This window comes from Chiloscyllium plagiosum, unplaced genomic scaffold (genome assembly GCF_037043375.1).
Source record: "Chiloscyllium plagiosum isolate Xiang-an unplaced genomic scaffold, Cpla_swu_hap1 HiC_scaffold_24, whole genome shotgun sequence".
Taxonomy (NCBI): domain Eukaryota; kingdom Metazoa; phylum Chordata; class Chondrichthyes; order Orectolobiformes; family Hemiscylliidae; genus Chiloscyllium; species Chiloscyllium plagiosum.
The window spans coordinates 26,386,895-26,458,983 of record NW_028270162.1 but is presented as its reverse complement, the minus strand read 5'-3'; the positions used below and the strand labels follow the sequence as shown (position 1 = coordinate 26,458,983).

Genomic DNA, 72,089 nt, shown 5'->3' with positions numbered 1-72,089 from the left:
TGACCTAGGATGAATATGTTGTCCCAGTCAAAGTGGTGTCCTTCCTCATCCGTATGTAAGCAAACGAGTGATAGTGGGTCATGTCGTTTTGTGGCTAGTTGATGTTCGTGTACCCTGGTGGCTAGTTTTCTGCCTGTTTGTCCAATATAGTGTTTCTTACAGTTCTTGCAAGGTATTTTATAAATAACGTTCGTTTTGCTTTTTGGCTTTGTAGATTCTTTTAAGATCATTAGCTGCTGTTTTTGTGTAGGTGGGTTTGTGGGCTACCATGACACTAAGAGGTCTGAATAGTCTGGCAGTCACTTCCAGGATTTCTTTGATGTAGGGGAAAGTGGCTAGGGTTTCTGGGCATGTTTTGCCTGCTTGTTTGTGTTTGTTGCTGAGAAATCGGCGAACTGTGTTCATTGGGTATTAGTTCTTTTTGAATACACTGTATAGGTGATTTTCCTCTGCTCTGCGTAGTTCCTGTGTGCTGCAGTGTGTGGTGGCTTGTTGAAATAACGTTCTAATGCAGTCTCGTTTGGTGGTGGGATGATTTCTAATGTAGTTCAGTATTTGGTCCATTTGTGTTGTTTTCCTATAGATGCTGGTTTGAAGTTCATCATTGACTATTCGCTCTACTGCGACATCTAGGAATAGCAGTTTGTTGAGATTTTCCTCCTCCTTTTGTGAATTTTATGCCTGTAAGGATGTTATTGATGGCCTTGAAGGTTTCCTCTAATTTGTTTCGTTTAGTGATGACAAAGGTGTCATCCACATAGCGGACCCAAAGTTTGGGTTGGATGGTTGGCAGAGGTATTTGTTCATGTCTTTGCATTACTGCCTCTGCCAAGAGCCCTGATATCAGAGATCCCATGGGTGTTCCGTTGGTTTGTTTGTAGGTTGTGTTATTGAAAGTGAAGTGGGTCGTATGGCATAGTTCCACTAGTTTGATGTTGCTGTCTTTGCTGATGAAGTTGGGTGTCTGGTGTATGTGTCTCTGGTTCTTCTAATAGTGTAGCAAGTGTTTCTTTGGCCAGGTTGAGGTTGATGGATGTGAACAGGGCTGATATGTCAAAGGAGACCATTATTTCATCGTCTTGTTTTGGTGTCGTTGATGGTATTCGGGAATGCCTGGGTTGAATTCAACAAACATATCGATTTGGATATCATCTATCCTCTGAGAAAAAGAACTGGAAATGACATCAACAACACAGGAAATGACATCACCACAGGAAATGACATCACCAGCCAAGGAAACCTGAACACATAAATAGAAAGCGGGCCTTAACACCAGTGCTTCACCAGAGGCTCACTGATGCTGTTACCTAGTATGGTGATGAAATGTCTGGAAACGAAACTTCCAGCTCAGTGAGCAAACTTATATCTGCTCCTATATTTTATGAACTTATAATCAAATTGGCAAGGGTAACTTCAAGGGAGAGTTCATTAAATGTATTAGAGATTATTTTTTGGAGCAATATGTTGCAGAACCAACCAGGGAGAAGGCTGTTCTGGATTTAGTATTGTGTAATGAGGTGCCATTAATTAAATTCATAGAAAAGGACCCTCAAGGGAAGACTAATCGTAGAAGGAGAGATTTCCACATTTATTTGAAGCTCCATAAACTAGAGTTCCACACTAATGTTCTGGAATTAAACCTTGCATGAGGACAGGTTTGGCCCTAATGGGGTATTTTTTATTCACTTTTGACACATGAGTATCAGTGGCTGGCCAACAGTTATTGCCCATCCCTAGTTGTCCTTGAGAGGGTTGTGGGGGTGGATAAAGAGTAGAGCTGGAAAAAGCACCTTTGGTTCTAACCGGAAACGTCGACTCCCCTTCTCCTCTGCTGCTGCTTGGATTGCTATGCTTTTTCCAGCTCAACTCTTTATCCACTCTGATTCTCCAACATCTGCATTCCTCTCTATCTCCAAATTGAGAGAGTGGTGTTGAGCTGTCTTCTTGAACTGCTGCAGTCCATGTGTTATAGGCAGTATGACAATGCCATTGGGGAGGAAATTCAAGATTTTGATCCAGCCACAGAGAAGGAATGGCAATATATTTCCAAGTCAAGATGGTGAATGGCTTAGAGAGGAACGTTGTTGGTGATGCTGTTCCCATGTATCTGCTGCTCTTATCCTTTTAAATAAAAGTGGTTTGGAAGGTGCTGCCTAAGGACCTTTGGTGGTTTGGAAGGTGCTGCCTAAGGACCTTTGGTGAATTTCTGCTGTGCATCTTGTCGACAGTGAATGTTGGTGCTGAGGGGAGTGGACAGGTGAGCAAGATTAAAATGTAGGACAGTTGATGCGTAGTGGCAGATATTTAAACAGATACTCAATTGGCCCCAACTAGAATATATTCTAGAAAGGAAGAAAGATTATAAGAAGAGGTAAAATTATCCATTGCCTACAGTGAAGTTAAAGATAATAGAAATACATAAAACAAAGGCATAAAAATTAAGGCATACCATATTGCAAAGGTGAGTGCAAGTCTGGAAGATTGGGAGACTTTTGAAGACCAACAAAGGGTTATTCAAAAAGTCATAAAAAGAGCAAAGATAAATTATGAAAGAAAACTAATGCAAAATACAAAGAAGGGATAGCAGAAGCTTTTGTAAATATATAAAGGGAAGAGAGTAGCTGAAATAAATTTTGGTTCTAGGAAGATAAGACTGAGTTAATTGTGGGGGACACAGAAATAGTGCAGTTACTAAATCAATGTTTTGCTTTAGTTTTCATGATGGGGGACCCTAGTACCATCCCTCGTAACAGGAGATATAGAGGTTATAGAAAGGGAGGAACTCAGAACTATTATCAGTAGGGAAAGTGTACTAACCAAACTACTGAAGGACAGAGCAGTCCCCTGGTCCTGATGGCCTATATCCTAAGGCCTCAAAGGAAGGGTCAATAGAGATATTGGATCCATTGGTTATAATGTTCGAAAATTCCTTGGATGTGGGAAAGGTTCCAGTGGATTAGAAAAATCCTAAAATAACACTATTATTCAAAAAGTGAGGGAGGCAGAAAGTAGGAAACACAGACCAGTTGGATTAACATGTGTTGTCAAGAGGTTGTTAGAGGAAGCAATAACAGGACATTTGGAAAGTCAAAATACAATCCATCAGAGTCAGCATGGTTTTATGAACTGTAATTCATGTTTGACTATGTGTTAGAGTTCTTTGAAGATGTGACAAGCAATGTGGATGCAGAAGCACATGATAAGGTGCCTCACAAAAGGTTAATACACAAGGTTAGATCACATGAGCTTGGAGGTAATTTATTAGTTTGAATAGAGGATTAGCTACCTTTAGAAAACGGAGAATCGGGATAAATGGGTCTTTTTCTGGTTGGCAAGAAATCACTAATGGAGTGTCACAGTGTTTGGTCTTCAGGTCCCAACTATTTACAATTTGTAGTATTGACTTGCACGTGGAGATGGAAAGTACCATAGCCAAATATGCAGATGACACTAAAATAAGTGGGAAAGTAAGTTGCAATGAAGAAATAAGCAATTAAAAATATATATAGATAGGTTAACTGAATGGTCTAAAATTTGGCAGATGACGTTTAATGAGTGTGAGTTTATCCATTATGGTCTGAGAAATAGAAAGGCCACTTCTTATCTAAATAGAGAAACCTCAGTGCTGAAGGATCTGGGTGTCCATGAATTGTAGAAATTAATTCACAGGTACAGAAGGTAATAGTAAGGCAAATGGAACATTGACATGTATTGCTAAACAAATAAAGTATAGAAGTAGGGAAATGTCCCTGCAATTGTGTAAGGCATTACTGAGACTGCACCTGGAGTATTTAGTACAATCTATGGCACCTTGCTTGGGAAAGGATGTAGCTGTATTGGAGACAGGTCAGAGAAGGTCCATTAGATTGATTCCAGAGATGAAAGGCTTGGCTTATGAAGAGAGATTGGGCAGTGTTGGCCTATATCCTCTGGAGTTTAGAATAATGAGAGGAGATCTAATTGAGGTATATAAGATGCTAAAAGGGATTGACATAGTAAATGTAGAAAAGATGCTTCCTCATGTTGGGGAATCCAGAATGAGAGGTCATAGTCTTAGGATAAGGGGTAGCAGATTTAAAACAGAGATGAGGAGAAATTACTTCTCTCAAAGGATCTGTGGAATTCACTACCATGGAGTATAATGAATACTGGAGCATTGAGCAAATTTTAGGAGAAGATAGACAGATTTTTAATTAGTGATAGGTTTAAGGGTTATGGAGAGGGGACAGGAAGGTAGAGTTGAGGCTGAGATGAGACCAGCCAAGATCATTTCCAATGATGGAGCAAGCTTGAAGGGCTGAATTGCTTATTCATGCTCCTAATTCTTAACAAAATTTTATTCACCAGCTGGGTGAATCCTTTGAATAAGTAATCTCATCAGCAGTGTACAACTCAAGGTTTGAGTCAAATGGCCTAAATATCAATAGTCGAGAGTATGATGCTGGAAAGGCAGTCAGGCAGCATCTGAAGAGCAGGAGTATTGACGTTTCAGGCATAAGCCCTTCATCAGGAATGATCCTGCTACTTGGATGCTGCCTGAGCGGCTGTGCTTTTCCAGCACCACACTCTCGTCTCTGATCTCCAGCATCTGCAGTCCTCACTTTTTCCTAGTTAAATATCAATAGCAAGGTTGGTATATTGATTAATAATTACAAAAGAAATTGTTGACAACAAAGTAGTTTACCAGCTTTTATTAAAATTTCAGTTTTTCAGATCAGGTTTTTTTCTTAGGATATGAGTAGAAACATAAAACAAAGTCGTAGAAATGTATCGGTAATTCTTTTGCCAGCAATCCAAACTCAATTACGATCAGAATGCAATATTTTGCAGTCTTAAACTATTTTTAAGAAAAAGGTTTTCAGCTGTTAATGGAAACGCTGACCATATGGAAGTGTTCAGAAAATAACAGATAAAATTCTTTTTTCCTCAAATCTCGCTTTCCTAAAGTCTCAGTCTAAGAAAATGCACTCAAAGTAAATAGCAAACCTAATTTTTGTTCATAACTCTGTATAAGTGTAAAAGATGAAATTCCATCTCATAATGCAAAGAAATATTTAAGAAGTATAAGAACAATGTCAGAAGTCATTGCTGTTTCCTATCCATTGGATGGCAATCCACACTTCCTCGTATTTATTCACAGGATGAGGGTGTCACTGGTGGGCCAGCATTTATTGCCGAGAAAGCAGTTAAGGGTCAATCACACTGCTGTGGGTCTGGAGTGACATGTAGGCCAGACCAGGTGAGGGTGGCAGTTTCTTTCCATAAAGGACAATTCATGTTCATCATAATTCCAGATTTTTTCTCCTTTCATTCAATTCAAATTCCATCTATCTGCCATGGCAGGATTTGAACCATGGTCCCCAGAACATGACCTGGGCCTGCGGATTAACAATCGAACAACAATACCGCTAGGCCATCGCCTCCACTTCAAACTTCTGAAAGAATGGTATGTAAAAGGAAAGGACACAAACACAATAATTAAAAATTACATTGAACTTAGAAAATAATACATTTAGAAACCATTTATGAATAATTATAGGATGATGAATGATCCATTGCTATAGTCATAGAGGTCTACAGTATGAAAACAGGCCTTTTGGCCCAACTCGCCAATGTTGTCCAGTTTTGACATTTTTAACTAGTCCTATATGCCTCTGTTGTATCAGTCAAAAGTTCAGGACTGTGTCTTTGTATGTCTGTGTTGAGGAGACAGTTTAGACAGACTTTAATTCTTCATCTCTGCTTGGATTATGCCTATCCTTCAAATATTTGACTGCAACATCATCGAGAGAAGTCCCCGTGCTGTCCTTGAAGTGTTTGATGTGGACACTGTACCTCGAGGGAGCTTCATTCTGTATCTAACTCCATTCTCAATCTGCTCTGGGTGTTTTAGATAAGGACACTTTTGGGAAGCTTGACTTTGATCTTGTATGTCCCCTGGTGTTTTTAACTGGGAACATAGATGATCAAATTGCATCATTTTGATATCAAGAATTTAGAACACATTCTTGTGCAGGTCTATTTAAGAGCTATTCCAGACATATGTTATCAGTCATAAAGTCATGGAGATGTACAGCACGGAAACAGGCCCCCTGGTCCAACTTGTCCATGCCAACTAGATATCCCAACCCAATCTAGACCCTCCTGCCAGCACTTGGCCCATATCTCTCTTAACCCTTCCTATTCATATACCCATGCAGATGCTTTTTAAATAATGAAATTGTACCAGCCTCCACCACTTCCTCTGGCAGCTCATTCCATAAACGCACTATCCTCTGCATGAAAACGTTGCCCCTTAGGTCCCTTTTATATTTTTCCCATCTCACCCTAAACCTATGCCCTCTAGTTCTGGACTCACCCAGCCCAGAGAAAAGATTTTGTTTATTTATCCTATCCATGCCCCCTCAGGATTTTATAAGGTCACCCCTCAGCCTTCGATGCTCTAGGGAAAACAGCCCTAACCTGTTCAGCCTCTCCCTATAGTTCAAATCCTCCAACCCTCACAACATCCTTGTAAATCTTTTCTGAACCCTTTCAAGTTTCACAACATCCTTCTGATAGGAAGGAGACCAGAATTGCATGCAATATTCCAAAAGTGGCCTAACAACATCCTGTACAGTTGCAACATGACCTTACAACTCCTGTACTCAGTGCTCTGACCAATAAAGGAGTGTACCAAATGCCTTCTTCACTATCCTATCTACCTGTGATTCTACTTTCAAGGAGCTATGATCCTGCACTCCAGTCTCTTTGTTTAGCAACACTCCCTAGGGCCTTACCATTAAGTGTATCAGTTCTGCTAAGATTTGCTTTCACAAAATGCAGCACCCCACATTTATTTAAACTCCATTTGCCACTCCTCAGCCCATTGTCCCATCTGATCAAGATCCCGTTGTAATCTGAGGTAACTTTTGTTGTTTTCTATACTTTCATAAAAGTAAAACTAAAATGAATTACTTTCAGAAACTACTTAGATGCAATGATCCTGTTATATCAGACGTTTATATATCAGGCACAATATAAGACATGATAGTGATGAGAAGATTGATTTAATCCAACTCCAAAATAGCAATCTGAACATCAGCTCCTCTACAGATACTGGGATATATTTCTTAGTTTGAGTGCAACAAATCTATTTGACTTTGCTTTTAAATTTAGTGCATCAATTTTATCAATCAAACTACTCCTTTAAGATTAAACATTCAACACACTTTTCAAGGTTAATCAATTCCCTCCTCTGTCAGGCTGATGTGATTTTGAGCAAAATTTGCAAATTATGTGTTCCTTTTGCATTGTTGCCCTTGTCCTTCTTGGTTTTCGATATAATAGGCCAGGAAATGCTGTCAAAACAAGCTTGGTGAGTTGCTGCAGTTCATCCAGTGCCCTGTACAAACTGTAACCACAATGTGCTAGTGACGAAGGAGGTATATAGTGAGCTCATTGGCAGGAACACCAACCATGTAGAGTGCTTTGTCCTGGATGGTGCTGAAAGACTAAGTGGACAATGTTAAATAACAAGAGTCAACACTTAGCAGTCAGAAGATATAAGTGGATTATTCACATGCATGTCGCGAGCAGTTCAAAGAATCTTTATCAAGTTAGAAATAGTTTTGATGTTTATTCATAAAATACAGTTATATGATGCCATACTTGAGTGTTGTTCCATAGTACAAATACACTATCTAGATGTATTGTCTGTATATCATCGTACAACTGACGTGAACCTTGCACATAGTGGAGGCGAGTCAGTGGAACAAGAGTTGAATCACTTGTCAAAGAATATTTAGCTGTTGTTCTTGAAATCACATTATTGGTACATCACATCAGCTAGGTTTATGGCAAATGTTAATATTCAGGCTGTCAATGATTGGGGTCTCACTGATGATGTCACTGTAGATCAGTTGGTGATGAATGGATTCTTTCTTGTTGGAGTCATATACTTTGTATGTACTATACATCAAAAATCATAATTGTAAGTATATGTGGAGCCAGAATGTTTCTTCTCAGTTACATCGTTTGTCACAAAGCTTTAAAAAGGCTGCCAGACAAATATACATTAATACATGATAGACAAATATTCGTATATCTATTATATTTCAGAGATCAAAAGCCAGATTCAAAAGTTTGAAATTTGTCCCCTGTTCTTGACAACTTGCCCTTTCCAAGTCAAAGGCAGAATTTGCAAACAATGCACACTTATATAACATACTGGTTTGCTTTTCTGTACAAAAGAACTCTCCAAAAATAAGAATTTCCTGAGGGTGAGTCCATCCTACACAAATTCGTTTTTAAAGGCAACACCAGGATTGTGATCTATAGTCTGAATAGCAGTTGAGTACATCTAAATGAATATATTTGAATGAATATATTCACTGTTTTCTAAACAGTGATTAAAACAGAACATATTTTTCATTAAACAGCGTTAAACATTTGTGTATCCAAAGCAATGCATTATGTGATTTGTTGGAGCCTTAGTGCAATAAGGGTTTTTGTAAAAGCCAGAACTGCAAGGTAGAGCATGAAGTCTTTTCCTGTGTGACTGACAAATCAGAAATTATGAATGTCACAGAATATTTTCTTGTATACAAAAACCTTGGAGACATCCATTGTGCTGAGGTTTCTTTGTTACTGCAAATGGAATGTGTATTTACCACTGGCCATAATGTAGTTGTATTAGCCATTTGAGAGGACAAGATGGATTAATATGTTAATATCTTGGAATTCCAAGGATTTTAATCAAACGTTTTCATGAAATTAATTTACTTTGTCCTGAAAATAATCAACTTAATGTGTCTGAAAATGCAAATGAATGGAACTGCAGCTAGCATTAATAACAGATAACTTTTATTTGATAATTTTGTTAACTTGCATATGATATCTATCAATTATTCCTTAGGCTTCTGTGATCATAAAGAACAAATACTCACAAAAATATTTTTAACTTGTTGTAATTTTCTGTTGCATGATAACCCATGTGGTAAGGATATAGGGTGACTCCATATATTTTACATGGATGGACATTGATGCAGGTTCAGTGTTAGACCCACCAAAAACACTCCCATTGGAGATCTGTATCCTACATATAAGTCATCATCCTTTAGCGTCTAGTCTTGGTGCAAAACAATGTTAAAATCTAAGAGAAGGCAAGGTAGCATTTCAATGTACAAACAAAGATCCCTAGTAACAGAAAATGCTTAATTAACTTTAGGAGACACATTAGAGTTATAAATGAAAATGAAAAATCAATTTCCATTCAATGTACAAGCATGCCAGATAAATATTCAGAATTCAGTGAGTCCACACAACAGTTGATTTCAAATATAGTAACTAACATTTTGTCATAAGACATAGATCATGAAGTAGAACAATATTGTGTGAACTGCATGTAAAATAATACTTTTCTTATACAAAAACATTCATTTAATTTAGCAATGAAAAGTATGTACTTGAACACCATTGAATTGTCACTATTGCATAAACTTAACCAATCAACTTTCATACTTTTGTATATGGTTTCATTGTCAGAAGATATCTTTTAAACAGACAGTATGCAAACTGAAACGACAACTTGTGCACAGTTTTTTCAAAAATTCATTCTTGAGCTGTGGCATACTGATATCAGCACTTATTGTTTCTTCTTAATTGCACTTGAGACAATGGTTCCAAACTGCCTTCTTGAATTGTTGCAGTCTGTGTGAGGTTCTCCCATGGTGCACTTAAAAAGAAAATTTTGATTCATTGACAATGAAGTAGAGTCAATTCTGCCAAAACACGTTTCTTCAAAGTGAATTGGCTTTAACGTAATTGAAGAATTTAGAATGCTATTTTTAGAATGTAACCTTTCCTTACCCATATTGACTATAACAAGGTTTCGACCCCATTAGTTAAAATGGCATGGCTATTGTGTGACTTTCTTATAATGCAAGATTGCATGAGAACGGGGCTATCGATTTATATCAGAACTGACTGTAATGGCAATATATTTGTGCAAGGACGTTGTGCAATTTGGATAGAGAATCAGTAGTGCTCCTAATTGTCTGCTACCCTTGTCCTGCTGGATGTTAATGATCACAGATTTGAGAGTTGTCATTGAGGTCTTAGGGAGTTGTTACCGTGTGTCTTGTACATGGTACACCCTACAGCCATATTGTACTGGGTTCAGGGCGTAAGATTAAAAGTGGTAGATGGGGCGTCAATCAAAGACACTGCTTTATTCTGGATGGTGTTGAACTTGAGTGTAGTTGGAACTACACTCATCAGGCGAATGAAGACTATTCCATCATATTCCAAATTTGGGCTTTTCCAATGGCGGGAAGGCTTTGGGAATTTGGGATGTCAATCACTTGCCACGTACAAAGCAGCATCTGGCGTAGTTTTGCAATCATAATGTTTGTGCGGATGATCCAAGTTTCAGATCACAATATTGACAGTGTGGAATTTACTGACAGTAATGTCATGAAATATAATGAGGAGTTGGTTAGAATCTCTCTTTGGATATGGTCATTACCTGACCTGTATGGCAACAATATCACTTGACATGTTTCAACCCAAAATGAATGTTGTCCATTTTTTTTTAATGGGGCTTCTGGGCTAGAAAGCCTTACTCGTTTTATTAAAACTGGGACAAAGTCACAGAGTACCAAGGTGGGCTTTTTAAACAGCCTACTTCATCATTAAGCAACCCCCATGTGGCTGTCACTTCACTGTTTCCAGGGGTAGTTAGCACATCCCCCTCTTCCTAGAATTAAGATATGACCCTTCAGTTTCTTTTAGTCAGTGGAAAGTTTGAGAAATCCCAAAATGAAAGCTTTCTATTTAGAACCATGCTGAGTAATAACGACCTTTATATCTTTTACAACCTACACGATGTTGCTGACTGTACCATACGCTGAGAAATAATCAGCATCAGGACTTGGATTTTAATATTCATTTGTAATACAGTCAGTTTCTGCTTTGTCAGTTGGCATAGTGCCAAAGTATGGAAATGAGGTTTTTTTGCTGCAGTGCAGGTATCACTGATGGTTATTTTTGCTCAAGGATTAGGTCCCTGTAGAAAAGAAATAAAGAGAGTGCAGCAAAATACAACAATGATAAATGAATTGGAAGGCACTCAGAACTAAATAAACTTGTCCTCTTTGTATCTGTGACGTATCCTGGGTCAGACAAATAATTTTTAACCCACTGTTTCTCATCACCAGCACACATTCCAACAAATTGTACAATATTCAAAAATAAATTTTGCAATTGAGCAATTCCAGCACAACTGAACCTACCCTCAACGACCTTAAAAAATTATTCCAATTGCAATACATTGAGGCTTGAATTACTCATGCAAATGTGCCACTAAACATGTCTCAGCACTTTTTTAAGATCATCACAAGGATTTCTGTAGACGTTTTGGTAGCTAATTTTGTCCTGTCTTGAATCATAGCTACCTTTCTAAGAATGGATGGGTATGTTTGAATATTGCAGTGAGTAGAAACAGAATTAACACTGAGTGTGAATATGAGTCTGTGAAGAGTTGTAATAGATTTGACACATTAAATCTATTTTTCTCTCCATAGTTGCTGCCCGACCTCCAGCATTTTCTGATTTTATTATACATTTTCAGGGTGATGATCTTGCATGGGAACTCAAGTTTTCCAACACTTTCTACATTTATTTCAAATTTCCAGCATCTGCAGTATTTTGCTAAGACTTCTCAGAACTGCCTAGCTCTGAGATATTTTATAATCCACTTGTTCGGAGATGTAAGTACACATCTATGAAGCAGGTGGGACTCGAACCCAAAACCTCTGGTCTAGAGGTTGGAATACTACCACCACACCACAAGTTGGTAAGGTATGAAGTGTATTTAGGTGTTGGAGATTCACTGAGGATCAATTGTACTCTATCTTCTGAAAGGAAGATCCTTGTTGCAGCCACGTAGACAGGGGTTGTGCATTAGGACCATGTAGAATTTCAGGAATTGAAATTTCTAAGGGGCAAATATTCAGTGTTTGGAGACCTTCAAAGAGGTCCACAAGTCTGAATTAGATTCATAGCTTTTGGAGGGCTCCAATGACTTGACAATAATTAACAGGAAGTATTATAACAATGAAAGACCCCTGAATAACAAATAAACTGAACACATGGCTCACCACTTATGTTTCCATGGACATTTGACATCCTCCAACAGGACTAGCAGCAGACCTGACCACTGCTTGAACCTGACAACACCTTCCCCACCTTGCACCCAAATAAACAACCCAATTCTTCCCTAGATCTGACCCTCTCATGACCAAGCCTCCTTAACTCCCCTCAGACTTGACATCCTCACTCAATCACTGGAATCAAACTGACCCTTGATACCCTAATTCTTGCCTGGACCTAATAGCTACCCCACCTTTAACAGACCAGAACCACTCAATGACTTTAGGGCATCAGAGAGAATAGTGAACAGAAAATTAAGGAAGATACATAGAGAGAGGCTCTGAGACTCTGTACTTTCATAAAAGTCACAGCTCATTGTTTCTTCACATAAGTTTATATCATTATATGGTTCCAATACCTCTCGAGTTAATAATCAATTCCAGAAGTGGAGAGTACTGTTAAGCATTATGTACAATGCAAAAGACAACTGTGACAATTATTATGTATTTGATGGATTGTCTTAACCAATTTCAGATCTAGGCTACAAATAGAAGCAGACTTACATTAATACTGCTGAATGTAATAGTGATAGAATCTGAAACGACCCAGAAAATCAATGAGAATCCACTAAATCAGACTGCACTCAGGGGCTTTACTGACCTAGTTACCACATTTTATTAGTTATTTACGAGCTGTGAGCATTTTTGGTAAAGCCAACAATTATTGCCATAATTAATTGCTTTTGAGAAGACAGGCATGAACAAATGGACAACATGCCATCACTCTTCTATTTATATCTTTTAAATAATCGATAAGCTTTGGGTGTAAACTGAATTGCCTATAGTTGCAGTATTTAAATAGTTGGTTCAATAAAGTTCCAGTTTAATGGTAAATCCCCATGATGTTGATGGGGGAGTTTCAGTGATTGTAATATCCCAGTGGTTATACAATCATTGCTAATATTTTTCTGATCTCAGCTGATGTTAACACTAGACAAGTCAGCTCTCAATGAAAACCTGGCTTGGTAGGTCTTACGTTTTATTTTCACTATTTGCTTAACAAAAGAAAATAAGATTATCACATAGAAGAAAACAAAACTTCAAAAAGTTTAACAAAGAGTAGAAAGAAACAAAAACCTCTTTTCCCAGCAATATCCTACACAGACTCTAAAACCCATTAAAGAATAAGTCCCAACTCTTTGATTTTTTACTTACTCACAAGGTTACAATCATTTTCTTCTGATGACTTCCTATACATAAAATGTATTCTCTCTTCCTGTTTCCAAGGTACAGAGATTTTGATCACTCCCTTGATTTTTCCTAACTGAACTTTAACAAAAACCAGATCAGTTTGAAGACTTCTTTCCAGCTCTGAAAGTTTGGACTGTCAAAAATTAAACAGAACGTTCTGCCAGGATGAAATTGTTCTTCACAACTGAAGCCTGATGGTGACTCCTGGTCTGTACTTCTGTGGGTCATAAATGTTTGTGAACATTTAATCAATTAACAATCCAGGTAATTTACCTAGTCATTTAGGTTAAGTCACATGCTTTCTTTGAAATGATGTTTGAAATCACTGTTCAAAAATGACCTTCTGGCCTCTTTTTTAAAAAAAAGTCATCTTTACAGAATAGAAACCAAAATAAATTACCTTAATTTAAAATCCAAATTCACATATTATAATAATATTGTAAGCTTCTGTGACAATTTTTAAAATTCCAGATTTAAAATAAAACTGAATTCTTTCACTATCTTAGGAGGCTATTTTGTGCTCCTTTGTTTGGGAGTGTACATATTCTATATATTTGAACGTGCAGGCATCACAGGAATGTGAGAGGCGAGGAAGGATGAGTAAACTATTCTTATACCCAAAATTATTGGATGTTAGGACATTTCATTACTTTACTGGCACAAAAAAATACATACTTGCTGTCTCTGTGTGAAAGGCACCTACAGTCTTGACCCTTGCCCCTTCCTTGCATCTTCCATTTATTACATTCCTATAAAGTGATTGCCTGTTTTGGCTCCATGCCCAAATCTAGAGACGTCAGAACATAACCTAAGCTGACAGTGCAGTAGAATACTTTACTGTCCAGAAATCTGATGGCCACAAATACAATATTTCCTGCTTTCATTTCAGCAGCATTTCCAATTTCTTTCTCATTTGTATTTTAATTTCTTTGTTCAGACCTATATTGATGTGAAAGCTCTAAAGTTGACCCGAGAACGTTGTGAAAAGGTTTGAAATATTTGATGTCTCCATCTAAAATTAGGCTTCATGAGATTTGACCTATAAAATGCCAAATAGGATGGAAAATCAATGTGAATAAATCAATCAGATGTGAAACTAATTTTAATGACCCCTAAAGACATGCCTTTGCTTAACTAATGAGGTTTTAAGACTTGAAATCCAGATTTCAAATCCATGTAATGTGTGATTTTAGTCCATAAAATTGTAGTTGTACAATTACACAGCATGAATGTTAATTCTGTCAGATATTTAACTGTTTCGTTTTGAAACAGATGAAAATTTTTAAAGTCAAGGTACGCAGTTGAATTTTTTTTCACAGGATTTAATAGTTGTGGGGAGTATCATCATTTTACTAAAACTCATCAGCTATAAGTTCCAAGATTAAACAAAAACAAATTTCTCTGCTAGTCATATGACAATGTGAAAATCAATGCTGTACTGTACAGATTTTTACTCTCTAATGATAAAAGTCCATATTAAAAATACCAAGTGAAAACTGTCACTTTTAATTTAGACTGTAACATGTAGACATAAGTTCATGTAGAATTCAGTTTCAACAACAAATGAAAAAAGATTTGTACAACAAAATGCCAAATATCCTCAAAAATAGTTCATTCTAAAATTAAGTTGCAAATATATTCAATCTTGGGAGACAAAAGATAGCTTCTGCAACAAAATAAGTTTATTCACCCAATTTACAAACTCCAGAGCTGTAATACTGATGCTCGTAGTTTTCCTCATCCACATTTAAATTCAAATTGCTGTGGAGGATCCATCAGATAGTAAACAGCACAGCTGCATGGAGAAACTCCATCCAATTACTGCTGCTTCACCGGTGTGTGAAGAATCCCTGTGGATGATTGTATTTGAAAGGCTTGATTCGATTAGGACCTCTAAAGGGGAAATAAGAAGTCAAAAGATGAAGATTTGAGAATACATGGAGTTCTGGAACTGACAAACTAGACTCAGTTTGTAGTAAAATGGATAAATTACATTTAATTGAACACTTTCACATTATACAATTTCCCTCTAAAAGCTTTGCTTTCACTCCACCACTTAGCCATCTCTACAGTCTTCACCTTTTCTGAAGGTCAACATCATACAGTCATCTGCTACTCATCCAGTGGCCACATTTACTCTCATGTGGTCTCAGACCATGTGTTAGCAGTCAGAGAACCCCACAGCAAACAAAGTCTGTTTCATGTACTTTGCAACACAGGTTAATGATTAATGATGAGAAATGGAATGCTATGTTTCCCTTCTGATGTCAGCAGACTGAGGTCTAAATGCTTCACCAGCTGAGATTAATGGAACTTGATTGAAAATCAAATTTAGTTCTTTTCACACGGTAAGATAATACAGTGATTACATTCCCAAATTAATGATCCAATGACATGAGTGCAAATTTCAATGTACCATATGAAGATTTTAAATTCTATTTAATTAGAAATAAATCTAGAATGTGAAAGTTAACACCTGTAATGGTGACCACAGTCAGAAACGAGAAGTGCCCTCAGCATCTCTGCGTTAAGGAGACAAGATGTGGAGGTGCTGGTGTTGGATTGGGTTAGACAAGGTCAAAAATAACATGACACCAGGTTATAGTCCAATGGGTTTATTTGAAGTCACTAGCCTTTGGTGCGCTGATCCTTCATCAGGTGTTAGTGAGAGAGGAAGACCTTAGACATGGAATTTAAAAGATCACGGGGTCATAGAACTCATGTGAACGAATTGAACACCTGTAAGATGGCTCTTAAATCTTTAATCAGTTAGAATGGAGGTGCACGCTTCGATTGATTAATGTGCAAATTCCAGAATACTTTCAAGTCAAAGCTAGTGTTTTCAAATAAACCTGTTTGACTATAGCTTGGTGTTGTGTGATTTTTGACCTTAAGGAGACAAGAATCAGTTACGTTTCCTGCTCCTGACAGTTATCCAGTGACATGTTTGGCATATGGATGTATGGATGCAGGCTAGAACACAAACTCTGCTCCATGAACCCAGGGGTCCAACAGACTATCAACAGTCATGATTTGGTTTCATACACTTGGGTGCAGTAACAGAGTGACTGGCACTTGATTCTACGCTATATAGTGGGAGTCGATGCCTTTACAACTGGAAGGACAAGTTGAGAGTACACTTATCTTTAAACAATGTTCACAACTGATGTGCTAGTTGGGTATCTAGCAAAGAATATTCTTTCATGTAGGATATTTAAAAACAAATACCGGACAAGGCGCAGACACATCTTCTCTCGTGGGAATTCTTTTGGCCCTTCCACACTGTTATCATGAGTCTCCGTTTCCAAATAAACATCCAGACACATACATAAACGCTGGATTTGATTTGTCAGAAGTTGATGTCCTGGTTTGGGACCCAGCAATTCCTTGAAGCATACATTAACCTCGCCCTCTATCGCCTGAAACAAACAATCCACATGGAAACTGTAAGTATATACATCAGTCAGCCTTCACAGCTTTTAGCTAGCAACCACAAATTCAAAAGAAAATCCAGACTACACAATCCACACTGCTTTATTACATTCAATAAATCTTCTCAAATATGGTTATTCTACAAGGGTCTGTAGCGAAATGTGATGAAAATCTAAAATCAGAATTTTTTTTTCTCTTGGATGCCGACAGAAATTCCACGGATTTGCATTACTTGCTATTTGTAGCAACTGAGGCTGGCCAGGTATGTACTGCCAACAGTGCTCCTTATATCGTATTAATACAAAAATACAATAAAAAAAATAGGCAGTCCTTCTCTCTCCCTCATTTCTACAGAATACAGTGACAACCAAAAATTACGTAAGTTTTTGTTATCATTATTCTTCAACAGCAGAGCACAGTTTTAGCAAAGTGCAGCTGTCACATATTTTAGCGATAATGCTGATGCTTAGTTTCAGGAAACTGTCCTATCTGCAGAATCCAAACAAAGCTGCAGTTACCTTTCTGTATCAAAATTTAACTACACAGTTTGCAGTTACTTACTTCATTACATCTGCCAATATTTATTGATGTTTCAAAAATGTGCATTTTTGGACAGGAAGAACTATGGAAACTGGCCATTAGGCCCAACAAGTCCACACCGACCCTCCAAAGAGTATTCGACCCGGAACCATTCCGCTACCCTAATACTCTACATTTTCCCTAACGAATGCAGCTAACCTACACATCCCTGAATGCTATGGTCAATTTACTATAACCAATTCACCTAACCTGCACATCTTGGACTATGGGAGGAAAGTGGAGCACCCGGAGCAAACCCATGCAGACACGGGGAGAATGTGCAAACTCCACACAGACAGTCGCCAGAGGCTGGAATCGAACCCAGGTCCCTAGCACTGTGAGGCAGCAGTGCTAACCACTAAATCACCATGCTGCCCCATGGTGTTGCCACAGTGATGCCTAGTTTTCTGTTTCAGACATGCAGCTATTTTTAAAAAAAGTTAGACAAAAGGAGCATGAGTGGGTGGGGCCGGGGCTCACAGAGACCCAGGAAGGTTTTTAGTTTTGCTTTCAGTTAGTGAGAAGGTTTCTGCTGTTGCTGAGTTAACAGCTTGAATTCTCTGCTGATAGAGTCTTCCTAAGACTTCCTCTTAGAAATAAAAAGAGGCAGACCTTTTTTTCAGTATTTGATTCTGAACAGAAAGAGGCAGCACATGAGAACCTTAACTGTTTTGCTAAATTGTCATGCCAAGTGTGTATTTATGGGATGCTACCTAAAATGGAACAATTGATGATTAAATAATATATTATCTTGTTAAGTATTCAATAGAGTTAGATTTATGCCTTTTTTTGTATTTTAACTGAAAGAATAAAGCCTGTTTTGATTAAAGTTCAGCTAACACCATGGCTGCTGGGAACTCTAGATGCAGAGAGAAACAGCTATTTGTGAGATAAATGTTATATAATTCAGTGGTTTGAGAAACCACATGGTTTTCAATAGAAGTTAGAACAAAATATTTTCAGATGTCTGATTGCCAGTTTTGTAGAACTCTTTGTTTAAAACCAGTAAGTTAAAGAATTAAGAAATGTGATTCCTCAGTTTTAAGGTCTTGGTGACGGACATTTTGGTTTCCTGCCTGCTAAACTAATATGGTTTTTTAAAAAAAACAACCCGTTCAGTGATGTTATGACATAACTCCGATGTAGGCAGGACATGACCAATTATCCAATCAACTAAACTTCAGCTACTCAGCAAGGTAACACCGTGGCTATCAGTTTTTGCTCAGAGACAAGTCACAATCAAGGCAATGTTGATACATGATTCCAAGTATAGCTTTTACTCTGAACATGATTTACTACATATACATGTTCATAATATTTTCCAGCTTTAAGTATTACCTGTTCATATTTTCAAAGTTTAGGGATAACGCACAAAAGACTAAAGAATTGTACCAACATGGACCATATAAATTGACATAAACATAAACCACCTAATCACAAATAAAAGCTTTAAGATTTCAATTAGCTCCCATCCAATTCTATGAATGCTGGGCGGGGCAAAAATGAGCAAAGTAAAGAAAATGTACATTCATATTTATGGAGAAAGTGAGGACTGCAGATGCTGGAGATCAGAGTCAAGAGTGTGGTGCTGGAAAAGCACAGCAGCATCCGAAAAGCAAGAGAATTGATGTTTTAGGCATAAGCCCTTCATCAGGAATGATTTTTATCATATTTTTGTATAGTACAATATTCAGGTGTCAATAGGAACGCCATATAATGCTATTAAGATTAACGACAGTCTGCTATATTGCAAAGTAAGAGTAATTTAAAACTTCACCTTTAGATTATCATCATTACGACTTGATTTCTCTCCCTTCCAATTTAAACAGAGACTGAAGATAGGGGGGATGGTAGAATAACCAGGATTCAACACTATTGCTGCATGGAGCTTAGCTAAGTGAAAAGAATCAACACTTAATTAAGTAAACATAGAATTTTAAAAATAAAATCAAAAGCAAGCTCATTTTCCACTGTTAATTACAATCTGTTACTCTTACACTTTTGTTAGTGTTACAATTTGTGGTTCTTAATAGTTCAATTTTCACATGTTCAGTATTTTAGCATTGGTTCCTATATTGGCTCGTGCCACTTATGACCAGAAGCTGATTGTATAAGACCATAAAATCAGAAACAGGTGGTCTTAATAAAGATGAACAAAGCATTAAGATGTTCTCGGTCTGCATCAATTTCAATTACCAGTATTGTTGTGAACGCTACCAAATATTTTAAGTGCTCTTAGATATTTAATGCAAGTTGTAATTTACCTAGGCTGAAGTAGGACATATATTTACAATTAAATAATGATAGAATGTAGAAACATTTTACAATGCTACAAAATAATTCAACATACACAATACTGTATCAATTACTTTACAATTTCTAAAGAAATAAGTTTGATGGTTCACTCAAAGTCCTGCTTTCAAAGCAAAAGTGAAACAGGTTAAATTATAATTCATTAAGATACAAATAATTTTGGGGTAAGGAATCATCACTGAGGATGCATGTCAGTTCCTGTTAGGATCACACTTTGTAAAGGTAACAGAATTTATGGGTAAACATTTCATTCACTTGATTAAATCTAAACCTCTGATTAATTTCTGACTGAAATAAAAAGGATAATTTTGTTGAATTAAAAGGTGTAGTGATGTAGTTCAATGTAGGGCTCAAATTCCCCTTATAGCGATGAAACAATTGGGTGATTGCAAAGTGATATGATCACTAGGATGTGCCCTGTAAACAGATTATTTTAGAGAAAATTGCAAGACTATACCAAATTATTCAAATTGTAATGTCTTCATTTTGTGATGGAATCTGTAGTTTCAAAGTTTGTACATTTTGGGTCAGATCTTAACTGAAAAAAATACTGAACCTTCAGGTTTACAGGAAAATGGAAATTTGAGGTTTCTGGCGAAACTCAGGTGGGTTTAAACCAAGTTCACGACATGGTGTCAGTCGAGTGTAGATCACCCATTTCTACAGGGTGGACAGATCCTGAAAATGACAGCTGGATCCAGGAGCAACTGGTGGACAAATACAACATTTTTGCATTGATTTTGGACACTAAAGTTTTGACTGTGCCATATCATCAAGTACCATGTGCAGAGTGAAAACTGTGTTTTGGAACTCTATACTTTTGGGAACTGCTCTTGGATGAGAATTGGTGGCTAAAACTTTGTACAAAAGGTACTGGAATTCTAGCTCAGAAAGTTCATAGTTCTGTACTTGAAGTTGGTGTCATACGTGCTAAATTTGCATATGCTTAGTAAATACATGGCATGCATCTTTGTTTGATCTGACATTTAATGGATAATTTACAACTTATACTGGCTGTAATTTGTCTATCAATTCATGATTAATTCTGTTAATTTTGACTATTAAAGTACAGTGAAAGTTTGTCCACTGGTTTTCTAGTTGTCCGTAAGCTTTGCCCCTTCGGTTTGTTGATCTCTATGGCGACCATAAGAAAATATCGAAACAATACCGCAAAAATATTCACGAAGTAATTGATCAAAAATTTTGAAGGCTGTCATAATTGCAACTGCAAAACAATTTTAAAGAGACCTTTCACCTACCCGTCCCTCGTTCTATCAAAGCTGAAAAGAATAGGTCAGTCTCTTGGGCCATGCCTGCTTCAACGACATGCTTGGTAAAAGGCAGAGCCTAAGGAGGAAATAAACAGCTTAACTCTTCAGATTCTAATCTTAAAAGTACATATTAAATATACCTTAGTTTACATAATATGAATTCTTACAATGAACAGTAACACTAATAGGAAATTACAGTACAAACATCAACCATTCAGTACAGCTTGTTTGGACCAATGCTAATGAGTCACCTCCCATCTACAATATTCAGTCAAATGGATTCTCCTCATTTAAGCTGATGACACAGATGTCCATTGCCCTGATCAAGTGTATCCCGGACAAAGATCTTCTTTTCATGTACAGTGCAAATCTGATCAGGAGGAACCACAAACTCTAGCTGATCCACAGTCCTACAACAGAATTTGGTAGTCCACATTCAGCCCCTTGATCAGTTGCTAATTTTTAATTTCCTTTTTCTCCTCCTTCCACTTGTAAATGTGAACGATGATGACAGCCTCTTTCTCATAGTTTCAGATATGCAGCAGCTCAGAAGCACACTCTTGTACACCTCCAGAGGATTGACAGATCAAGTCACACAGCCAAATATAACTTGCTGGTAAAGCATTGCTTCTGGGAGCTTTACTCTTCTCAAAGGACTCCGGGGCCTTAGACAGCTTATCCACAGTTAGTCCCTTCTGTGTACTGTCTTTTAAAAACTACATGATAGAGGACAGGACTAACTGGGAAGCAGAACTATCTCTGGAGTTCACATCATACAAACCAGTGGAAGTGGAATTGCTGATCATCAAAATATCAGACTGGGATGGTTGACAGGAAATATAAATGTAAAGTTAACTTATAACCTGAAATTGCAACTGTGAGGCAATTTAGAGTCATACCATACTGAGACATGTTAAACTGTTCTGTACTTTATATAATGTCAAATTATGAAATGCAGTTCTAGAATTTTTGAATAAGCACTGCAGCTGTTGAATTATTAAGCAAAATAGGAACTAGAGAGAAAGAAGGATGTGCCCAATTAAAACAGAGATGAGGAGGAATTTCTTCTCTCAGTGGGTAGTGAATCTGTGGAACTCTTTACTACAGAGAGATGGCCATGGGTCATTCAGAATAATCTTGGCTGAGAAACAGATTTTTAATCAGCAAGGGAATCAAAGATTAAAGGGAAACACATAAAAATAGAGTTGAGGGTAACCAGAGAAGACACAACCTATGCTTTTACAATTGGTGAAGATTGGACTGTATTCAAAAATCTTCAGATAATGAAGCAGTTCATGCCCACGTGCAGCAAATTCTGGACCATGTCCAAACTTATGCTGATAAATGGCTAGTAAAATCCATGACATACAAATGCAAAGCAATGACCAATTCCAAAAATAGTGTAACCACCTCCCCATGACATTCAATGACATTATCATTGCTAAATACCAAATTTTCAAAATTCAGGGAATCAACATGAACCAGAAACATAAATGAAAGAGCTAGCAAATACTATAGATAAAAGATTAGGTCATATGTTTGCTATTCTGCACTGAGTGACACACCTCCTGACTTAACTACCATTTGCAAAACACAAGTCAGGAATATGATGGAATGCTCTATATTTACCTGGACGAATGCAGTTCAATTAATAGTCAAGATGTGTGACATCATGTTGGTTAAGCTGCTACACTGGCATGATCAATGACTCCCATTACTCACTCTTTCTAGTACTAATGAATCTTGGTTGCAATGTTTACCATCTACAAACTATATTCACATCGAGGCTTCTTCAGTGGAATGTTCCAATAGATGACCTTGACTGTGTCATGAATAAAGGTAGCTAGCACATGGGTACAGTACCATCTCTAAAATAATATCCCCACCATCTGCCACCAAGTCACACCGTCCTGAATTGGATACATAACACTGTACTTTAATCTTCGCTGGTCAAAATCATGGCCCTCCCTACCTAACAGCACGACAGCTCGGTTATTCTCTCGGACTGCAATAATTCGAGAAGGTGGCTCACCACTTTTTCAAGGTCAACAGGTGCTGGGCAATGAATTTCAACCTTGCTAGCAATGGATTTAAAAATATATTCAGAGTAAAGAAATTTTTCCTGTGTTACATGTTGGATTTAATGACTTCTTCAATACTATGATGTCCATAACCAATTTATTATGTTATGAAAAAAACATAAGCAGTGCTGCATCAAGCAAAATATCATATCTGAGGCAAAATCCTATCAATATTGAAGTCTGAATATTGAAACGGAGGACCTTGAACTTAGAAGGCAAAGTACTGAAATCAGTGGTAACATTGATCAGGTAAGTTTAGAGCCAAGAACACTCAACCCTTTCAGCAATATGAGCAAGTACAAACACAAAAAGAATAAGATCATCAAGGTGAAGACATGGTGGAAACATACCACATAATCCTCATACGAAATGGCACACCATTTGATCAATCTAGCTATGATCTTCACTGGGAAAAGATGCTGACATTCACTGGATATCGGCACAATACTATGCTCTGCAAAAGAACAATAACTCGTCAAAACAGAAAAGCCATGCCTCCGAATGGCAATACACTTTCTCAAGGAAATAAAATCAAACCAAGAAAGCATATTGATAAAGTTTACAGCTTTTCCTAACATTGTAAGTACTAACACAACTGACATTTGGAAATTTGGATTTTAGTAGGAACACAGTATTGATGCATTTTATATTTATCAAACTTAACATTCAAAATACATAAACTGAAGTAGAAGTAGAACTAAAGTATATCTTATACACCAAGTTTAGAACAATAAATCAACCAATTTGGAACTGTGGTAACTGATTTGTATATCAATTTTAAATGCTTTGTGCCATCCTGCAATTAGTATTTTTGCCTAACACTGTTCATGTCGAAGTTCCCAGTGCACAAGGGATGTGTACATGCAATAAATATCGATACAGATTGGTTGATTAAATTCCTAATTTATCAGGACATCAAAAATATAGTTATTGTCTTCATAAAGCAGGTGAAATCCAGAGAAGGTCGTATTAGGAAACTAAATTTAAACAGGGGGTTCCAAAGATGTCTTGAGGCAAGAAGAACAAGTACAATTGATCCTTTCTTTCCCTAGATTTGCAGTGGTACCATCCAATCTGATTAGTATGATTCTTATTCTTATTCTGATTCTTAAGTGCTTGGAAAAGGAAGCCATCTAACTGGTACTCACCTAATGAAGCAAACTGCTTCTGCAGAGCCAGTCGGGATTGCAACCTCACACGCAACAATTTTATGGAAGTTTCCATGTGACTGGCGCTTACAGAATTGTCAGCCATTACAAATTTCTATCAGAAATTAAAAAAAAAACTCAATATAAAACAATCTTGAAATCTCTTTTAAAATCATAATTTTGTAGAATAATGTCAAACATACTCCAAAATTACAATGGCTAAGAATCACAGAGTAAAATAGCAAGTTTTCATAAAAATGTAAGTCTTACTAATGTCTTTCAGTGGTGAGTGCTATCACTGCTGGATCTGTCCTACACATGATCAGTTCTTGTTAATGCACTAAAACACAGTAAGGCAATAAACACTAACTTACCAGTGACAAATACAGGAAGTAGGCCATTTAGCCTATCAAGTCTATATGCCATTTAATCAGATCATGTTGTACCTTAGCACCATTGACTTGTCTCATAGAACATAGAACAATACAGCGCAGAATAGGCCCTTCGGCCCTTGATGTTGCGCCGACCTATGAACTATTCTCAGCTCGTCCCCCTACACTATCCCAAAATCATCCATGTGCTTATCTAAGGATTGTTTAAATCTCCCTAATGTGTCTCCTGCTTTCATTTCTAAATGGCCTAGTTCTAAAAACAAGATACTGTCCCTTTTACCTGGATTCTCTAACAGTATAAATGGCTTCTTTGAATCTACACTGCAGCAGGCCTAGGACAGAAATATTAGTATGACAGCATATGCTACTTTAGACTGACAAGTAATCAGCTTCATGCTTGTGAGTGAAGGTGTTCCTGTCAGCATTTGCTCTCTCTGATGTAGAGACTACATTCCGAGCAGTGCATTAGTCTAGACTGAAGCAAGTACAAGTATATTGTTGCATTAACTGGACAAAGAGCTTTAAGCCACAGACATCAGTAGGTAAAAGGCCAAGTGTTATACTTCAGGAAATTGCATGGGAAAATAACTTGATGGTGGGCAGAGAAAGAGATGAGATGTTGGGGACTATGTGGGTCCGACACGCCCACAGTTGGGGTTGTGAGTGCAGTGGGCAGAAAAGGAGCAGAAGAATCTAAGGTTCTGCAGCATTGTCTTGGCTGTATTGGGTTGAGGGATTAGTGCCCAAGGGAGCACTGGAACCTGGAACTCCAAAGAGATTGACAGGGAACAGTGAAACCTGAGCTTGGTGCAAAAGTCTCTTTTGCTGGACAGATTGGAAACAGTGGCTGCAGAGGATACAAACGTGTCAAAACTAGAAATAAGTGATGTAGATTCTGCACTGTTATTTGTTTATTAATTGACTCAAAAGTGAGTTGGATGTTTAAAAGTGCGCACTGTAATTGGCTATAAGAAGGTTGCTAATTCCAGATCTCCAGCATGAAAATAAATTGCAGAATTCGTTGCCACTTTAAAAAAGTTCGTTTAAAATTAACTTTAAAATGTAAAATGTTGAAATACTTGCCCATTGCAGGAAACAAAGCAAAAGTGTAGGAGATCTTTCTTATATTGTGTAACATCAGCATATACAGAATCAAATACACAGTTATTGGGAAAAGTATTAATCGAAGTACTTATTGGAAATATACTAAGCACAACCTTGTTTATATTAATTAGTATTTTAAAATGAATTTGATAATTGATCCTTGCTGATAATTCATAGACTTGTATATTTTGTTCATAATGAATTGCTCATTGAATAAAATCTAAATGATGGTTCATGCATATCTTCTTCACCTTCTGTGAAGGTGAAGAAGATATGCATGAACCATCATTTAGATTTTCTGTGAAGGTGAAGAAGGGTTCTAACGTTACACCTAGAGCACATAGACTGCAACGGTTCAAGAAGGCAACTCACCACCTTCACAAATACATCTCAACAGGCAGTAAATGCTGGCCATTCAGCAATGCCCACATTCCACAAAAGAACATTTTATTGTCTTCTTACGCCCATTTGAATCAATCTAATTTGCACTCAAGAATGGACAAAATATGCTTCCTAAGGTGTGATGTTCAAACTGTATGCAGTATTCCAGACGGGTTGTCTGACAAAAATGATGGACAATTGAAAGATAACTTCCTCCCTTTTGTATTGCAGTCCCTTTCAGTTAATTTGTTTTGTGCCTGTGCTCTGGTTATTAGATTTTAATGTTTTGTGTATGTAGGCATGCAAATTCCTTTGATGCCCCACAACTCCTCGACTCACTTAGTTTTGAAAACTTGATGACGTCTTTCCCAGATCCAAGCTTACACAGTTTTTCACTTATTTGGTCTGGCCACATACCCTTGCAACTTGCTGCATCAATTTGCATAAGTTACCGTATTTCCTAATGATGCTATCTACAACCATAGACAAATAACTCTCCATTATTTCCTGTAAAGCATTGATTTATTTGGTAGAAAGCTCAGGTTTCAGTTCAGATTCCTGTCGGACACCAGCTTTGACATCCCTCCAGCTAAGGTATGTTTCCTTCACCTTTACTGTAATTTCTGACCTTACAGGAGGAGGTAATGAAGGAAAGCACTTCACAAAAATTAATGAATACATCAAAATCATTTACTGGATATGAAATGAAAATCTTACTATATGCCAGACAATTTCCTTGTGCAGTTACTCTTTACTACAAAGTTTGAATCACAAAATCATCCTGAGAATGCCTACTTATATGTAATTTATGCTGACAAATAAACCTGAACTGCTAAAAATTATAACAGTTGTGCATTTTGCTCTTTGCAGTACTGAATTTGCTATGCTAGTGTCTCTTGCCAAACACTAAAATCAAAATCAAAAGCCAAGGTCCACTGTATCTGATAGCAAAGACAGATTTGTTTATTAGAGTCATAGAGATGTACAGCATGGAAACAGACCCTTCGGTCCAACCCATCCATGCCGATCAGATATCCCATACCAATCTAGTCCCACCGACCAGCACCTGGCCCATATCCCTCCAAACCCTTCCTATTCATATATCCATCCAAATGCCTCTAAAATGTTACAATTGTACCAGCCTCCACCACTTCCTCTGGCAGCTCATTCCATACACGTACCACTCACTGTGTGAAAAAGTTGCCCCTTAGGTCTCTCACCCTAAACCTATGCCCTGTAGTTCTGGATTCCCCGACCCCAGGGAAAAGACTTTGCCTATTTAACCTATTCATGCCCCTCATAATTTTGTAAACCTCTATAAGGTCACCCTTAGCCTCCGACGCTCCAGGGAAAACAGCCCCAGACTGTTCAGCCTCTCCCTATAGCTCAAATCCTCCAACCCTGGCAACATCCTTGTAAATCTTTTCTTATCTAATAAAACTGGGACAACACCTTATTGGACAAGACTAACTTAATCCTGTGGCAGATAGACAAATTATAATCACTTGACAGAACACAGGTTATTTACTATTTCCATATAAATTCATAGAAAAATACATCTCTTCACAATATTTCTGTCATTGGATAGATCATGCTTGTTGTCTTTTCCATCCCAGATCAAAGAAATCTCTCATTGGGGTTTAACTTAAACTTACATAAAACCTTAAAATGTTGCTCATTTGGTGCTACTGACATTTTAGTAAAATCTTCGCACAAACTTTGAATTTTAGTAAACATATCTCCAAATTGCAAAGACTCACTTGTGGCTGATCCTTTGGAAAATGCAGTCCTCCAAGTTTTTGAACCCAAACATATGGGTGTCCCAGCTCTCCAATGTAGTCACTGAATGTTAAGATACTAGGAAACAAAACTTTACCATTAATACATAAAGATGTATTATTAGATTATCCAGGCTCTAATTTCTGTGCTTTGGTCAGTTTTGGTTTGCTAAAAATACAAGTTTTGAGAATGAGAAGATTTAGCATAATACTGAAATTTCATCATTGGTGGCAGCATGGTGGTTCAGTGATAAGCACTGCTGCCTCACAGTGTCAGGGACCAGGGATCAATTCCAGCCTTGGGCGACTCTGTGGAGTTTGCACATTCTCCCCCATCTGTGTGGGTTTTCTCCAACAATCCAAAGATGTGCAGGTTAGGTGAATTGCCCATGCTAAGTTGCCCATAGTGTTCAGGGATTGTAGGTTAGGTGCATTAGTCAGGGGTAAATTGGAGAGTAATAGAGTAGGGAAATGGTTCTGGGTGGGAGTCTCTTGGGAGGGTTGGTGTGGACTTGTTGGGCCTAATGGCTTGTTTCCATACTGGGGGTATTCTATGGAATCAGACTTAAATCCAGTACAGAGTGCTAGTTGAACAGTTCACAAACTAGTCAGGTGAGGAAAAGCCATTCGGCTGATCTTTTCTTATCCACCTAGAAAAGACTATGAATAGATTGTGCCATAGCAACACAAACACAGTCACCAAACAAAGCAATAGAGAAGAAAAACGTCAACTAATATTACACATTTCCAAAATTTTTGTGATTTTGTTTAATTGACATAATGTAGCTTACGGTAATAAAGGTAATGAAAGAAAACACCTACCCAACTTTATCAAATTGATAATGATTTGCAGGATTTGGAGTCTTCTTACCATGGTCTCCAGGATACAAACAACTCAATAATGAGGCTGGAGACAACAGATCTCTGTTCGCAAAAAAAAAAGAGAACATGAAGCTATCACTAAATTTAATCACCAAAATTAAATGGTATTTCTTATAATTATCTAAATGATAATTTTTTGCAATTAGGTTTTTGATCCAAAGCAAAGGAGATACTCCCATTTATTGTAAATTCCTCCAAAAAACAAATCCAAGTTATTCCCTTGCACTCTATGAATTATGTTATGTCTCATAAATGCTCAAATCTATAACTGTCCAATGATTGTTGTCCTCAAGGAGATGATAATCAAAGTATATGGAGTTTAATTCAGATAAATGCGAGGTGCTGCATTTTGTGAAAGCAAATCTTAGCAGGACTCATACACTTAATGGTAAAGTCCTAGGGAGTGTTGCTGAACAAAGAGACCTTGGAGTGCAGGTTCATAGCTCCTTGAAAGTGGAGTTGCAGCTAGATAGGATAGTGAAAAAGGCATTTGGCATGCTTTCCTTTATTGGTCAGTATTGAGTACAGGAGTTGGGAGGTCATGTTGTGGCTGCACAGGACATTGGTTAGGCCACTGTTGGACTACTGCGTGCAATTCTGGTCTCCTTCCTATTGGAAAGATGTTATGAAACTTGAAAGGATTCAGAAAATATTTACAAGGATGTTGCCAGGGTTGGAGGATTTGAGCTATAGGGAGAGGTTGAATAGGCTAGGGCTATTTTCCTTGGAGCGTTGGAGGCTGAGTGACCTTAAAGAGGTTTACAAAATTATGAGGGGTATGGATAGGATAAATAGACAAAGTCTTTTCCCTGGGGTGGGGGAGTTCAGAACTAGAGGGCATAGGTTTAGGGTGAGAGGGGAAAGGTATAAGAGAGACCTAAGGGGCAATTTTTCATGCAGAGGGTCGTACATGTAAGGAATGAGCAGCCAGAGGAAGTGGTGGAGGCTGGTACAATTGCAACATTTAAGAGGCATTTGGATGGGTCTAAGAATAGGAAGGGTTTGGAGGGATATGGGCCAGGTGCTGGCAGGTGGGTCTAGATTGGGTTGGGATATCTGGTCGGCATGGACGAGTTGGACCGAAGGGTCTGTTTCTGTGATGTACATCTCTATGACTCTAAGTTGAGCTAGTCAGATAACATGTCTGACAACAGAAGATTGGAGCAGAGTTTGACAGACTCAGTAATCTGGATGCACAGTTTATGACAGTAATATGAATGCAATCTGGGCCAATCCAGCAAAAAGAGATTTATGGGTTACATCTAAAACCACTTAGGGTTTTGTTTTAAATCTGTGAACTTTTATTCTGTTTTCAAATTCAACTCACTTGCGTCAAACCCCAACTACAATACTACATCAGGTTCAAAATTGAGAAATACTGCTGGCCTTCAAATTGCATAAATTTTCTTAGGTGTTCTAATGGGCTTGTCTTTGAATTATTTTTTGGATCAAAAATTATTTAAATTACCAAGAAACTCTTACATTTACACCAATGAATGCAATAATTGCACTCGAGTTCCTTTAAAAAAGTAACTTCCCATGACCTTCAATTGGGATTATGACAGATTGGGGACTAGGCACTCACTAGAAAATGTTTATTCTTCAGCTGCATTCCACAGGGATCAGTGCTGGGCCACTGTTGTTTGTGGTATACATAAATGATCTGGAAGAGGGCATTGTTGGTCTGATCAGTAAGTTTGCAGATGACATGAAGATTGGTGGAGTAGCAGAAAGTATAGGGGATTGTCAAAGAACACAGGAGAATATAGATAGACTAGAGAGTTGGGAAGTGGCAGATAGACTTCAATCCAGGCAAAGATGAAGGGATAAATTTTGGGAAGTCTAATTCTAGAGCAAACTATACTGTAAACGAAAGAGCCTTGGAAAAGTTGATGAGTAGAGAGATCTGGGAGTTCAAGTCTATTGTACGCTGAAGGTGGCTGCACAGGTGGATAGAGTAGTCAAGAAAGCATATGATATGCTTGCCTTCATTGGATGGGGTATTGAGTAGAAGAGTTGGCAGGTCATGTTAAAATTGTACAAGACTTTGGTTTGGCCGCATTTGGAATACTGTGTACAGTTCTGTTCGCCACATTACCAAAAGGATGTGGATGCTTTGGAGAAGGTGCAGAGAAGGTTTACAAGGATGTTGCCTGGTATGGAAGGTGCTAGCTATGAAGACAGGTTGAGTAGGTTAGGATAGTTTTCATTAGAAAAAATGAGATTGAGGGGGGACCTGATTGATCATGAAGGGTATAGACAGGGTGGATAGAGATAAGCTTTTTCTCAGGTTGAGGGATTCAATAACGAGAGGTCACACATTCAAGGTGCGAGGTGGAAAGTTTTAGGGGGATACACAGTGAAAGTACTTTACACAGAAGGTGGTAGGTGCCTGGAACACATTGCCAGCAGAGGTAGTAGAGGCAGGCACGGTAGATTCATTTAAGGAGCTTCTGGACAGATGCATAAGTAGGTGTGGAGCAAAGGGATACAGATCCTTCATAATTGGGCGTTAGGTTTAGATAGTGGATTTTGATCAGCACAGGCTTGGAGGGCCAAAGGGCCTGCTCCTGGGCTGTAAATTTTCTTTGTTCTTTATTAATTTATTAATTATAAATTGTATCAGGTTAACAACCTTAAAAAAACATCAAATAATACACTTAATGGTAAAAAAAACAAAGTTCCAATCTATTATGCTGCCCAAATGTGCTCGTTCAGCGGATATTTCACATTTGACTATGCAATTGATTAACATTTGAAAAATGTGAACTGTAACATGACCAGCACAATCTCCATTGGGTGCAATTTCCTGATTGTACCAAAAGTAGAAATTCTGCTTCCTGACGTCTAAGGCAGTTTGGACTGTGCAGTCATGTTAGTTACATCAAAGTATCTGTGAATGAACAGATGAATTCCTGGTAGCTGAAATTCTATCACTTGGCCCAAAATATAGAGAACTTGAGGAGCACAGGCATAATAATTAGGTTTCACTCTCATCTGCACTTACCCTGCACTGATAGCTACAGACATTTCAGTAGCTGTGGTCACTTTAGTTTTGACGGTCATTATATTGAGGCTCATCAAATAGTAGAAATAAAGGTGAAGGACACTGCCATCTAAGAAAAGAAGAAGACAGCATAAAATTAGAAACAAGCAATAATTCTGATCAATGTTTTCTTTAGCATACACTCGGACAAAGGGGAATGTTTAGACTAAAAATTAAGAGCACCAGCAGGGTTGTAATATTACATCTGAAAGTATCCAATATTACATGCTGTTCAACAGCACGATGTTTCAATGGATATTTAAATTCCAGTAACAGATTATAACTAGGTGCAAATTAAGGCATTCAAACACCATGTGGCAAATTTTACAAATAGTACAAAACCTATAAATATTTTATATAACACTGTTCATTTGTTTTTCTATATATTGCATCAATTTCAATGCAATAGCAGTGCAAATCCAAGTGTTTGAAGGAGATGTGAGTTAGTGCTAGTTATCTTTAAAATTTTTCCCAGTGCTTGTCCAGAACATAAACGTGTAGTTCTCTCCTCACAAAAATCACACACACACAAACATCTACAGGTAGTAATGCATTAGAAAGCTACAGAGATAGCACTTAAAGACAGAACTGCAGTTTTGATGTTACATAATTATTTTGCTTTTGATATCTGCACAATTGGATTCTGTAACTATAAACAACATGAAAGGAATGTAATACTTGTTATCAGTGATTTGTGTTTGACGAGGAGGGTGAGGAATTAATTCTAACCTTTGTTTTTTAGGTCTAAAGTAACGGACAGAGGGTGCCGTTTTAACATTTCTCTACGCTTGTCGTCCAGTTGCAGGCCAAGAGTCGGACGGCGACGCTTCTAGAAATCAGAGCAATATGTTAGCCAATGATTCAGTCATTTTGTTTAAGAAATTATAAACACTGCCTGAAATTAAGGACTGCATACTTGTTGCAGAAGCAACTGAACAGTTATTAAAATGGCATACTCTACAATAAAACTTATAACAAGACACGTGATAAAAAAAGGCCAGCTACATTTCAGTATTTTCCCCATAAGCATATTTTTTGTTACATCAAACAAATCTTTAATTCTTTGCACTAAATTTTCCTACTATAATTATACAGCACACCAATAATCTCTGAGTATTGTTTTTAGTGGTCACTTTGGGGTCAGCTGTGGATCAGTTGGTAATGTTCTTGCCGCAAAGTCAGCAGGTGGTGGATTCAAGTCCCACTCCAGAAACATTAGTGCAAAGATGGATGCTGAAATTTCATCGCAGAACAAATGGAATATGGCAGTTGAGGAAGGGTCACTTGACCCGAAACATTAACTCTGATTTCTCTCCACAGGTGCTGACAGACCTGCTGAGCTTTTCCAGCAACTTATCTTTTTGGCATTAAATGCTAGATATTGATGGGTCAATGTTACAGATTCCATGAACTTACTTTGAAGAAGAATCAGTGGAAATTTAAAAAAAACCCAACAATTAAAAGGCATCTGGATGGGTATATGAATAGGAAGGGTTTAAAGGGATACAGACCAAATGCTGGAAAATGGGACTAGATTAATTTAGGATATCTGGTTGACATGGACAAGTTGGACCAAAGGGTCTGTTTCTGTGCTGTACATCTCAATGACTCAAGAGGAGACAGGTTTTATCTACCCCACTCTGGATTAACAGTAAATGATTACAAGAAAACGATAAAGCCTATTTTATCAACCATTAAACTTCTGAACATTTTACTCTTTCATCATGTAGACCCAATGATGAGTACCTTTGTAACCGTTTGCCTTCGTATCTACTTCAGCCTATCAGCAACTGGAACTCTTACCCATGTCATTTGACACTTTCAGATTTCATTATCCCAATGCTTTGCTGGCTGACCTCCCAACACAGTAGCATGTTTATCAAAAACACTGCTGCCTACATCCTATCTTAGAACATAAGAACTAGGAGCAAGAGGCAATGCCATCCCGTATTCCCAATTCCTCCGCCGTATCTGCTCCCAGGAGGACCAGTTCCAACTTCTTTAGAGACCGCAGTTTCCCTTCCCACGTGGTTAAAGATGCCCTCCAACACATCTCGTCCACATCCCGCACTTCCGCCCTCAGACCCCACCCCTCCAACCGTAACATGGACAGAACGCCCCTGGTGCTCACCTTCCACCCTACCAACCTTCGCATAAACCAAATCATCCGCCGACATTTCCGCCACCTCCAAAAAGACCCCACCACCAGGGATATATTTCCCTCTCCACCCCTTTCTGCCTTCCGCAAAGATCGTTCCCTCCGTGACTACTTGGTCAGGTCCATGCCCCCCTACAACCCACCCTCCCATCCTGGCACTCTCCCCTGCCACTGCAGAAACTGTAAAACCTGCGCCCACATCTCCTCCCTCACCTCTATCCAAGGCCCTAAAGGAGCCTTCCACATGCATCAAAGTTTTACTTGCACATCCACTAATATCATTTATTGTATCCGTTGCTCCCGATGCGGTCTCCTCTACATTGGGTGCCTCCTAGAATAGCGCTTTAGGGAACATCTCCTGGACACCCGCACTAATCAACCACACCGCCCCGTGGCCCACCATTTCAACTCCCCCTCCCACTCTGCCGAGGACATGGAGGTCCTGGGCCTCCTTCACCGCTGCTCCCTCACCACCAGACGCCTGGAGGAAGGACGCCTCATCTTCCGTCTCGGAACACTTCAACCCCAGGGCATCAATGTGGACTTCAACAGTTTCCTCATTTCCCTTCCCCCACCTCACCCTAGTTCCAAACTTCCAGCTCAGCACTGTCCCCATGACTTGTCCGGACTTGTCCTACCTGCCTTATCTCCTTTTCCACCTATCCACTCCACCCTCTCCTCCCTGACCTATCACCTTCACCCCCTCCCCCACTCACCCATTGTACTCTATGCTACTTTCTCCCCACCCCCACCCTCCTCTAGCTTATCTCTCCACACTTCAGGCTCACTGCCTTTATTCCTGATGAAGGGCTTTTGCCCGAAACGTTGATTTCGCTGCTCCTTAGATGCTGCCTGAACTGCTGTGCTCTTCCAGCACCACTAATCCAGGAGCAAGAGGCAGCCAACTGGCCCTTCAAGCCCACTCCATCATTCAGTAAGATCATGGCTGATCTTGTTTAAGTCCCACTCATCTACGCAAATTGATCCTTCCTAATCAATGGTCACCTAGATCAGATGGTTTCCTAACAACTCGAATGGTAAATTGTCATTTATGTAACATCACATCCTCCTATTATCAATCCCAATATCAACTCTAACCCTCAAGCATAAGCCTAGCAAATTGGCTGCACATTTCATTTACTCTGAACTCCTTCCTCACTAGAAACCAATTCTTTCAGCTGCCTTCCAATTTTTACATACTAAGTTGATAAGTTCAGCAAACCTCTTATTAACCGAGTTGGGATCAGGAGTGTGGTGGTTAATCACTTATTCCAATTGGTCAAGAGGTCCACATAACCAATGTAAAAACACACACTAAGTAATAGAATTGTAATTTGGGGGGGGTATACACATCACTGTTATACCTTACTTACAGCATAAATCACTTAAATAAAACTGACTTGGTGGACGGCCTTCTCAGTTGCACCCTCAATTGACTACTTGAACATCACAGAGACCATGATAATACAGTAAACTTCCAGTATTTCAGGGATATAATTTTCACCAGTCTATCGAAAGTGCTGGTTAAAATAATGTTTGCTGTACGGGTTTGCTCAGTCTACACAGAAACTAATTGTTGCCCATTGTACATCATATGACATTTTTTATAGATTCTACACATAAATATTACTATATATACACTGAGGAGTCATTCTCACAACAGTGGCTCATTTGGTAGTGCTCACATCTGTGTAACAAAATTCTGGATTCAGATCTGCCTCCAGGATTTGCATACAAAACCCAAAGCTGAAACTCCATACGTTACTGAGTTTATACTGCACTGTTGGAGATACAGTTTAGGTGAAATGTTAAGCCTTGGTTACCACTTGAAACACTGTCTTCTCTTTTTTTCTTTGAGATACTAATCAACATCTTTTCCATTTCCACCAATTCCAGTTTGGTGATTGTTGGCCAGTGGAGCAGGGTATCAGCTTTTGTTTCAAGAATGAAGTATGGCCACCAAACGTTTACCGATCAGACTGATTTCAGCTAAAATAATAGCTACTTACTGTTGTTGTCTGCTCCTCCTCTGCATCGGAGTCACTTTCATCATCTGCACAAAAATAAACAAGCAAAAGGAATAGTGTCTTGATGTTGCACAATCTTAATTCTTGGCAACAATGGATCTGAGCCTGATTGGATTGCCCCCACTGCTGCAATCTGGACCAAGGTGTCGATGCAACAGGCACCAACTGAAATCAAACTGGTAACTGTATCATGAGTCTTCCTGATCTATACAGCTTTGATAATTATCATATAACATTGCTGAATCAGTGTGGGTGGGGGGAGGAGGGGCACTGGTTGCATATTAAAGGAAAAGTGAATTTAAAGTAGAATCCCAATTAGCCCAAATTTCCACCCAAGTCATAGTTACCTTGGGAGTCCTCTGGTGGTCTTGCAAGTGCCTTGGCTTCTTCAACATCCCCATCAATAGCTACTGTAAGATTCTTATCTGACAAGAGAAAAATATTAACTTGATCTATGTGATTGGATAGGATCAATGTCAGAAAATAAAGATGGTTAGAACAAGGTGCTCTTGTAATGGTGATGTTATTTTATAGCACAATAGTTCAAGTTAATTGCAAAGCAATGTGACTCATTTTCCTGATTATACTATCTTATAAGGAGCAGTTTATGCAACAAGGAGTTACTGTATCAGAATTCCATGCAAACTTTAATTGAAAGTCTTGCAGAGCACCAGGAAAACTGCATCATTTTCCATAAGTCATACTGATATTAAATTTTCATTCCCCTCATTGCTCTATTACATAGCAAAATATATTTCCACAAATATCTGACTTGTAGTCTGAAACAAACAATCTTCAACAAACTATATAACATTTGAAACGATATATAAATTGCTCATTAATATTGAGATAAAAATAATTACTTATTTCTTTTGCAACCTCCTGATTGGCATTGGTCAGAACTGTCATTGTACATCCAGGGCAAAAAACCAGCATCACTATAGCAATTTACTCATGGTGATATGGGAATACTGTCACATGCTTTTGCCATTAAACTGATGAAACAATAGGCAAAAAACAGTCTTAGACAAACTTAGGTCAGGTTTTTAAGCATATTAGTTATCTGAAGCAAAATGAGAAAACTGTTGAAAACTCAGCAGACCTGGCATTATCTGCAGAAAGAGGAACGTTTTTGCCCGATGTAGTTTTCTTTGGAGCTTGAGGGGTGTAATATGTGATGAGTGTTGTGTTGTGAGAAAAGGAAAACTCAGGTACAAATTAAATCGTGTGAGAGATGAAATGACAAAAAAATGCCATGGACATAAAGGGTAAGGGAATGGTAATTGTTGCAGTAAAGAAAAAAAGACATTGGTCCATAGTGAGTGTTAGTGGCAGAATTAAGCACATCTCTGTCTGAAAGTAACAATTTGAAGATATAGATTAGCAACTACCAGAAAAATTAAATCATACTGAAGGACAATGTTCACATGCTGTTGAAAAAGGAACACAAGTCCCAAAACATTTCTACTTCTTTCCAATGCCAAAGAAATCATATTTCTTTCTTCTAGAGATGTGACCACAGTTGCTATGTTTTTCCAGCACTTTGTTTTTATTTAGGTCAGGAGATATTTGACAATATCTCCAGATAGTGTATCTAGCAACTCTCTTTAAATTTCATTTCCTAGAAGATTACTATAGCATTTACAGCTTAAATTCATTGAAATAACACATATGAAACTTCATATTTCCAGATACATTACAGGATATAACTACTTTATTGGTTCCCCTGCTACTTAAAATCAGTACAGTGCAATTTAGGGGAGATCAACCAGTTGTGAATTTTAGATGCTGCTGACTAATTACTGCATATCCACAAATGCCTCAAGATACCAAAAATTCTTAAAGTCCATAAAAATCAGAAATAAGAATCTGCATGGATGATAAAAAGTAATTAGCTTGATGAAATATTTGGAATTAGAAATTATAAAACAAAGGTCAAATAACTTAACATTGGAAGAATTCATAGCAAATTTTACAGTGAGTGCAGTATTACTCCTCATTTCAGAAGCAAGTAAGGAGTGCAGATGCTGGAGATCAGAGTTGAGAAGTGTGACACTAGAAAAGCACAGCAGGTCAGGCAGCATCAGAGGGATGGGAGAATCAATGTTTCAGGCATAACATAGAGTCATAGAGACATACAGCACGGAAACAGACCCTTCGGTCCAACTCATCCATGCTGACCAGAAGTCCCAACCCAATCTAGTCCCACCGGCTAGCACCTGGCTCATATCCCTCCAAACCCTTCCTATTCATATACCCATCCAGATGCCTTTTAAATGTTGTAACTGTATCAGCCTCCACCACTTTTTCTGGCAACTCATTCCATACACATACCACCCTCTGCGTGAAAATGTTGCCTTTTGGGTCTCTTTTATATCTTTCCCTTCCCCCACCCCAGGGATTTTGTCTATTTAATCTATCCATCCCCCTCATGATTTTGTAAACCTCTATAAGGTCACCCCTCAGCCTCCGACGCTCCAGGGAAAACAGGCCCAGCCTATTCAACCTCTTCCTATAGCTCAAATCCTCCAACCCTGGCAACATCCTTGTAAATCTTTTTTGAATCCTTTCAAGTTTCACAACACCTTTCCGATAGGAAGGAGAATTGCAATATTGCAATAGCGGCCTAACCAATGTTCTGTACAGCCGCAACATGACCTCCCAACTCCTGTACTCAACGCTCTGACCAATAAAGGAAAGCATACCAAACGCCTTCTTCACTATCCTATCTACCTGCGACTCCACTTTCAAAGAGCTATGAACCTGCATTCCAAGGTCTCTTTGTTCAGTAATACTCCCCTTGACATTACCATTAAGTGTATAAGTCCTGCTAAGATTTGCTTTCCCAAAATGTAGCACCTCACATTTATCTAAATTTAACTCCATCTGCCACTTCCCAGCCCATTGGCCCATCTGATTAAGATCCTGTCGTAATCTGAGATAACATTCTTTGCTGTCCACTTTCAATTTTGGTGTCATCTGTAAACTTACTAACTATACCTCTTATGCTCACATCTAAATCATTTATAAAAATTATGAAAAGTAGTGGGCCTAGCACCTATCCTTGTGACACTCCACTGGTCACAGGCCTCTGAAAAACAACCCTTCACCACCACCCTCTGTCTTGTACCTTTGAGCCAGTTCTGTATCCAAATGCCTAGTTCTTCCTGTATTCCATGAGATCTAACTTTGTTAACCTATCTCCCATGGGGAACCTTGTTGAATGCCTTACTGAAGTCCATATAGATCATGTTCACCATTCTGCCCTCATCAATCCTCTTTGTTACTTCTTCAAAAAACTCAACCAAGTTTGTGAGACATGATTTCCCATGCACAAAGCCTTGTTGACTATCCCTAATCAGTCCTGTCCCTCAGGATTCCCTCCAACAACTTGCCCACCACTGACGTTAGGCTCACTGGTCTATAGTTCCCTGGCTTGTCCTCACCACCTTTCTTAAACAGTGGCATCATGTTAGCCAACCTCCAGTCTTCCGGCACCTCACCTGTATCGATGATACAAATATCTCAGTAAGAGGCCCAGCAATCACTTCTCTAGCTTCCTACAGAGTTCTAGGGTATACCTGATCAGGTCCTGAGGATTTATCCACTTTTATGCGTTTCAAGACATCCAGCACATCCTCCTCTGTAATATGAACATTTTTTAAGATGTCACCATTTATTTTCCTACATTCTATATCTTCCGTGTTCTTTTCCACAGTAAATACTGATGCAAAATACTCGTTTAGCATCTTCCCCCATCTCCTGTGGCTCCACACAAAGACCGCCTCGCTGATCTTTGAGGGGCATTCTGTATACATACCAGCCTTTCCTTTCACCCTAACAAGAATATACTTGCTCTGGACTCTTGTTATCTCATTTCTGAAGGTTTTCCATTTTCCAGCCGTCCCTTTATCTGCAAACATCTGCGCCCAATCAGCTTTTGAAAGTTCTTGCCTAATACCATCAAAATTGGCGTTCCTCCAATTTAGAACTTCAACTTTTAGATCTGGTCTATCCTCTCCCATCACTATTTTAAAACTAATAGAATTATGGTCGTCCTTCATCAGGATGAAGGGCTTATGCCTGAAATGTTGATACTCCTGCCCTTCGGATGCTGCCTGACCTGCTATGTTTTTCCAGCGCTACACTTCTTACTTCAGGAGTCTTTTATGCTCCTAAAGATGATGAGATTGATTAATGTATGCATAGATAGTTACAACTATAAGCAAGAGTGTGGGGAAAATATATTGCAAAAAATAACTATGTTAAAAACGATACAAGTACAAAATGTATGTGGACCTGTTGCTTGGACTTAGGGAATAATGATTTGTAGGCCAGTTATGATTGCCGCACTTATAAAAAAATCATATGACCACAAGATGTGGAAGGAGAAATTAGGCCAGTCAGCCCATTGAGTCTGCTCCGCCATTCAATCATAACTGATAAGTTCATCAACCCCATTCTCCTGTTTTCTTCCTGTAACCCTTGATCCTCTTGACAATCAAGAACCTATTTGTTTCCATCCTAAATATACTCAATGACCTGGTCTCCATAGCCTTCTATGGCAGTGAATTCCATAGATTCACCACTCTCTGGCTGAAGAGGTTTCTCCTTATCTCCATTCTAAAATGTCTTCCCTTTACTCCAAGGCCATGCCCTCTGGTCCTAGTCTCTCCTACCAATGGAAATATCTTCCCAGCATCCACTCTGTCCAGGCCATTCAGTATTCTCTAAGTTTCAATTAGAACCCCATCCCTCCATCCTTCTAAACCCCACTGAGTATAGACCCAAAGTCCTCAAACGTTCCTCATACGTTAAACTGTTCATTCCTGGGACCATTCTTGAGAACCTCCTCTGAACATGCTTCAGGGCCAATACATTCTTCCTGAGATATGGGGGCCAAAATTGCACACAAAACTCCAAATGTGGTCTGACCAGAGCCTTACAGAGTCTCAGAAGGACTTCCCTGCTTTTACATTCAAGTCCTCTCAAAATAAATGCCATCATTGCATTTGCCTTCCTGTCTACTGCAAATTTACCTTGAGAGAAACCTGGACTAGAACTCCCAAGTTTCTTTGTACTTTAGAATTCTGAATTTTTTCACCGTTTAAAAAACAGTCCATACGTCTATTCTTCTTACCAAAGTGCATGTCCTCACACTTCCCCATGTTGCATTCCATCTGCCACTTTGTTGCCCACTCTCGTAACCTGTGCAAATTTTTCTACAGCCACCCCATCTCCTCAATACTCAAAACAAGCAACTTTAATTAAATTATTTTATGACATCATAAATACATCCATTTAAATGATTGGATTTGGTGATAATACTGGTAATGAAACTGCCAGCTCCCCTCTAGGATTATTCTATTGAAACAGATGGCATTTCCAGGAGCCTGCACATATGCATGATAATGCTGATATCCAGAAGCTGCTGCCAGTAATCTAGAAGATGTGGCATTGACAACATCCCCCAAACAACCAGTAAATCAATGAAAACATCCAGTTTATCCTATTAGTTTCTATGGTATTCTGCATTTCACATTTTAAAATTTATAATATTTTAGCTTTGACTTTACTATTCATAATGATTTTGCGATATGAAAGTTTCAAATAAAATTGAAGAGTTTCTGCGCATTTAACTTTTTGCAATCATGTATGCAAGGAGACTTCAATATGAGTGAGTGCTTATCCTGCTCGCTAATATCATGGCTGCTGGACACCTGGAGATCCCCATTAATTTGCATCAGATTTAATCTGCTGTTCGTAAAGGGGAAGTCCAAACCATAGATATTGTTAGATTTTTTTGGGAACTCTCCCTGAGTTCAGCAGCAAGCTGCTGGCTATAAAATTTACAGCAAGATTTTACCAGTCTTTAGACATGGTAAGACGTTTTCTTCTGTGTGGCGTTTTTTTTTCAAAACCTATATTATGAACATGCTATGCTCATTATTGGTAATAATGGGTAATTGATAGGGATAGTATAATGTAGAGCAGTAATGGGAAAAGCTAGCTAGTTGCTCATCCTACCACTACAAGAATTTAATGCATTGAAAAAAACAATAGATTCAAAATCAGAATCAGTACATTTAAAAAAAATAATACAATCATTACACTAGGTCAAAATCTGCTTGGGTGAAGTACTGAAGTGTTTCACTCTGCTGATAATTCAGAATAAATTTAAAACATAAGAGAGTATCAGTCAAAATACAGGCAGCAGAAAAGCATCTATATATATATATATATAGATGTGTACACACTTAGACATCACCACAGTCTAAGTGAAACAGCGCAAACTCTTTTCTATTGAAATAGATCTACATCAGCAAGACAATTCTCATGCAATATGATCAAGATATGAACCTAAAGATATGTTCTACAATAGCCTATGTAGGAAAAATTAATATGTATCACAAGTCGCAAACTACTGATCAATGATGACAAACTGCATCTATTCCAGAAGATATTATTCTTGGTTAAATTTCCAATAATTAAGGCTGATCCCTGATGGCGTCCTGTTCATCTCTTATAATATATTCAATACCTATAGCAATAATTGGCCAAGTTCACAATTGTAATTATATTTCTCAAAAAGTTAAATCTGGGTTTAAAATATCGTTATTTTATAAGCTATATTGTTTGTTGATCGTTAGAATATATAAAAAGCACAATACTAAATGCAAAAAGAATGCAAAGCTTAATAAACAATATTCAAGTCCCAATACTCACCCCGCCCATAGGGCTGGGAGGCCTTGTTCATCTGAGCTAATGGGGCATCCACCACCACAGCCAGAAGAGGATTACAAAATAGGATTGCGAAAGAGAGACACGGTGTCAGTAAAAGAAAACAGATCAGCAACAAAGCTGAGCTTAATCCAGTAATTTATCTTGCATGCTAATTTAAAACTAAACTGAAGTAAACTAGTTGACAAATGGCAGATGACAAAACCAGAAGTAAAACAATCAGAGCTGAGACATTCAGGTGTATGTTCCTTTTCTGCCTTACAAATGCCACCCAGAGTGGACACACTTAAATTATACACAAATCTTGGTAAGAAAGCATAACAATTAAGGTACATTTGCCAGACTATTTCTTATTTGAAATAGCTTTTCAAAATCTGGCAACAAAGTGCAATACTGAAATAAAAAGGATAGAAAATGTTTCACTAGCAAAAACTAATATGAAGAAACTGACAAGATTAATATGCATAACATTTCAAAAGAAAAAATATTTTTAGTGTGTAGCTTAAAAAGCTACAAAGAAAGTTTTAAATATTCAAATGGTTTGGATAAATTTTGTATGCAGTAACTTCAACAGTTTATAGAAACAAAGTGGAAATGAAAACAAATGCATCATGATTTCAAACTATATGCATGCCAAGATATTCAGTTGCTACACATTTGACTTACCACAAGCTTGCCCATATGAATTTGCCTGAACGTACAGCACATATAATGGAGGAGGCAGGTGTCTAGCTATTTCGTATTGTTTATGAGTTTGGTCAAAGGGCATGGAAAGATATTCTTGGACTGGTAAAGATGCCTAATGGAGTAGTAAAATAAATAGTCAATAAGTAGTAAAATAAATAGTCAATAAACCACACATTGTTTATACATAGCAACTCTGCTGCTTGGTGCTTTCTAATGTTCATTTTTAGTAATTATTCATTTAAGTTATTATTTTAGTGCTTTGGAAGTTTTCTCCCTTTTATTCATGTTTATTGTTATGCCAGATTTTCTCCATCTGAAATCTTTTCACCCACCCCTAATGAGAACAAAATTAAAACATACCTCCTGCCATGTGAAACGGTTGGAAAATCTTGTACCATAACCCTGAATAACGTTCAGCAAAGTAATAAAAATCGAAGAAGAGTTCTGTTCTCTTCCCAACATTCTTGACTTCAATCAGCACAGAAATTCTCAAGAAATATTTGAAGTTCCAAAAAGTACAAACTTGTATGATATTGGAGACACCTTGACTCATACCAAGTGACCTTTCCTAATTATGTTGCGTTTCAAAACTTAAACAAACTGGATACAGGCACTTTGTTTAAGTAGTAAAGATGCTATATGGAGTTAACTATGCTTCCCTGCTTTGTGATCCAAAAAATGCTTTTTAAATCATTACTACACAATCAAAAAAATTGAGATTTCCAAATAAAGTTGAAATGCATTTTACCAAATACCTGCATAATAGTGTTGAGCCTTGGCTGAAGACTATTTAAATATTCTTTTTTGATTTCAATGTCTTTTCGAATTTTCTCTTTGTTTGCTAGTGATTCTTTATATTTTTCAGCCAACCTACAAATGAAAATTAATAGATTGAGAGAGCTTTTTGTACAGATACAGAAAGTAATCCGTCAAAAGTACAATATTGAATAAATAGGAAGTGCAAAGACAGTGTATGAGAACATAGTCATTGGCAACTTAAAGGGAACCTAGAGGTTTATTTTACAAATATATAAACCGTAAAAGGGTAAGGTTGATTAGGAAGAAGCCAATATCATATCTGAGGTACTAAATCAGTGCTTTACTAACGATACTGTCAATATCATAGTAAAGGAGGAAATAGAGAAAAAGGATATGATAAAAATAAATAACTCCAATAGCAGAATTAAAGAAAGTGCACTTCTCCTTCCGAGATCAAAACAATAAATCCTCACAAAAATACTGGTTAGGTCCCAGCCAGAGCAGTGTGATGAATACTGGACACCAAACTTTAGGAACATGTCAAGAATTGGGAGACAGAGCAGAAGCATTTACTAACATGATTCCAGGGAGTTGCATGGAGAGACTGACATTGTTCTCCACACAGCTGAGAGGTTGATCAGATTTTAAGGAGACATTCCTGAAGTCTTGAATGCTTTTTGTAGGCTATGAGAAACTGCTTCCAATGGCAGAGGGTCAATAATCAGAGAAAATATATTTAAAGCGAAAGAACTAAAGTGGCAGGAGATAAAACATTTTAACTCACCAAGTTATGAGCAAGAATGCACTACATGATACAGGTTGAACAGCAATTTTTAAAAAGGAAATGGAATAAATCCTTGAAAGAGAAAAATAATTGCCCAGATTTGGAAGTAAAGAGTAGAGAAGTAGAATTAATGGCATCAGTCTTTAAAGGAGCCGAGCAAAATGAGCTGAATGGCTTTCTTCTGTGTTGCATCATTCTATCAACATCTCCATACCTTTTACGCTGTTCAAGTTCCCAGTCTAAGCGTGAGAGAGTCTGCTGATGTGGATCATTCATGGTGAGCATAGGCTTGCTAATGTCTGAGGGAGCCTCTTTATAGAATTCCTCCACATCCACCAAGTCAATCTCTTCATGTTTTGATCTAAATGGCAGTACAGAAAGAGAGAAATTGGAAACAACTACTTTAACTTATATCAAGACAGTAGATTTTAGATTTGTTGTTTCACCAAAGTTCAAGAAAATTCTTATAAATTCAGTTATATGAAAAGCTAAGTTCAGTCCAATATTTCAACGGAGGGCCCATCTGGCATGACACACAAGGGTGATGGTAACAAAAACATACATTGCTAGAAAAGCTCAGCTGGTCTGGCAGCACCTGTGAAGTGAAATCAAAGTTAGGATTGGCAATAAATGCTGGCTTTGCCAGTGAAACAGGGAATAAATTAAAATGTGTCGATCTGCCTTTCTGAGTGACTGTTAATGCATAACAACAAGTTGTATAATAAAATGCCCATCCAAGCATAACTTTAAACTATGCAAATGAGAAATTTCTGGAGAATGAACAATGTGGAACAAATGGATTACCAGAACACTGAAGAGATTTGACAAGCATCACTAAAACAGAGCATTTGGATACAATAAAACCAAAAATGAGAACAGGAAACTATTAGGAAAAAATATCCTGTTAATGAGGGAAACTTACTTGAACTCTAAGCATTTGGTGATTTCCTTTTGAAGATGCATCACCTCATAGAGAAGATTCTGAAGTTGAAGATGAAGAGCGTCCACTTTCTGTTTGGCCTGAGAAATAACAGCTAGAACTTCTAGTATCCAAAGTTTTCACATTTAGTCAATTTGTTTATATTGTTATTTCAAAAAAAGTCAATTCTGTTTGAACAATGTTTAAAGTTGTTACGGATTTCCTACTAATCCATTGAATTAATATTCCACAACTAATTAATACTAGGGAAAAAAAACCTTATTCTGTACAATTACACAGTTATCCCACAAAACATTGGGCAAAGTCTCCATTAGGCAGCCAAGCAAATTTAAATACATTTACAAAAGTAAACAAGAAAACATGTTTAGAAAGTTAAAGAAATAGATATTTTTACTTCGTTCAGAATCACAGGTAATGGAAATGGGGACTGAAGCAAGACTGGTGAACTTTAATTTTTGTCTGCTAGCCAATAAATCCCAAAATTAAAACAGACTTCTAAAGCTCCCCATTTTGATGCATGTGGTACTTACCTCATGAGTTTGATCGCGACCCTTTTTTAACCTGATATGAGCCAAACGGTTTAACTTCTTTAGAGTCATGAAATGAATACAACTCTGGATCCGCCGTTCGTCAATCTCTGCTGACTATAAGAAGGGAATAGAGAATTAGATACAGTGCAAACATAAAGCATTAAGAATCTGAAAATGGGGAACTTCTATATCTAGGGCTCTCCTACTAAACAGTTGTCAGCCTTGACTCTTGGAAAGCATTTCTGTCATTCTGTTAGAAGTCTGTGTTCAGAGCATTGAGCACAATCCCGGCTAACACTTCAAAGGTTCTCTCTTTGGATCAGAAGTGAAACCAATGCACTGTGATCATGTGGATATAAAAGATCCCATGACATTATCCAAAGAGGAGCACAGGTACTCTCCCAAGAGAACTGGCCAAGATCTACTTTCCAACATCACTGAAAGACAGTACCTTCTCATCAGTCACTACTAGTTGTAGGAACTTGATGTAGTCAGATTGGCTGTTGCATTACATGAGTTACAATACTGATTAATATTTCATGAGCATTTGCTTGACAGTCAAACATTTTGGGAGGACCTGTGATTGTAAAAAATGTATTCTCAACACATATTCGTAGTTTTATTTTTCAGTTGAAGGATCTTAAAGGAGGAAAAGCACTAATGTAGCTGAACTGTCTCTGCATAAAATATCTGTATAGTAATCCTTCCACTGAACATGCAAAGAATTATCCTATTCATACAAATGCTGCACATAGATGATCATAAATTGAATCTAAACTTAAATCATAATAATCTTAACAGAGATAATTACTTGCTCAGAAAGATCTTTAGCAATAGTTCTGGGCTTTTTATTGCAGACCCTTCTAAAGGCATTACGATTAATGAAGATTAATGCTAAGTTCAACTTACTTTGTCTATTTTAATTTTCTCATAAGATTTAATGTTTATCATCACACATGTAGTACAAAAAATCAGCAGGTTCTAATAAACCCAAAAAACAACACTGCTTGAATGACATGAACAAAGTTGAACCTGAAAACTAACCACTTAAACCCAATCCTTTCCCAAAATGGCATTCAATGACATTCTGAGCAACCCTAAATTTTTTGTGCCAATTAAGTCCAGCTCAAATTGTTTAAAGTTCTTCCTAATACTGATTTTTCAATTATATTTGATTAATTTTCTGCAGCTAACAGCTCCTCAAAGTGTGAATATGGCACAGCTATACTGTTATCTCTGATTCAAAGGTTTGTAGGTTACCAAAACCTAAAGGATTACCAATGACTACAAGGTGTACTGTACTTGCCATCTACATGTATACCCTGGCTATGAGAACAGGGAATTTTACATTAATTAACTCATCTATCTCCCCAACATCTGTCATCATCCACAAGGCATAAATGAAGACCGTGAAATAACACTCTCTATTAGCCCAGAAAAGTTCAGCTCCAAAAACACTTAAAAAGCTTGACATCATCCAGGACAAAGCAAACTATTTGACCACACTCCATTTAACACCTCAGACAATCACTCCCTCCACTACCGATGCACACTGAAAGTAGTGTGTACCATCTACAAGATGCACTGCATCAAATCAAGGCTTTGCCAACAGCATTTTCGAAAGCCACAACCTTGAATATTTAGAAATCAGGACAGCAGATGCATGCAACCATCACCACCTGCAAATTATTCTCCAAGTCACTCACCACATTGTTATGGAAAGATATCGCTGTTCATAATGTCAGAGCAAGGGGTCGCCCATTTAGGTCAGAGATGAGAAGGAATCTTTTCTCTCAGGATAGTTAATCTGTGGCATTCCTTACCACTGAAGTTGGGTTTTTGAGAATGTGCAATGTTGAGATAGACAGTTTTTTTCATCAGTGAGAGAATCACGGTAATGGGGAAAGGTAGGAAAGTGGAGTTGAGGAGTAGCAGATGTGCCATGATCTCATAGAATGGCAGATTGATTGTCAAGGGGAAGAAAGATTATCCAGGATGTGCAGGAATATAGAGTTGCGATTAAGATCAGATTGGCCATAATCTTATTGAATGCCAGAGCAGGCTCTGTGGCCTACTCTTGTTCCTTGTTCATATAGTGGATGCAGAGAAGATTCAATGGGTCATATGGCATATACTTGTTCCCACACCTTATGGTTCCTTTACTGTTGCAAGGTCAAAATCCTGGAATTGCCTCTCTAACAGCACTGAAGCTATATCTGTAACAGAAGAATTGAGTGTTTCAAGGAGTCAGCTTACCACCAAGCTCTTAAGGGTACTTAGGGATGAACAACAAATGCCAGCTGTGCCACTGATTGCTATATTCCACGAAAGAAAAGTAAACACTACTCTCAGATTGAAGCACATACTCAAGGTTGCCCTTCAGAGCAGTACTGAGAGCATTCTGCATTGTTGACAATACCATTATTTAGATGAAATATCAAAGCAAGGGCTATTTTTCCCATGCCAGTATCTCAGGTTCAAGAGCCAAAGGTATTATTTAAGAGTGGTATATTTTCCTCGTGTTATGGCCAATACTCCTCCCTTTCATCAAACAAACTTAGTTTCTACTGAGTTTGAGTCACTGTAACTCAGGTCTAACAACTCACCACTAGAAAATATCCTTCATTTTTCTACAGCATTGAACAGCAGACCACATTACTCTGTTAAGACTATTATTCATATGAATATATGAAAGCAAAATACTATCAAATGATATATACAATACTATTATGTATTGTAGCCACAGTTGTTAATTTTTTTTTCAGCAGCGGTTCAGCAGACAGAAAAAGTGCCAGGTGTTAAACACCCAATCCGTTTACTTATCTGTTTTCTCATACCTTGACAGCTAAGTTAATTTTAACACCCAAGGCCAGTTAGAAACTATATTAGACTACCAAATTGAATTCATATTGAGTTTTAAAAACAATATGGAGTTGGATGCGAGATTCACTGCTCTTGTTATTCACCTGGGGAAAAGACAGCATAAAATGCAAATAAATACAGGAGTTGGGAGGTCATGTTGTGGCTGTATGGGTCATTGCTTAGGTCTCTTTTGGAATATTGCATACAATTCTGGTCTCCTTCCTATTGGAAGGATGTTGTGAAACTTGAAAGGGTTCAGAAAATATTTACAAGGATATTGCCAGGGTTGAAGGATTTGAGCTATAGGAAGAGGCTGAATAGGTTGGGGCTGTTTTCCCTGGAGCGTCGGAGTCTGAGAGATGACCTTATAGATGTTATAAAATCATGAGGGGCATGGATAGGGTGATTTGACAGATCTCTTCCTCAGAGTGGGTGAGCCCAGAAATAGATGGCATAGGTTTGGGGTGAGAAGAGAAAAATTTTAAAAGGACCTAAGGGACAAATGTTTCACGCAGAGAGTGGTGCATATATGGAATGAGGTGCCACAGGAACCGGTGGAGATTGGTACAATTGGACCATTTAAAAGATATCTGGATGGTAATGAATAGGAAGGAGGGATGTGGGCCAAGTGCTGGCAGATGGAACTAGATTATGGAATTAGAAAATGCTGGAAGAAGGATTACACCCAAAACGTTGACTTCTCCACCTCCTGATGCTGCCTGGCTTGCTGTGTTCTTCCAGCCTCCTGCTTGTCTACTTTGGAATCCAGCATCTGCAATTTTTTGTCTCTATACTCAGCAGTCTGGCAGAGTCAAAAAATTGTGGTGCTGGAAAAGCACAGCCAGTCAGGCAGCATCCTTGAATTAGGGTAAGAGTTAACATTTTAACTCAATGATCTATTAACTCTAATGAAAGATTATCAGCCTGAAACATTAACTCTCTTCCTCTATCCATGATTACTCCAGACTTTGAGTATTTCCAGCATTTTCTGCTTTCAGTTCAGATTTTAATCAATCAGACAGCATTTTACTTTTCCATTTATGTAAATTCAGCATTACTGACAGCATCTTTTCCTCCTTTACTCTTCAGTTCATGAATCTCAGCCATCAGCCTTTGGAGATCCTCACAGGTTTTCTTGAACATATCATAGTCTTTAGCGGGATCTCGTGTCTCCACTTCCGCTTCTTCACTATAAACTTTACTCTCCTAAAGAAAACACACAAAAGTATTTTACTCTTTCATAGAAATTAAAAACAACTGACAGTAATTGATGATTACTGAGGTGTACATAGAGGTGGTTAAGCAAACTGCCACTGCCACATGGGAATCACTAAATGTGAAAAAGCTGGATACAGGTCAGGAAGGATTCCTAAACCTGTGGTTTCTGATCAAACATTGAATCAACTTTAAACCAATTTACCTGACTATCGAGATTGTAATATCTCCGAAAATTAAAAATAAAACACCAGGTGCGGAGATTTATCTTTATCTTTCAAAGGGCAGCAGGATACCAAGATGATCTTTAGGCCAAACATAACCAGTTTCAACAGAAATGTCGAATAAAGGTCCAATAAATAAAAAAAATGTTGGCGCTCTCTAATCCCCTTCACATTCAGGTATTCCCAGATATTGGCACAAGGTGCCTGTGAGGAGGGATTAGGCTCCCCCTCCCTCTGATTGTTGTAATGTTAACAAACAGCTCAATGTGTTGGTCTGGCCTGGCCTGGCCTTGTCTGAGGTAAAAACAATGACTGCAGATGCTGGAAACCAGATTCTGGATCAGTGGTGCTGGAAGAGCACAGCAATTCAGGCAGCTTCCGAGCAGCAGTAAAATCGAAGATTCGGGCAAAAGCCTGTCCTCGGACGCTGCCTGAATTGCTGCGCTCTTCCAGCACCACTGATCCAGAATCTGGCCTTGTCTGGTCTGAGCTGGGCCGGGCCGGGCCGGGCCGGGCTAGGCCTCGACGCCCCAGCATCACCCTCAGCCCCACCTGGTCACCATCACCCCGAGTCTTCCTGCTCTCCTTCTCCACCGCTCCGCCGTCACTCCGAATCACTTTGGTTTTTCTCTTCTTCGCCGAATCAGTGGACATCGCAACTTTCCCGGCTCCAGCAATCGGACAGTGACCGGGAAACTCTTCCCACTGGGCCGGAAGGGAAGGAAAAACGATACCTCCCCTCCCGCCGGGGGCGCTGTTTCTGAACCATTGAGGGGAATGGGCTCCTCCCCGCCTGCCACGGGCGCTGTTTCTGCACCATTGAGGGGAATGGGCTCCTCCCCGCCTGCCAGGGGCGCTGTTTCTGCACCATTGAGGGGAATGGGCTCCTCCCCGCCTGCCACGGGCGCTGTTTCTGCACCATTGAGGGAAATGTGCTCCTCCCCGCCTGTCAGGGGCGCTGTTTCTGCACCATTGAGGGGAATGAGCTCCTCCCACTAGCTGGGGGCGCTGTATTAGAAGTGAGGGAAAAGTCCTCCCTGCCTGTTGGGGGCGTTTAAGGTAAAGGAACAAGCAATGAAGGAAGGATAAAACTATGGACAGTTTCAGTAACTGTATCATGTTTTTTATTTGTTTTGCGTGACTTTACAGTGGAAAAGTATAGTTATTATCTTTGGTTCACTTACTGAGAGCAGGAAATTTTTAGCTACAAGCTCAAAAGCTCTGGCAGAGTGAAGTGTATTAAAATAACCATACAAATAATGAGCTACCATAATTTTCAATTGTGACTATTTTTTGATAGCAGTCCAAATGCAGCAAATCGAATTTGCAGAAATTGCTAGAGAAACTCAGTAGGTCTTGTGGCATCTGTAGAGAAAGTAAAGTTTTCAGGTTCAGTGGTGCATTTTCAGAACTACACTATTTTCAAAATAAAATAAAGCCTGTGTGAATGTCATACGAGTAATTTTTTCTATTTTGATTAGATTAGATTCCCTACAGTGTGGAAACAGGCCCTTCGGCCCAATAAGTGCACACCGACCTTACGAAGAGCAACCCACCCAGACCCATTCCCCTACACTTACCCCTGACTAATCCACCTAACACTACGGGCAGTTTAGCATGGCCAATTCACCTAACCTGCACATCTTTGATGCTAAATGAATCAAAAGTCTTGTCTTCTTTCACTATCCAAATGAATCTTCCTTTCAGGCTCCTTGATGTTACTCACACTGGGGTAGCTGGAAGTAAAGAGTGATGGATTCCAAACACCCATGTGATTACTTATGGAGTATGCATTTTGGCAAGGCGATCCTGTAAGACTGGGGCAGAGGCTGGGTCCTGCCAACATTTAAAAGAAGGCCTGCAGAGTTCTGCTGAAGAGTCATATTAGAATTGAAACTCTTACTCTAATTGTCTGTCCACAGATGCCAGACCTGCTGAGTTTTTCTAGTACTATCGGTTTTTCTTTAAAAGGGGAGCAATAAGAAGACCACATACCTCTCATGGCATAGTGGTATCGTACCACAGTGGCAGCCTTTTGGTTAGAATGTTTGGGCTCACATCCTACCTCAGGAGGTGTGCCATAACCCATCTAAACAGGCTGATGAAACAAAAGTAAAAGTTATCTTGGGTTTCATGTCTCATCCGCTGATTTGGATCCAAATTGATAGCAATCAAACCTGGACACAGGACAACTGCCTCGAATATGCCTCGAATTTGGGACGTTTGATTATCCTTTGTGAAGCAGACAATGTTAATTTTCCTTTTGACATCGACAAATTAAATTTGTGTAGCAAATATAATATAAAATGTGCTCCGGTGGTCCCATGGAGAATTATAATTCAAAATATGACATCTAACCACATTAAGTCAGGCAGTCAAAACCTTGACCAAAGAGAAAGGTTTTAAGGGAGTATCCTAAAGGAAGGGAAGCAAGGTATTGATGTAGAGAGTGAAAATTCCATGCGGCAGGACTGTGATATGTGAATTGTAGCCATCAATGGTGGAACAATTAGAATTGGGCATGGTCAAGAAGCCACAGTAAGGTGAGTGCAGGCTGGAGGAGATGATAGAAATTGGAAGAGGGCTATGCCATGGTGGAATTGAAGGCAAGGGTTGGCATTTTAAAATCGATGTTGCTTGACCAGGAGTTAATGAAGATAAAGTCACCACAGTCTCAGAGGATTATATCGCTGCACTGTCATTAGAGAGAGACACGTGGTGGTGAATTTAACTTGAGGGTCACCACACCTCAAGTGAAGAATGAGGTTGAGAAGGCAGGACCTTCAGGACAACCTCAAGCAGTACAGGAATTGAACTTTGCAACCTGCTCATAAACCAGCCAACTGACCTAACTAGTAACTAATTCAATGTTCAATATGTTACAGCCAATTCATACGCAGAGTTGTCCCACAAATGACAATGTAATAATGAGCAGATAATGACTGGATTTTGCTGTAGCAACACATCTAACTGCATCTGGTGTTGGTTTGACCTGCTCCTGTAATCTTCAGGTTAAACTTCTTTAGACCACTACATTTCTCAATGTGTGAAGGAGCTTACTACATAGCAGGGGAAACAGTACATATGACAAGGAAGAACTGTGTGAACATGGTAAACAATTTCCGAACACAATGAAAATTAAATTGGGAAAATAAGGAGCAAATAATTGAATAAAGAGAGTGACTTCCCTGTCAAATAAAATACAGGAGGAAATAAAAAAAGTGGGAGAAAAATTGAATGAAGAGATTTTAAAAAACATGTTATTAATAATCACAGGAGGTATTTATGCTTTTAATTAGTAGCTTTAAACATCTGTGGCAGCTTCAATTTATATCTATGATATAACTAAAGCAAATTTTGTTTTCTTCATTCACAGGATAAAGGTGTCACTGGCTAGACTAACATGTATTGCCCGGAGGACTATTAAGAGTCAATTACATTGCTGTGGGTCTGGAGTCGCATGTAGGCCAGACCAGGTAAGGTTGGTAGTTTGCTTTCTTAAAGGACATTAGTGAATCAAATGGGTAACTCCTGACAATCAGCAATGGATTTATGGTCATAATTTGACTCATAATTTGGTCATAATTCTAGATATTTATTGAATTCAAATTCCACCTAGGAGCCCAGAACATGACCTGTATCTCTGGATTAATAGTCCAGTGACAATATCACTACGTCATCATCTCCCCTACCCAACATTCAATGCAGCTGAGGTAAAACGCTGTTTACACAAAGTTAATGGTAGAATGGTGCAATATGGACAGCCATGCTTGGACTTTTGTACTTAATTATACTTCTATATCTCATCTGAAATGACTGTCTCCATGTAAGTAAAGGAGTATTTTGAATCAGATTGCAATTCTGACAAAAAAATTGGCCTATGACAATGAAATGTTCAAAAGGAAATTTATTTTGGTAGTTTCCCACAGTGTGAGAATGCTTTAATTGGTGAATGCAATTCAAAGAGGCCATGCAAGGATTGCTGAAGTCAGAAAAATAAATGTTTTAGTGCTGAATAGATTAGTACTATTTAACGTGTACTGCTGACTGGGGAAGATCAAAGAGAGTTTGAAATTCATCCAGCCTGCGCAGCAAACTAATAGACCTCATACTAGAGGCAAGAGAAATGTTTTACTCCAAGTATACATTTCAGAATGGCTATATAGTACATTGAAGATAAAATATTATTGCCCATGGAAAATCCTGACATTGAGTCTGACTTACTGACATATAAATACAAGTCTTGCATGGAAACCTAATATGTTAATATATTAAACTCTTTGTAAGGATGTTTCTAGATTAGTCTGATGCCTGGTGAGCAGGTCTGGCTTTGTGTTACAGCTGAGGACTCCACATACTTTTCTGCAACTCTAATAGAGCACAAAGGACTTCAGGCTGAATGGGTGTGGGTTGCTCCATTTTACAGGATGGGGCTCGTGTTCCAGCCATCATGATGGGCCCAACAGTGGGATGAAGGAGAAAATCTTTGACTTTGAGCTGAAGTTAACAGGGACTTCCACTTTCTGAGGCTACGCAATGTTTTTAAAAAACGAAAGAATTGCGGATGCTGGAAATCAGAAACAAAAACAGAAATTGCTGGAAAAGCTCAGCAGATCCAGTAGTATCTGTGAATAGAAATAAGAGTTAACGTTTCGGGTCTGGACCTGAATTGTTAACTCTTCACAGATGCTGTCAAGAGTGTGGTGCTGGAACCCGAAACATCGATTTTCCTGCTCCTCGGATGCTGCCTGACCTGCTGTGCTTTTCCAGCACCACACTCTCGACTCTAACCTCCAGCATCTCAAGTACTCACTTTTGCTTAGCTGATCTTCACAGATGCTGCCAGACCTGCTGAGCTTTTCCAGCAATTTCTGTGAACACAATGTTTTTAATGTTTTCCAATCAACCTTTTCAGGAATATTATTATACACCTCTGGAGCAGATGGAATATAACTAAGGTATCCTGGATGAGGTATAAGGATACCACCACTGCACCACAAAAGCTCTTCAACTGTCACCATCTACCATGGTAGGATTTGAACCCACATTCCCCAGCACAGTCACTTTGTGGGTCAAGATTACTGGTCTAATAACATTAGCACTACACCACCCTTCCAACACAATAGTTCACTTTTTATATCCAGAACTGCTCTTACACGTGACTGAATGGCTTTCCCACCAACAAATTACCATCCCTTCATTTTTGTTTTTAACTACAGTATTCACCGTCAGCAGCAGTAGTGTAGCCAATTAGACATTTAAATGCAAAGCCCATTTTGGGCAATGCAAACCATCAGAATGAGGGAGGGGTAGGGAGAGAGGGAAGGGGCGAAATCAAAATGGAGTTGGATGGGAAAATAAAGCACTGTGTCCTATGTGGTGTCCAGCTCTCTCTAAAGGCATCAGGAGCATTTGTGGACACCATGTGCTCCCTCCCCAATGACACACAGGCACAAACCTAAACACAATGTTTTACCTGAGTAATGCAAATGGGAATCAGCTGGTAGTAATTCTTGTAACTATTACACAAACATTGGTATTTGTGTATTTATCCCTCATGGCAGAGGGATCTTGAGGTGCAAGTGGTTAACACATTCACCTCACATGTGCAGGATCCCCAACCTGAAACTGGGCAGAAACATCAATACAAAGATTTACACAAACATTAAAGGGGGCTCTTCTAGGTAAAGGCAATCTCTGGGCTAGGAGGCCCACCTGCTCCAGAGCTGCGTAACAATATATCCTGAAGAAGTGATAAAGATGATTGATGAGGGTAGGACTTAGATGTAGTCTATATGGAATTTACTAAAACTTTTGACAAGGTCCTTCGTGGTAGGCTGATCCGGAAGATTAAGTCACATGGGTTCTATGGTGATTTGGTGAGTTGGAAATAAAATTGGTTTGGTCATAGGAGGCAAGGGTAGTTGTGGAAGGGTGTTTTTCTGACTGGAAGTCTGCGACTAGTGGTGTTCTATGGGGAACAGTGCTGGGACCTCTGTTATTTGCAACATATATAAATAATTTGCATGAAAATGTGGGTAGCCTGACTAGTAAGTTTGCAAATGACATGAAAGTTGGTGGGGAGTATGGATAGTGAGGAAAGTTGTCAAAGGATACAGCAAGATATAGATTAGTTGGAAAGTTGGGTGGGGAAATGGTAGATGGTGTTTAATCTAGACAAGCATGAGGTGGTGCATTTTGAGAGGTCAAATGCAAGAGGAAAGCATACGGTAAATGGCAGAGGAATGCTGGGGTGCAAATCCATAGCTACCTGAAACTGACAACATAAGTGGATAAAGTGGTAAAGAAGGCATAAAGCATGCTAGCTGTCATTGGTCAGGGCATTGAGTATAACATTTGGCAAGTCATTTGCAGCTTGTATGAGACATTAGGCCAATTTGGAGTATTGTGTGTAGTTCTGGTCACCGCACCATAGGAAGGATGTGGAGCCCTTGGAGATGGCACAAAACAAGTTAACCAGGATGTAACTTGGATTGGAGTGTATTAGCTATAAGGAGAGGGTGGACAAACTCTCACTAGAGCATCAGAGACTGAAGGGTGACCTGATAGATGTATATAGAATTATGACAGACATGGATAGGATGGATAGTTGGTGTCTTTTTCCCACAGTGGATTTGGCAAATACTGGGAGAATAGGTTTAAGGTGAGAGGGGAAAGTTTAAAGGAGATGTGCAAGGCATGTATTTTACATAGAAGGTGATTGGTTCCTGCAATGTGCTGCCTGGGGAGGTTGTAGAAGCAGATATGATAGCAACAAATAAGAAGCATTTAGACAGACATATTAGCAAGCAGGGATTAGATGGATATGGACCATGTGCAGGTTGATGGGATTAGTTTAGAATGACATCATGTTTGCTGCAGCCATAATGGGCCAAAGGGCCTGTTCCTATTATACCTTATAACAGATTTATTAGAAAATATCTATAGACAAACATTGGAATTCATTCAATGTAGCTTTAAAAGAGGTATTGTTCTGCTGTTTATATTTGGAATTAAAGGAAAACCGAATAAATATAAACAAACACGTGTAAGAATATCCCTCCTCCCTAAACTCTTAGAGAAAATGAAGATGCATTATTTAAACACCTATCGATGCATTTAATTAATTTGTTCGTAGGATGAGGGTGTTGCTGTCTAGGCCAGCATTTATTGCCCATCCTTAGTTGCCCTAAGGGCAGTTAAGAGTCAACCACATTGAGTCTGGAGTCAGATGTAGGCCAGACCAAGCAGGGAGAACAATTCTTTCCCTGAAGAGGGTCTGTTAGTGAACCAGATGAGCTTTACCCAACAATTGACAGTGGTTTTTTGGTCACTTTTAGATTCTTAATTACAGATTTCTACTGAATTCAAATTTCGCCATCTGCAATGGAGCAATTCAAACCAAGGACCCAAGAGCAATACCTGGGTCTCTGGATTAATTGACAAGCGATAATATCGCGAGGTTATCAGAGTCCACCATGAGTTTTTTTAGTTAAGATTAGATTACTTACAGTGTGGAAACAGGCCCTTCGGCCCAACAAGTCCACACCGAAGACCAACCCACCTAGACCCATTCCCCTACATTTACTCCTTCACCTAACACTACAGGCAATTTAGCATGGTCAATTCACCTAACCTGCACAGTTTTGTACTGTGGGAGGAAACCGGAGCAAACCCACGCAGACACGGGGAGAATGTGCAAACGCCACACAGACAGTTGCCTGAGGCGGGAATTGAACCCAGGTCTCTGGCGCTGTGAGGCAGCAGTGCTAACCACTGTGCCGCCATTTGATGCCATACACTGCAAAAGTTTATAAAGGCACCAGATGGATTAGTGGCGATGTTAAATAAAATTTTAAATTGGATATAGTTCTCCAAATGCAAGTCAGTTTTGATATGAATCCAGTTAGAAACTAGACTGGTGAGTTCTGGGAATTACTCATTTGGTCCATAATGTGTGAGACTAAGGACACAAATGATTGTTCAATGAGCTTAGCAGAGCGCAATAGCAGTGACATGCTACAATTTGCTCACTGAGGCAATGGCCTAGTGGTATTGTTGCTGGACTGTTAATCCAGAGATCCAGATAATGTTCTCGGAACCAAGGTTTGAATCCCACCACAGCAGATAATGGAATTTGAATTCGATTTAAAAAAAAAACTGGAATTAAGAGTCTAACGATGACCCTGAATCCATTGTCGAGTGTTGCAAATGCCCATCTGGTTCACTAATGTCCTTTAGCCAAAGAAACTGCCAACCTTACCTGGTCTGGCCTACATGTGACTCCAAACCCACGGCAATGTGGTTGACTCTCAATTGCCTTCTGGGCAATTCGGAATGGGCTATAAATGCTGGTCTAGCCAGTGACACTCTCATCCTGTGAATGAATTAAAAGAAAAGATCAGAGTTGTTCAGTGAGGAACACTGACAAAATGTTTTGGCTTGGACATTACCCCCAATTTGGGTATATTTCTGTGAAGGTGAGACATCTCTTGGTGTGCTGGCCCTGGTTACATTTTCAAGCCTGTGACCACTTTCCTGTAGACAAAAAGGTTTCTAGGAACATGCCACAAATGAAGAAAGAGATCTATGCAAAAAAATTCAGTCAAAATCTTAATTTCAGGGAGTTTCTTGGAGGGTTTCTCTTTGTGAGCTTTATGATTTGTCACATACAATTCTCTGCAGCTCACCAAATTAGGTATGTGCTACAAGCCTATGGTGCCACCTATCTTATGCTCACTGACAATGGAAGTACTCGCAATGCTAGGATCTTGCAAGATTTTCACTCCTGTCACAGACACAAAAAACATATTCACCCATTTAACAGACCACTGATGATGACCATGATGAGGTGCCTGACTTTGTGTCTGCACTGAAAATGTGTTGCTGGAAAAGCGCAGCAGGTCAGGCAGCATCCAAGGAGCAGAAGAATCGATGTTTCGGGCATGAGCCCTTCTTCAGGAATGAGAAGGGCTCATGCCCAAAACGTCGATTCTCCTGCTCCTTGGATGCTGCCTGACCTGCTGCGCTTTTCCAGCAACACATTTTCAGCTCTGATCTCCAGCATCTGCAGTCCTCACTTTCCCTTTGTGTCTGCACTAAAAGGCAAGGCAAGACAAAAGAGCTGTGAGTCTTTAAATACTGAATGAGGTGGCAATTGCAAAATGGCAAAGCAAGGCAGAGATAGCATGAGCATCCAGATAGGCATGAAGTGATTGCATGCTAAGTAACAAAGCAAAGAGCCCTGAGGGGTAAGCTCCGATGAATGAGATGAGAGTTTGCTGTGTGCACATAGTGGCCTGACTGCAGTTGTACCACAAAAGGTGTAAGTACACTCCCAATTATGGCATAGAAGTGGACCACTGTATTCTGGGTGAGTTGGAGATGTGCCATGATGATGTGCTGTGGCTCGTACAAGTCTGATGTCAACCTCCAGGGATGGGAGATGCAGGCTGTCACTGTGCCAGAGCTGCTCGAGAGGATTTAAACTAGTAAAGTGGAGGGTGTGGGGGGTTGGGACCCAGAGAAATAGTGGGGAAAGAGATCAATCTGAGACTGGTACAGTTAAGAACAGAAGCGAGTCAAACAGTCAGGGCAAGCAGGGACAAGGTAGGACTAAATGGGCAGCACGGTGGCACAGTGGTTAGCACTACTGCCTCACAGTGCCGGAGACCTGGGTTCAATTCCCGCCTCAGGCGACTGTCTGTGTGGAGTTTGCACATTCTCCCCGTGTCTGCGTGGGTTTCCTTCGGGTATTCCGGTTTCCTCCTACAGTCCAAAAATGTGCAGGTCAGGTAAATTGGCCATGCTAAATTGCCTGCAGTATTAGGTGAAGGGGTAAATGTAGGGGAATGGGTCTGGGTGGGTTGTACTTCGGCAGGTCGGTGTGGACTTGCTGGGCGGAAGGGCCTGTTTCCACACTGTAAGTAATCTAATCTAATAAATTAAACTGCATTTATTTCAATGCAAGGGGCCTAACAGGGAAGACAGATGAACTCAGGGCATGGTTAGGAACATGGGACTGGGATACCATAGCAATTACAGAAACATGATTCAGGGATGGGCAGGACTGGCAGCTTAATGTTCCAGGATACAGATACTACAGGAAGGATAGAAAGGGAGGCAGGAGGAAGAGTGGTATTTTTGATAAAGGATAGCATTAAAACTGTGCTGAGGGAGGATATTCCCAGAAATACATCCAGGGAAGTTATTTGGGTGGAACTGAGAAATAAGAAAGGGATGATCACCTTATTGGGATTGTATTATAGACCCCCTAATAGTCAGATGGAAATTGAGAAACAAACTTATAAGGAGATCTCAGCAATCTGTAAGAATAATAGGGGATTTTAACTTTCCAAACATAGACTGGGACTGCCATAGTGTTAAAGATTTAAATGGAGAGGAATTTGTTAAGTGCGTACAAGACAATTTTCTGATTCAGTATGTGGATGTACCTACTAGAGAAGGTGCAAAACTTGACCTACTCTTGGGGAGTAAGGCAGGGCAGGTGACTGAGGTGTCAGTGGGGGAGCACGTTGGGACCAGTGACCATAATTCTATTAGATTTAAAATAGTGATGGAAAAGGATTAGTGAGGTTAGATCTCATGGAATACAGGGAAAACTGTCAATTTGGAAATAGAACTGGCTCAAAGGTAGAAGACAAATGGTGATGGGTTGTTTTTCAGACTGGAGGCCTGTGACCAGTGGAGTGCACAAGGATCGGTGCTGGGTCCTCTACTTTTTGTCATTTACATAAATGATTTGGATGTGAGCATAAGAGGTACAGTTAGTAAGTTTGCAGATGACACCAAAATTGGAGGTGCAGTGGACAGCAAAGAGGGTTACCTCAGATTACAACAGTATCTTGACCAGATGGGCCAATGGGCTGGGAAGTGGCAGATGGAGTTTATTTCAGATAAATGTGTGGTGCTGCATTTTGGGAAAGCAAATCTTAGCAGGACTTATACACTTAATGGTAAAGCCCTAGGGAGTGTTGCATTTGGTATGCTTTCTTTTATTGGTCAGAGTATTGAGTACAGGAGTTGGGAGGTTATGTTGTGACTATACAGGACATTGGTTAGGCCACTGCTGGAATATTGCATGCAGTTCTGGTCTCCTTCTTATCGGAAAGATGTTGTGAAACTTGAAAGGATTCAGAAAAGATTTACAAGGATGTTGCCAGGGTTGGAGGATTTGAGCTATAGGGAGAGGCTGAACAGGCTGGGGCAGTTTTCCCTGGAGCGTCGGAGGCTGAGGGGTGACTTTATAGAGGTTTACAAAATTATGAGGGGCATGGATAGGATAAATAGACCAAGTCTTTTCCCTGGGGTGGGGGAGTCCAGAACTAGAGGGCATAGGATTAGGGTGAGAGGGGAAAGATATAAAAGAGACCTAAGGGGCAATGTTTTCACACAGAGGTTGGTATGTGTATGGAATGAGCTGCCAGAGGATGTGGTGAAGGCTGGTACAATTGTAACATTTAAGCGGTATTTGGATGGGTATATGAATAGGAAGGGTTTGGAGGGATATGGGCTGGGTGCTGGCAGTTGGGACTAGATTGGGTTGGGATATCTGGTCGGCATGGACCGGTTTGACTGAAGGGTCTGTCTCCATGCTGTACATCTCTATGACTCTAAAAGGCAGGAAGGAAATTAACAAAGAATTAGAATCAAGTGTGACTAAAAACCTCACTTGTTAAAGATACCCAGGTTCAGAAAAGAGGGGAAAAGCTGTCACAATTAATGAGAATCTCAGACTGAGCTTTTAGGATCTAATCAGCCTCGTTCAGTTTGTTTCCCTCTGCTAGATCAGTGCTGGACAGAACTTCAGACAACACTAGTAGTCTATCACCCATGCACTTGCATGAGGATGCTGCTTCACTAAACAACAGGTCCCTCAGATGTCCGCATCCGTGGGAGTAAGAAGCCAGGATGAATCTGGTCTTCGGCAGTGCAGGATATTCATATTTCACTGCGTACTTTAGGAACCTCTGTGATTCCAAGATGAGGGCTACCTCAGAGGCTCATACCTCTGCTGACATGGATGACCCATAGACCTTTAAATTTGTTGTTACTGAGATAGCAGGGGGCTTTGATTTGAAGGAACATGCATATGAACATAAGAAAAAGAGCAGATATAGGCCATGTAGCTCCTCAAACTTTTCTATTGTTCAATAACATCATGACTGATCTGAATTTGGCCTCCATTTCACTTCTGTGCTGGTTCCCCTTGACTCTCTGTAGTTCAAGAATCTACCCAACTTTGCCTTGACTTAGCTTTCACAGTTCCATGGTAGAGATTGCAAAGGATTCATGAGCCTTTGAGAGGAGAAGGAGAAGGGCTAGTTAACTGCATTAACTAAAAGCTAGGATATGGTGCATAATGATACTAATTGTGTGGGTTCAATCCCTACACTGTTGCAGCAGTTCACGAGTGCTGTCCCGTTGCCTTGTAGAATGGTTCCCCTTTGCGACCACTTGTCTCAGTTCCTGCTCACCTTCATCCTAAATTAGCAACCCGTTATTCTTAAACTATGCTGTCTAGATCTATCTGCTCCATTTGGAAAAACATTCTATCTACCCTGTGAATACGTCTCAGAATTGTACGGGTTTCAATAAGATCACCTTTCGTTCTTCGAAAGAAGACACCCTGGGCATCACTTGGATAGAAATAAATAGCTCTATTCACATGATTATATCCATTCAACACTTATTGTCAGAACGGTTACTCACTCAGTGATTTGTTCCAAGTGGGATATCAAAGTTGTTTACCTTGAGTTTTGCTATTTGAAATGTTTGGAAGAGCACCTTATATGATTACAAATGAGTAGAATTTACAAGATGAAAATAGGTTATTCAGCCCAGCTAACCCATGTTGGTACTTAACCTCTCCATAAGCAAGTTGCCCCAATTATTTTACCCATCTCAATCTTCCATTCTTTCAAACGTATTTCCTCCATTCACCTAATAACTCTAACCTTGAATTGTCCTTCCTGGCCCATTAGATTCATTCCTTTCCTATACACAGCAAAGCACTATGATCCTGGAGATTCATGCAGGACAAAATTGCAGGTCTGTTGTGGCACAGTGGTAGTGACACACCTCTGGGCCAGGAAGCTTGGGTTCAAGTCCCATCTGTGCCAGAGGTGTATCATAACATCTCTGAACAGGTTGATTAGGAAATATCTGACAGGACAAAATTGAAATATACCTCCCGTTCTGTTAATACACTTCTAGAATGCAAAGGGTGTTTATGTTACAGAAAGGTCTGTAGCACTGTCTAGGTAATCTTGGATTTTCTAATAACATCATGATCTATTGCTATAGATGGTATATGTTTTGTTAATTTGCAGGTTGTGGCTGTCATTAGCAAAGTCTGCATTTTCCTTCCCTGATTATCCTTAGTGGTGGAGACACCATTCCATCACATGAATGATTTGTTAGGCCCATCTCAGTGAGTGGTAGGAATCAATCACATTGCTGTGCATGTGGACTCACATGCAGATTGGACTAGGTAAGGATGGCAGATTTCCTTCCCCAAAATACATCAGTGGAGCAGAGGGGATTTTACAACAAAATTGGATATCTTTAAGATCCTCATGACTTTTTCATTCCAGGTGTTTTTATTTAATTAAATTTAACTTCCCCAACTGCAGGTAACAATTTAATGTTTTGCTTATTGATCATTTGTCCAGGCCTAGTTCAGTAATGTAAATACAATCTTATCAAAATCCCTGATCCCTGGCATCAGCCTGACCTCTGCTTTAAACATGTGCAGTGTTTTGGGATTCTTCAATATCTTCAAATGAAGGATTCAGCACAGCCCCCTAGGTGTTCAGTGCCTACATGCATAAAATGACATTTGCATGAGCTTTCAGCGACAGTGACTCAGTTTGACGTAAGTTTCAAGTCTAGAGTGAGTATCTAGCATAGTTCAGTTATCATGCCCTAAAGTAGCCACCTATGCTTTATTATGGGGAGGCCACAAAATGCAACAAACATGGCAATGTTCTTCAGGAATATGCAACCATTATTTAAGAATCAGAGGATTGATGGATTCTATCCAACAATTCTATAAACAACATATTTTAGCAATCCAGCTCTTCGATAGAGCCTTCCAGAGCTGTAACTTATTTTCTTCTTAACTTAGAGTCATAGTGTCACAGAGATGTACAGCATGGAAACTGACCCTTTGGTCAGACCTGTCCTTGCCGACCAGATATCCCAACCCAATCTAGTCCCATCTGCCAGCGCACAGCCCATATCCCTCCAAACCCTTCCTATTCATATACCCATCCAAATGCCTCTTAAATGTTGCAATTGTACCAGCCTCCACTACTTCCTCTGGCAGCTCATTCCATACCCGTATCACCCTCTGTGTGAAAAAGTTGCCCCTTAGGTCTCTTTTATATCTTTCCCCTCTCACCCCAATCCTATGCCCTCTAGTTCTGGACTCCCCCATCACAGGGAAAAGACTTTGTCTATTTATCCTATCCATGCCCCTCATAATTTTTTTAGATTAGATTAGATTAGATTACTTACAGTTTGGAAACAGGCCCTTCAGCCCAACAAGTCCACACCGACCCGCCGAAGCGCAACCCACCCATACCCCTGCATTTACCCCTTACCTAACACTACGGGCAAGTTAGCATGGCCAATTCACCTGACCTGCACATCTTTGGACTGTGGGAGGAAACTGGAGCACCCGGAGGAAACCCACGCAGACACGGAGAGAACGTGCAAACTCCACACAGTCAGTCGCCTGAGGCGGGAATTGAATGCGGGTCTCAGGCGCTGTGAGGCAACAGTGCTAACCACTGTACCACTGTGCCACCCACTAAACCTCTTTAAGGTCACCCCTCAGCCTCTGACGCTCCAGGGAAAACTACCCCAGCCTGTTCAGCCTCTCCCTATAGCTCAAATCCTCCAACCCTGGCAACATCCTTGTAAATCTTTTCTGATCTCTTTCAAGTTTCTCAATATCTTTCCGATAGGAAGGAGACCAGGACTGCATGTGATATTCCAACAGTGGTCTAACCAATGTCCTGTACAGCCGCAACATGACCTCCCAACTCCTGCACTCAATACTCTGGTCAGAATAACAGAAAGCATTGCAAGCGCCTTCTTCACTATCCTATCTACCTGCGACTCCACTTTCAAGGAGCTACGAACCTACACTCCAAAGTCTCTTTGTTCAGCAACACTCCCTTGGACCTTACCATTAAGTGTATAAGTCCTGCTAAGATTTGCTTTCCCAAAATGCAGCACCTCAAATTTATCTGAATTAAACTCCATCTGCCACTTCCTAATCCATTGGTCCATCTGATCAAGATCCTGTTGTAATCTGAGGTAACCTTCTTCGCTGTCCACTACACCTCCAATTTTGGTGTCATCTGCAAACTTACTAACTGTACCTCTTATGCTCACATCCAAATCATTTATGTAAATGACAAAAAGTAGAGGACCCAGCACCGATCCTTGTGGCGCTCTACTGGTCACAGGCCTCCAGTCTGAAAAACAACCCTTCGCCACCACCCTCTGTCTTCTACCTTTGAGCCAGTTCTGTATCCACATAGATAGTTCTCCCTGTATTCCATGAGATCTAACCTCGCTAATCAGTCAGATTCAGCTCATGCAGTCTCCTTGATCTCCAACTTTCGAATTTCCTCTTTCCTTACCAGATACAAAACCTCAGATTATTAGATTTCCCTTTACATTTTCCCGTTAATTCTTGCGTTTACAGTTTTTGATTTCTCCTCCTGTAAACCTCTTGGACTTGCTTTTCCTCATTCCAACAGTGTATCTAATCTCTAGTTTCTCTCTTTTCATGTACTTTCAGATCTACCTAATGGACAACAGGTTGAGTACTGACTAAAAGACAGTCAAGACAAAATAATTTTACATTCTATAATTTCTGTACTGCTGTGCAGAATCATAGAATCAAGCTGATAAGTAGATCACTGGAGGAAAACAGCACTACTATTTTCTAGTTAATCTGCTCATCATTATAATCCTCTGGAATGAGAACAAGAGTTGCACATAACTGCGCAACAGGTAGTCATCGCAATCAGTAATGTATGGATTGCAGAGACTCTTCAGATAAGGTATTGTACAAGCTTGAAATAACGTTGAGGAGGAAGTGAGGGCTGCAGATGCGGGAGATCAGAATCGAGAGTGTGGTGCTGGAAAAGCACAGCAGGTCAGGCAGCATCTGAGGAGCAGGAGAATCGATGTTTTGGACATAAGACCTTCATCAGGAATGAGGCTTGTGGACAGAAGGGCTGAGCGATAAATGGGAGGAGTGTGGGGTTGGGGGAAACATACCTGAGAATGTGATGAAGGTGAGGGAGAAGGTGATAGGTGATGGGAAGGGTGACGGACAGGTCAGGAGGGGGGTGCCGAGTTGGAGGCTTAGGACTGGGATAATGTTGGGGGAGGAGAAATAAGGAAATAAGGTTTTGGGTCCCAAGGTGGAATATGAGGTGTTCTTCCTCCAAGTGTCAGTGGTAAGGGTTTGGCGATGGAGGAGGCCCAGGTCCTGCATGACCTTGGCGGAGTGGGAGGAGGAGTTGAAGTGTTCAGCCATGGGACAGTGGGGTCGGTTGGTCCGGGTGCCCCAGAAATGTTCTCTGAAATGATCTGCAAGTAGGTGTCTTGTTTCCCCAATGTAAAGGAGAACACATCGGGTGCAATGGATACAGTAGATGACATTGATGGAGGTACAGATAAATTTCCGTCAGATGTGGAAGGATCCTTTAGGGCCTTGGACGGAGGTGAGGGGAGTGATGTGGGTGCAGGATTTGCACTTCCTGCAGTTGCAGGGGAAGGTGCCGGGAGTGGGTGTGGGCTGGTGGGGGCTGTGAATCTGACGAGGGAGTTGCGGAGGGAATGGTCTCTCTGGAATGCTGATAGGGGTGGGGAGATAAAAATATATCTGGTGGTGGGGTCCATTTGTAGGTGGTGGAATTGGCGGAGGATGATGTGATGTATGCAGAGGTTGGTAGGGTGGAAGGGAGGACCGGGGCGGAGGGGGGCAGTTTGTCCTTGTTGCATTGGGAGGGGTGAGGTTCAAGGGCAGAGGTGCGGGAAGTGGAGGAGATGCGTTGGAGGACATCGTTGACCATGTGGGAAGGGAAACTGCGATCTTGGGAGAAGGAGGTCATCTGGGATTTTCTAAGGTGGAATTGGTCATTCAGGGAACAGATGCAGCAGAGGCGGAGGAATTGGAAATAAGGAATGGTGCTTTTACAGTAGATAGGGTGGGAGGAAGTGTCGTCTAGGTAGCTGTGGGAGTCAGTGGGCTTGTAGTAGATAAGCGTGGTTAGTTGGTCACCGGAGATGGAGATGGAGAGGTCCAGGAAGGGGAGGGAGGTGTCTGAGATGGTCCAGATGAATTTTAGGTCAGGGTGAAAGGTGTTAGTGAAGTTGATGAGCTGTTCAACCTCGTCATGGGAGCACGAGGTAGCACTGATACAGTCATTGATTAGTGGAGGAACAGGTGGGGGGTGGTGTGGTGCTGGTGTGACTGCAGAACATGGACTGTTCCATATACCCGACAAAGAGGCAGGCATAGCTGGGGCCCATGCGGGTGCCCATGGCTACCCCTTTGGTTTGGAGGAAGTGGGAGGATTGGAAGGAGAAGTTGTTGAGGGTAAGGACCAGTTCAGCCAGGTGGATGAGGGTGTCGGTGGAAGGGTACTAGTTAGGATGGCATGAGAGGAAGAAATGGAGGGCTTGGAGGCCTTCATCATGGCAGACAGATGTGTACAGAGACTGGATGTCCACGGTGAAGATAAGAGTCTGGGGGCCAGGGAAACGAAAATCTTGGAGGAGGTGAAGGGCGTGGGTGGTGTCCCGAACATAAACGGGGAGTTCCTGGACTAAGAGGGACAGGACGGTGTCAAGGTATGCAGAGATGAGTTCAGTGGGACGGGAGCAGGCTGAGACAATGGGTCGACTGGGGCAGTAGGATGTAGAATCGGGCAGTGCGGGGTTCATGGACAATGAGGTTGGAGGCTGTGGATGGGAGATCCTAAGAAGTGATGTGGTTGCGATGGTCTGTGAGATGATGGTTTGGTGATGGAAGGTGAGGTCGTGGTCAAGGGGACAGTAGGAGGAGGTGTCTGCGAGTTAGCGCCTGGCTTCAGCGATGTAGAGGTCGATGTGCCAATCTATCACTGCGCATCCCTCTTGTCTGCAAGTTTGATGGTGAGATTGGAGTTGGAGCGGAGGGAATGGAGGGCTGCATATTGTGAGGGTGGGAGGTTGGAGTGGGTGAGAGGGATGGACAAGTTGAGGCGCTTGATGTCAACGGCGGTAGTTAGAAATGAAGAGATCAAGGGTACGTAATAATGAAATAACACTGACCAAGTATTTCCTGCACTATTACAATCAACAATCTGAAATATGTTTCACTATGCTGCCCATTGATCTTGCTTACCTATCCTGAAATTTCCCAGATTCCTAATTATCATGGAGCACCAGTAAGGAGGGGGCGGAATCAGAAGTTGCACAGCAAGTGCTCCATCTTTTAAATGTCAGTCCTCATTGTCCTGTTGAGATTTTATCTGACTGATCGCAATATTCAAGGGAGTGTGCTTTTACTGATTTATGCTCATAAATGTGTAACTTGTACATTAAAAATAGTTTTCCATCTGAAGAAAAATGGCACTAACATGACTATTGTATAAAATATTTAGCCTTGCTGAAATATTAAGCAGAACTTGTGCTGTTCCATCACATTTGGTTAGTTGTAGTACTGAAACTCTTGATGCAGTCATGTGCACACAGATTTTCACATTGTCACCCTGATATGTTTCAGAATGCTAGTTTAGCTTGTTCCTTCTGATAGCTGCCAAAATATGGCCAGAATGCAAACTAAGTGTAACTAATGTAATGCAGGATTACTAGCTTCACACAAGGGAAGGTACTTGGTGCAGCTGCTCCACATCTCGCCATGTTTGTTCTGTTGATATAGGTTGTCCTGTTGGTGTTATATCCTATCACGCAGAAATCAATCTTGCAACAGCTGCCTGATGCTTTGTGTAGCTAAATGAATATCAAGTGAATTTTTAATGTACATTTTATAGGATACTGCTTTTCATTCGGGGTGTCCCCAAGAACCTCCTGTTGCAGACAGCATCCTCAACTACCTAGCTGTGACAGATTAAAATGTAAAGGGCATAGTAATAAACTCTGATATCTTCTCTTGGCTCATTGTAATAAACATTCCTAACCTCCATATTGCTGCAGTGAGAGTTCTCCTTAATTCCATTCTGTGTACCTTGACAGTCTTTTGAATACTGCTTGAAGAACTAGAGAGTCAGAAATTTGATTAGTTCACCTGCCTGTAAGTACTCAGCCTCTCCCAGCAGCCTTTCCTGTAAAAATTGTTTGGGGAGGTCCAGTTGATTGTTCCCAACACAGTCCAAGATCTTCATGACAACACCACGGTCACATTTACTGGTACCAGTTCATCAATTCTAATTTTTATTCTTATTTCAAATTGAATGCTGCTGTTATGGTGAGATGATTGGGACTCATGTTTTCTGGATTTTTATTCCAGGCTCTAGCTTGCTAGATCAGGAACATAATCATGAAAATATCATAGCTACATTTTTAAAATTTGAAGTCTAGTAATAAACTGTTAAGTTTAGAACTGATCGTCATGCTCAAAGGACACTGGTCCAGGCCAGGTGTAAACCAAGTGCCCATAAACAACATTACTATTCAGTCTGAATAACAGCAGCAATCAATGTAGCTTTGGTTCAGAAATTTGTGATTGTAATTTTAGGGAAGGTGGAGGGGGAGGAGCAATGGTAATTAATTTCCTTAATGTTTTGATGAACGTAATGGCTGCATAAACAAAGAAAATTGTTCATTTGGTGTTAGTAATGGCTTAATTCATGAATGCTATAATGTCCCAGGACAATTGTGCTGTGAAATGTGACCTTACAACAGGAATTTATCATAATAATTGTGCGAGGCTTTGATACAATCTAGACAGATTATATTTATCACAAACGTTTGCTACTTCACATGACATGCAAACCATTGGCTCTCCTATCATCTACAGCTCCACTGGTAGCACTATTAGCCGTGAGTCTGAAAATACTAGTTCCAGGCCTTGAGCACTAAAGTCAAGTTGAGATTTCAGTGCAGTAAAGAGGGTGTGCTGCGTTTTTGAATGTGTTATCTTTTGACCAAGATGTTAAACAGAGGGCGGCCTTCTCAGGTTGATGTAAAAGATCCCAGGACACAATTTTGAAGAAGAGCTTGGTATCACGCCTAATATTTATTCCTGAATCAATGTCACATTAGTAGACTATCTGCTGATTATCACTTTGCTCTGTGTTAAAAATGGTTGCCATGTTTCCTACATTACCACAATTACTTCAAAAGTAGCTGGAAAGTACCTTCATTAACTGAAAAACACTTTGAGATATATGATGGTCATAAAAGGTGCCACATAAATTATGGACTTTTCTTTCCTCTGACTCCCAGCTCTGTCTGCTTCTTGAATCTTGACATTATGTTTCTCTATACCTCTCAGATCTCATCTCATCCTCCTCATTACCTTTCTAAAGCTCCAATTCTTCTAACATTTCAGTCTTTTACATCTCCCATCATTTCTCCCCCCAACCTCCTATTTCAGATCGTCCCTCACTTGAGTATCTTAAAGTTCAGGTACCCATTTTCAGTCCGTAAAATTTCAAAACCTCCTTTGTGCTGGATTTGACATCTTTGATTTGCTCACTCACCTGGACTCTCAGATTCTGATTGCTTCCTGCTTCACTCTCCAGAGTTCTGAATTTGCTCCTGTCTAAGTGGTTTATGTCTTTAACTGTTCTCTTCCCAGAACTTGTAAGCAATGTTCAATCAAATCTTTCTTTGTTGTGCATGGCTTACTGATTGCATAGTGTGGAATATTCAAGATTGCTGTGTGGCAATGTTCACTTGAATCTTCATGAAAGATTGGGGTTATGCATGGCCTTTTTGTTGCTCTGTGTGGGTGTTACTGATTGCTGGATGGCTATGGGTCAGCACACCTTAAGGAAACGTTGTTGATAGGGATGCTTTACCATTTCTTTTTCCTATTGTTATTTGTACATTTCATGGGATGGAGGCATCAATGTCAAGGTCAGCATTTCTATCTATACCTAGTTGCCCTTGAGAAGGTGGTAATGAGTCACCTTCTTGAATTGTTGCAGTCACTGTGGTGTCGGCACAACCACAGTGTTTTTGAGGAGGGAAGTGACCCAACAATGATGAAGACACAGCAATATATTTCTAAGTCAGGATACTATGTGACTTGAAAGAGAAATTGAATCTGCTGCTGTTCCCATGACTGCTGCTCTTGATCTTCTGGGTAATG

General features: G+C 39.6%; 1 protein-coding gene across 2 annotated transcripts; it reads right to left on the bottom strand.

Moving 5' to 3' along the window:
- Positions 1-14,867: 14,867 nt before the first annotated feature.
- Positions 14,868-51,437, bottom strand: thoc5 (THO complex 5). 2 transcript variants are annotated; one of them, XM_043715627.2, is made up of 20 exons: positions 51,269-51,437; positions 50,340-50,483; positions 46,416-46,529; positions 45,868-45,965; positions 45,160-45,306; positions 44,158-44,272; positions 43,382-43,514; positions 42,701-42,736; positions 36,322-36,399; positions 35,957-36,000; positions 32,519-32,618; positions 31,751-31,859; positions 28,684-28,785; positions 27,844-27,940; positions 24,207-24,321; positions 23,409-23,512; positions 20,966-21,053; positions 19,171-19,286; positions 16,611-16,801; positions 14,868-15,275 (listed from the first exon to the last, which is right to left on the bottom strand). In XM_043715627.2, the coding sequence occupies exons 1-20, from the start codon at positions 51,368-51,370 to the stop codon at positions 15,212-15,214; spliced, it is 2,097 nt and encodes a 698-aa protein (XP_043571562.1). In that variant the 5' UTR covers positions 51,371-51,437; the 3' UTR covers positions 14,868-15,211. The 2 variants fall into 2 exon arrangements, with proteins under 2 accessions (XP_043571562.1, XP_043571563.1); XM_043715628.2 differs by lacking the exon at positions 42,701-42,736.
- Positions 51,438-72,089: the final 20,652 nt, after the last annotated feature.

Excerpts from the sequence above, each read along its gene's own strand:
- thoc5 (XM_043715627.2), bottom strand. The coding sequence starts at position 51,370 with ATGTCCACTGATTCGGCGAAGAAGAGAAAAACCAAAGTGATTCGGAGT. Across the intron at positions 45,966-46,415 it reads GTCGCGATCAAACTCATGAG|GCCAAACAGAAAGTGGACGC; the intron begins GTAAGTACCACA and ends GTTATTTCTCAG. Across the intron at positions 15,276-16,610 it reads ATGTGTCTGCGCCTTGTCCG|AGGTCCTAATCGAATCAAGC; the intron begins GTATTTGTTTTT and ends TTTCCCCTTTAG.